Source organism: Ovis aries, chromosome X, assembly GCF_016772045.2.
Source record: "Ovis aries strain OAR_USU_Benz2616 breed Rambouillet chromosome X, ARS-UI_Ramb_v3.0, whole genome shotgun sequence".
Lineage (NCBI taxonomy): Eukaryota > Metazoa > Chordata > Mammalia > Artiodactyla > Bovidae > Ovis > Ovis aries.
In genome coordinates this window covers 33,977,379-34,049,467 of record NC_056080.1, presented here as the reverse complement: position 1 = coordinate 34,049,467, position 72,089 = coordinate 33,977,379, and the positions used below count along the sequence as shown (strand labels likewise).

At 38.1% G+C, this 72,089-nt stretch overlaps 1 protein-coding gene and 1 long non-coding RNA gene across 2 annotated transcripts in view; one reads left to right on the top strand and one right to left on the bottom strand.

Moving 5' to 3' along the window:
• The window catches only part of LOC132658791 (uncharacterized), a 25,174-nt gene extending 9,055 nt beyond the window's left edge, over positions 1–16,119 (bottom strand). The window contains exons 1-2 of the long non-coding RNA XR_009598851.1: positions 8,738–16,119; positions 1–6,399 (exon numbers count right to left, since the gene is read on the bottom strand). The exon at positions 1–6,399 is cut by the window's left edge and continues 9,055 nt beyond it. This is a non-coding gene — a long non-coding RNA (uncharacterized LOC132658791). The remainder of the gene's footprint in view (positions 6,400–8,737) is intronic.
• A 14,920-nt stretch (positions 16,120–31,039) lies between these two features.
• Positions 31,040–60,493, top strand: TMEM47 (transmembrane protein 47). Its single transcript, XM_027962802.2, has 3 exons — positions 31,040–31,525; positions 46,685–46,825; positions 57,135–60,493. The coding sequence occupies exons 1-3, from the start codon at positions 31,300–31,302 to the stop codon at positions 57,311–57,313; spliced, it is 546 nt and encodes a 181-aa protein (XP_027818603.1). The 5' UTR covers positions 31,040–31,299; the 3' UTR covers positions 57,314–60,493.
• Positions 60,494–72,089: the final 11,596 nt, after the last annotated feature.

Genomic DNA, 72,089 nt, shown 5'->3' with positions numbered 1-72,089 from the left:
TGGTGGGCTTCAGTCTATGGGTTGCAAGAGTTGGACGCAACTGAGTGACTAAACCATCACCACCACCACCTCACCATCATACTTCCTCACTGGTGTGTCCTGGTGTCACCTGCCAAATAAACCACTCATTCTCATATCCCACTGTTTGGATCTGATATGGTGGATCCCAAACTATGACCTTGGTAATTAACATTACCTGCAGCTATAGCCAGATATCTCATAACTAAACACATGTTTTTTTTCACTTTTGTGAAGTCTAATGAAGACTAGTCAGTCCTTCTCCATATTGTTGCCACACCATCCGGACCACACAGACTAGGTCAGGAGGAAAAGCAGGATGAAAGAGGCACCCCTACTCTTGACTGCCTTAGCTAAGTAGAGACTTACACTACTTTCACGCATTGTCCATTTACCAGAACTTGTCATATAGCCTAACTTAATTACAAAGCAGTTTATAAATTATAGATGGGATATTTGGTGAGCTCTCACCATTTCTCCCCTACTTAATTTCCCATTGTTCTATAAAGTACATTATGGTTCAACACTTCAATCCTCTGATATTAGATCAGAGATATTTCCCATGTGATATCTTAATGCTTTTTATAAATGTCTATTCATTATACCAATGTAATTTATGTTTATGTTGGTTAGGCTGAGCTACCACCCAGTGAGATCCTTGAATATAGAGATAATACTTTGCTTTTCTTTATTCCAACCTCTTAATAGAAAATAAGCTTCTCTTTGTCAAGGAACTTATCATCAGTATTTTAAAAGTTTCCAATTTTTGATAATCAAATTCCATAAACTTTTAAGTATAAAATGTTCCATAAGCTTTGAAGTATTCCATAATTGTTGAAATGGAAATTAATGGCTAGGGAGAAATCAGAAAGAAGTTCAGGATAGTGTATTTTCCATGTCTCTGTCACATTACTTGTCAATTTCCTGGTATACTCAGAGAAAGTGAGAAGAAATGTAACATTAAAATAGAGAATAAACTGAGCGGTTTTTACCTCTAGTTTTCAGACTACAATTTGAAAAATGGTTATCTACATTTTATACTAATAACTATGTTAATATTTTGATGATTTCTAGTAGACACAGGTGAAAGTATAATTGGATATTTTCCCATGTCATACTAAAATATTGTTTATCTCTAATTTCTATAAAGAATTATCAGGTTAAACTTATTACCACAGTTACCTCTTTCTTTGTAGGATATAATCTTTTGGCAGGGGATCAAAATGAAACTGTATATTTCATATTTACAAATGAAATACATAAAAGAGAAAAACAATATACAGATAGGGAAGGAGAGCATCTGTGAAGTGGCTTTTATTTGAAGCAATATGGCAGACTTGAGACCTTGAACATTCCTTCTAAGGGAAATAAGAAAAAGTTGCATAGAATATAAACATCTTTTTTAAATGTTACCACTGATCTAGCAAGAAATAAAGAACAGACAAAAGACAAAATAAAATTAAAAAAATAAAAATAGAATTCTCAAGATGTAAGAGAAATAAAGGTAAGCTTTATCCTCAGGGCATCTGTAAACCTTGGTGACCTTGAACAGAGCATTCTCTGCTGCTATGAAAGTCACAGGGACAGGAGCAGAGCCTAAGGCTTGCCCAAGGCTGGAGTCTAATACAACTCTCAGGTTAAAGCTAGGATCCAGAAAGGACAGATGTTCCACATAATGGTAATGAGAAATAAACCTGGCACACCAAAGGGGCAACAAGTAAAGTCGCCTGTGTTGACATTCACCTTTTATGGAGGGAGAATACAATCTGCCCTGAGAATATTTAACAAAAGCAGTCCTCACATATGTCTGTAGCCCAAATTCACATAACCAGAAACTTCAAGAGAAGCCTTTAAGATAAGCTCTGATTCCCTAGATTACTGGCAGAATAAAAAAAAATCCTTCTTGGGGGAAACAACTGTAACCCGGTCTTCAAATAATTCCCAAAAATAACAATAAGGGACATGAGATGACAGAAAAAAAAAAACCCACAAAAGCCACAGAAACTAGTTACCATAATTAAGAGGCAGAACCCAATGTGTAAAGAATTCCAATATTGGAATTCTTACAACTAGAATGTAAAATAACTATGGTTACATATTTTGAAATTGGGCTTCCCTGTGTCTCAGATGGTAAAGAATCTGCCTCCAATGCAAGAGACCTGAGTTAGATCCCAGGGTCAGGAAGATACCCTAGAAGGAAATGGCAACCCACTCCAGTATTCTTGCCTGAAGAATTCCATGGACAGAGGAGCTTGGGAGGCTACAGTCCATGGGATAGCAAAGATTTGGACATGACTGAGTGACTAACACTTTCATATATTTCAAAACATGAAATAGATGTTTAAAATTTTAAATAAGAAATAAAGAAAAATTTAAAAATAAGAATGCAGATCTAAAATAGAATCAAGAGATTTGTAGATGAAAACTAAAATAATTAAAATCAAAATTTTGATGGTGAGTTAGACAACAAACTAAAAAGCTTAAGAGAAAAGAAGAAATGCAAGATGGAGCCATAAGAATTCTGAAAGCAGCTCAGAGAGACAAAGAGTTGGAAAATGTGAAAGATACTAAATAAAGTATGCATGTATAAGTAGCTAGAATAAATACCAAACGAAATAGGGTATTATATCTAAAATAGTGAGCGAAATTTGCTCAGTCATGTCCAACCCTCTGTGACCCCATGGATTATACAGTCCACAGAATTCTCCGAGCCAGAATACTGGAGTGGGTAGCCTTTCCCTTCTTCAGGGGACCTTCCCAACCCAGGAATCGAACTGGGATCTCCTGCATTGCAGGTGGATTCTTTACCAACTGAGCTATCAGGGAAGCCCCTGATATTTTAGATATTTAGAGATTTGTTATATCAAAATAACTTAATGGAAAATTATAATAAAAACAAGAGAAATTAACAGTGGCAGTGAAACTGATAAACACTACAAAATGAATACCTGAAGATACCAAAAATTAATTCTAATATATCATTAATCCTATAACAATGTATAACTGTATAACAATGCATAACTGACTCTAAATTGGGAAAGGAATACATCAAGGCTGTTGATTGTCACCCTGCTTATTTAACTTATATGCAGAGTACATCATGAGAAATGCCAGGCTGGATGAAGCACAGGCTGGAATCAAGATTGCCAGGAGAAATATCAGTAACATCAGATATGCAGATGACACCACCCTTATGGCAGAAAGTGAAGAGGAACTGAAGAGCCTCTTGACGAATGTGAAAGAGGAGAGTGAAAAAGCTGGCTGAAAACTCAACATTCAAGAAACAAAAATCACAGCATCCAGTCCATCACTTCACGGCAAATAGATGGGGAAACAATGGAAACAGTGACAGAATTTATTTTCCTGGGCTCCAAAAGCACTGAAGATGGTGACTGCAGCCATGAAATTAAAAGACCCTTGGTCCTCGGAAGAAAAGCTATGTCCAACCTAGACAGCATATTAAAAAGCAGAGACATTACTTTGCCAGCCAAGGTCTGTCTAATCAAAGCTATGGTTTTTCCAGTAGTCATGTATGGATGTGAGAGTTGGACTTATAAAGAAAGCTGAGCACCGAAGAATTGATGCTTTTGAACTACGGTGTTGGAGAAGACTCTTAAGAGTCCCTTGGACTACAAGGAGATCCAACCAGTCCACCCTAAAGGAAATCAGTCCTGAATATTCACTGGCAGGACTGATGCTGAAGCTGAAGCTCCAATCCTTTGGCTACCTGATACGAAATACTGACTCGTTAGTAAAGACCCTGGTGCTGGGAAAGATTGAAGGCAGGAGGAGCAGGGGATAACAGAGGATGAGATGGCTGGATAGCATTGGATGGCATCACAGATTCTAATGACATGAGTTTGAGCAAACTCTGGGAGTTGGTGATGGACAGGGAAGCCTGGCATACTGCAGTCCATGGAATTGCAAAGGTTCAGACATGACTCAGCAACTGAACTGAACTGATAACAATGTATATAGAGTAAACTCTATATATTGAAAGACAGTGAGTTTCCAGACTGTATACAAAATAAAGTAAAATCTAGTCTTACATTGTTTGCATGAAGCCTACCTAAATTATCAAAATTCAGAAAGACTTAATGTCAAATGATAGAAAGACACACCAGGCAAACACTAATTAAAACAAATGTTGCCTCAATATATTTGAAAGCAAACCAAGTAGATTTTAAGACCAACACAGTATTGAAGATAAAGTGAGCCTTACATACTGATCAAAAGTTTCAATTTGCCAGAAGATAATGATTCTTAACTCATGGGCTTAATACTATATAAACTATAAATTTATATGTTTAACTATATATTTAAGCCTTAAACTATATAAAGTAAAAATTGACAGAATTAAGTGGAAAACTACAGAAATTCTGTCACATTGGTATACTAACACGTCTGTAGTAACTAATGGGTTAAGCAGATAAAAATTGAGTGGGAATACAGAAGACTTGAACATCAAGATAAACAAGTTTGATCTAAAGAATGTATATGTAGCATTGTATATACAGTGACTGAAAAATTCATGTTTTCTACAAGAACTTGAGCAACGTTACGAAAATTGACCATATTCTAATCTATAAAGTGAATGGCAATACATCCTTTTGGTCTTCTTGCTTCGCTTTGGTTTCTATTCAGTCTATTCTCAACTCTACCCCAAAGATCCTGGGAAAACCAAACCTGGATGAGTCATACTTTTGTTTAAATTTCTCCAGTGAATTCACATCATGCTATAAGTGAAAGCTGAAATCCATGGTCATTACAGTAGATCACAAGGCCTACATACCTACCCTTCCAAGCTGGCTTTATTTCTCCAGTCTCATTTCCTCCCCTCTTCCTCGCTCACTGTGTTCCAGGTACACCGGCTGTTCCATTGATAGAATACATTCAGTCTCTGTACACTGATTGTTTCTTCTGTCAGGTTCCTTCCTGCAGATATTTTAACGTTTTCTCCATCTCCCTGAAGTCATCTTACAAATATTACTTTTTGCACTGAGGCCTTCAACACCGTATCCATAACTCATTCTTTATCCCTTTTTCCTACTTAATTTTTCTCTAAATCATTTCATGCCATCTAAAACATTATTTATTTTATTATCTCTCTCACTTCACTAGAATGTAAACTCCTAGAGCATGTAACTTTTACTCTGCTTTATTTATTGTCATATAGTTAGTGACTAGAGCAGTTCCTGGTATTTTGTGACAAATAATGGTTGGATGAGTAAAGAATGAAGGAATCTGGAGAGTTAAAAGTATTTTTTAATATAATCTTTAAGTCAGAAAAAATCATAATAAAATTATAAAATATTTCAATCTATATGACAAAATCACACATATCTAATTTGCAGAATATAGCTGAAGTGGTACTTAGGGGAACTTTATAGCCTTCAGTATGTTTATTCAAAAAGATGAATCATTTAAAAATAATTAACCAGGCATCCAACCTAAGAATAAGAAAAGAATGACATAATAAACCTCCCCAAAACAATGAGGAATACATAATAAAGATTATAAATAAATAAAATAGGAAAAGAGAGGCTAACAAATCCCCACAAAACAATTATTTGAAGAGACTAATTACTTGCACAGATTCTGATGATATTAATAAATAAAACAAAATAGAGGAAGCAATATTAGGAGTGAAAGAGATGACACAATTACAGATACAATTACACTGTAGAGCGATTAAAAAGATAAAACCATGTTCTGAACAATTTTGTTAACAAATTTAAAATATTGGGTGAAACGGGGAAAAAAAAATTAGAAAAATGTAACCTATCTAAACCGGTTCAATTAGACAAACAGAAACCCATGAAATACAAAATCAGTAGTTTAAGTTATGCTATCAGAAAACACACTAGAACCAAATGGCTTTGCAGGGAAGTTGCAGAAAATGTGAAATAACAAAGAATTCCAATAATCAAATTTTCCAGTAGAGGAAAAGAAGGAATATTTCCTCCAGCTTATTTGGTGATAGCATAATAACCTTAATATCAACTTTTAAATAGTGTATTAAAAAGTGATAGAACTGGGCTCATTGGAGAAATAGTTGATTCTAGGACTGGGGTTGAAAACATATACAGTAATCCATTTAATGCCAGAAAGAAAGTGTTTGAAAAAACAATGAAACAAAACAAAATAGTTCAATGGTTTGGGTATGCCAAAGGAACACAGAAGCCAGCATTTGAGTAACAAAATAAATAACATAGTAGTGAATTATAACTCAAAATATAAAATAAGTATACATGAGTCCACAGTGATATTAATAAATAAATAATTAGTTAATTCCTTGGTGGTCCAGTAGTTAGGACTTGGCACTTACAATGCTGTGGGCCCAGGTTCAATCCCTTGTTGCAGTAACTAAGATCTTGCAAGCTGCAGGGTGTGGCCAAAAAAAAAAGTTAAGGGAGAAGAAAAAATCTTTTGTGCAGAATAATTCCAAATAATTTATGTAAGTCTTCCTCCTTTAAGGAAGGAGAGCATGTCTCCACTCCTTAATTGCGGACTTGCATAATAACTTCCTTCCAAAGAGAACTCTATGAAAAGTTACAGGAACAATTGATGAATGAACATGGATGCACTACTCATCAACAAACTAACAACAATCTAAATATAGTCTTGTTAAAAAAAAATCATCATTACCAAATTGGCATTATCCCAAGAGTTATTTTATTTTTTTTTTTTTTATTTTTTTTTTTTTTATTTTTTATTTATTTATTTTTTTTTTTTTTATTTTTTTTTGTTTTTTATTTTTTAAATTTTAAAATCTTTAATTCTTACATGCATTCCCAAACATGAACCCCCTCCCACCTCCCCTCCCCATAACATCTTTCTGGGTCATCCCCATGCACCAGCCCCAAGCATGCTGCATCCTGCATCAGACATAGACTGGCGATTCAATTCACATGATAGTATACATGTTAGAATGTCATTCTCCCAAATCATCCCACCTCTCCTCTCCTCTGAGTCCAAAAGTCCGTTATACACAACTGTGTCTCTTTCCCTGTCTTGCATACAGGGTCGTCATTGCCATCTTCCTAAATTCCATATATATGTGTTAGTATACTGTATTGGTGTTTTTCTTTCTGGCTTACTTCACTCTGTATGATCGGCTCCAGTTTCATCCATCTCATCAGAACTGATTCAAATGAATTCTTTTAACGGCTGAGTAATACTCCATTGTGTATATGTACCACAGCTTTCTTATCCATTCATCTGCTGATGGACATCTAGGTTGTTTCCATGTCCTGGCTATTATAAACAGTGCTGCGATGAACATTGGGGTACATGTGTCTCTTTCAATTCTGGTTTCCTCGGTGTGTATGCCCAGAAGTGGGATTGCTGGGTCATAAGGTAGTTCTATTTGCAATTTTTAAGGAATCTCCACACTGTTTTCCATAGTGGCTGTACTAGTTTGCATTCCCACCAACAGTGTAGGAGGGTTCCCTTTCTCCACACCCTCTCCAGCATTTATTGCTTGCAGATTTTTGGATCGCAGCCATTCTGACTGGTGTGAAGTGGTACCTCATTGTGGTTTTGATTTGCATTTCTCTAATAATGAGTGATGTTGAGCATCTTTTCATGTGTTTGTTAGCCATCCGTATGTCTTCTTTGGAGAAATGTCTATTTAGTTCTTTGGCCCATTTTTTGATTGGGTCGTTTATTTTCTGGAGTTGAGCTGCAGAAGTTGCTTGTATATTTTTGAGATTAGTTGTTTGTCAGTTGCTTCATTTGCTATTATTTTCTCCCATTCCGAAGGCTGTCTTTTCACCTTGCTTATATTTTCCTTTGTTGTGCAGAAGCTTTTAATTTTAATTAGATCCCATTTGTTTATTTTTGCTTTTATTTCCAGAATTCTGGGAGGTGGATCATAGAGGATCCTGCTGTGATTTATGTCTGAGAGTGTTTTGCCTATGTTCTCCTCTAGGAGTTTTATAGTTTCTGATCTTACATTTAGATCTTTAATCCATTTTGAGTTTATTTTTGTGTGCGGTGTTAGAAAGTGATCTAGTTTCATTCTTTTACAAGTGGTTGACCAGTTTTCCCAGCACCACTTGTTAAAGAGATTGTCTTTACTCCATTGTATATTCTTGCCTCCTTTGTCAAAGATAAGGTGTCCATATGTGTGTGGATTTATCTCTGGGCTTTCTATTTTGTTCCATTGATCTATATGTCCAAAGCAATTTACAAATTCAATGCAATCCCTATCAAGCTACCAGCCACATTTTCACAGAACTAGAACAAATAATTTCAAGATTTGTATGGAAATACAAAAAACCTCGAATAGCCAAAGCAATCTTGAGAAAGAAGAATGGAACTGGAGGAATCCACTTGCCTGACTTCAGGCTCTACTACAAAGAGTTATTTTAATATTACTAAAAATGTGCATGATACTGGATGCTTGAGGCTGGTGCACTGAGATGACCCAGAGGGATGGTATGGGGAGGGAGGAGGGAGGGGGTTTCAGGAAGGGGAACACGTGTATACCTGTGGCGGATTCATGTTGATGTATGGCAAAACCAATACAATATTGTAAAGTAATTAACCTCCAATTAAAATAAATAAATTTATATTTAAAAAATTTACTACATTAAGAGACTATAGGAGAGAAAAATGATCATATAAATAGATCAACAAAACATATTTCATAAAATTCAGCATCCTTTCCTAATAAGAATTTTTAGAGAACTAGAAATAAAAGGAAATCACTAACCTCTTCCCTGGTAGCTCAGTCAGTAAAGAATCTGCCTGCAGTGCAAGAGACACAGTTTCAATCCCTGGGTCAGGAAGATCCCTTGGAGAAGGAAACAGCAACCCAATTCAGCATTCTTGCCTGGAGAATTTCATGGACAGAGGAGCCTGATGGGCTACAGTCCATCAGATCACAAGAGTCAGACATGACTTAGTGACTAAACCACCAACCATCATTAACTATGGAAGGCATATCAGCAATTGCTAAGGCCTAGGTGACAGGGGTAAGGGTGGGGTTGGGGTGGGGAGGGATTGACTGCAGAAGGAACAGGAAGGAACATATTGTAGTGATGGAAGTGTTTTATATCACAATAATGGTAGAGGTTACACTAATATATGCATTAGTCAAAAGTCAGATCAGTGTTTTCATGTTCTTTGGATAAATACTCACAAGTGGGATAGTTGGAGATAGACGCATGCCTATGTTCATTGCAGCATTGTTTACAAGAGCCAAGATATGGAAACAACTTAAGTGCCCATCGACAGATGAATGCGTAAAGAAGATACAGTGTATATACACAATGGAATACTTCTCGGCAATAAAAAAGATGAAATATTGCCATTTGCAACAATGTGAATGGACCGTAAGGGTATTATGCTATATGAAATGTCAGATAGAGAAAGACAAATAGTGTGATTTCACTCATATGTGAAATATAAAACAACAACAACAACAACAAAATGAACACAGCAAATGTATAGCTATAGAGAACACAGGAGTAATTACCAGAGGCGAAGAGGGAGACTGTAAAATGGGTAAAGTGGGTCAACTCTAGTGAAGAGGGGAAACTAAATTTTTGGTGGTGAGCACACCATCGTTTTTATAGAAGTAGAAATATAATGTGGTACACATGAAATATATAATGTTATAAACCAATGTTACCTCAATAAAAATAAATTTTAAGAATCATTAAATTGCACATTTAAAATTGGTAAATTTTACTTTGTGCATATTTTACTTCAATAAAGCTGACAAAACTAGAAAAGGAACTATCAATTTGATAAAGGACATCTACAAGAACAACAACTTACAAAAATTATAAAACTTGTGTGTTAACTCTTATTTTATCTGCTGCTTCAGCAACCACTTCCATGCTGCTTCTAAAGAGTTTGTTCACAGTTACCTTCAGGAGTTACCTCTCCTGGGGCTGCATCCTCTACCTGTCCCTATCTGGAAGGGGCTGGCCAGGGTTACCTGCATGAGCCCACTTGCACTTATGCATGTAAAACGTAAAAATACAGAGAAACTAACACTAAAGTTTAGAGTTTATCTTGGCCAATAGTGCAAAAAAAAAAAAAAAGATATATCAATCAGTGCTTTCTTCCTTCTTCCCACAGCTGAACAGTTTTGATGTGTTTTTTCCAGGTTAACTCAGAAATTCCAAGTGTTCATGAAGAGATAGAGCAGCAGAAAATATATTTTGTTTTTAGTTTGTAAATGGGACCCTGTTCACAAAGGGCAAAGAGAGACTGAAGGAACTGACCAATCCATACTGGTAGGCAGCTGCAAGATGAGCAGATCTCTGCATTCAACCACCACAATCTTAAAAGTCTATACAGAAGCTTTAACAGGGTTTAGTCACATATACCATCCAAATGATCTCAACAACACATTACTATCTCAAGGCTGTGTCCTTGAAACAGCTCCTAGTGTGGGAACAGTGGGCCTAAGTCCAAGGACACTAGGGGTCAGTGAGGAGTCTTTCATTGAACCGAGTCCAGCTTGCAGGTCAACCAGTGACCACGTCTGGGTTTTAATGCATATATTAATGCACTGCTGGTAGAAGTATAAATCCAATAAAAGTAAACAAGTTCATGCTCAATCCACAATTCCACTCCTTAGCACATTACACTTGCACATAGGCCTTAAGCAGTGCTTACAGAATGTTCTGAGCAGCACTATTCTTAAAGGCAAAATATTAATCAGTCCAAGTGGTATTCCACAGAAGAACAAATATTCATTGATTGTATAAATATGCAGTGGAATGTTATGCCAGAGAAAAAAAATGAAAGAATGGCAGCTATATGTATTGGCATTCACGCAGTTCAAAAAAAAGTCACAGAAAAAGACATGCTGTAGGATTTTATTCACATAGCACTAAATGTGATAAAGCTAAATACTAGATTATTTATGTGGTAAAAATATAAAGTAAAAGAAAGAGGATAATATAATTTTGGGACCATGGTCTTTAGGCTGAAGAAAGGAAGGGGAGATGAATGAGGAGCATGCATGGGGCTCTGAGTTGCTACTATTCAATTCTAAATATCCGTTGTTGTTCAGTCTCTAAGTCATGTCCAGCTCTTCGCTACTTCATGGATGGCAGCACGCCAGGGTTCCCTGTCCTTCACTATCTCCTGGAGTTTGCTCAGATTGATGTCCATTGAGTTGGTGATGCTATCTAACCAAAAAGAAGTCACCTTCTTTTCCTCTTTCCTTCAATCTTTCCCAGCATCAGGGTCTTTTCCAGTGAGTTGGTTCTTCACATCAGGTGGCCAAAGTACTGCAGCTTCAGCATCAGTCCTTCCAACGAGTATCCAGGGCTGATTTGTTTTAGGATCGACTGGTTTATTTATTTATTTACTCTAAATATGGTGTCAGGTAATTTGCTACTGGTTAAATTGATATACCTCCCTTTTGCAAATATGCTATATTTCATAATAAAAAATGTGACTATGAAGAAAAATAGTTTTACAGTTGGTACTTTGCTCAGAGGTAGACTGTAAGATGTAGACCTGCTTCTCTAGAGTAGAGGAAATAGTTTACAATATTTATGGTCATTTGGACAAAACCCCTTCTAGGGACCTAGTTAAACTGAGCTCCAATATCTATCCTGACCTCACCCATGCTCAGTAGCGTCTCCACAAAGTTAGAATAATGTACACAAACTCAATGGAAACTGAAAAATGTTTTCAGCTGAGAAATAATCCATGAACTTTAGGCCATGGGAGAGCCTGTGAAAGCTCCCCCCTAAACAGTGAGTGGCCTTAGTTGGTTATCCATTTTACATATAGCAGTGTGTACATGTCAATCCCACACTCCCTAACTATCCCTTCCCCCTAACCTTCCTCCTCTGCTAAGCTCATGTTCTCAAAGTCTGTGAGTCTGTTAATGTTTTATAACTAAGTTCATGTGTATCATTGCTTTTTAGATTCTGCATATAAGAATATAAGCAGTATCATAATGATATTTGTCACTCTCTGACTTACTTCACTCAGTATGACAATCTCTAGGTCCATCCATGTTGCTGAAAATGACGTTATTTCTTTCTTTTTAAAGGAAACCATTCTACACTGTTTGTGGGAATGTAAATTGGTACAGCCACTAAGGAGAACAGTATGGGGGCTTCTTGAAAAAAATAAAAATAGAGCTACAATATGATTCTGCAATCTCACTCCTGGGCATATATCTGGAGAAAAACATGGTCTGAAAGGATTCATGGACCCCAATATTCATTGCAGCACTGTTTACAATAGTCAGCACATGGAAGCAACCCAAGTGTCCATCAATAGAGGTATGGGTAAAGAAGATGTGGTACATATGTACAATGGAATGTTCCTTAGCTTAGCTTTTTAACTGCATATCCTCATCATTTTTGTGATGCAGAAAACAAGTAACCTGGATGGAACTGAGTGTAAATATTGGTGCAACTGCAATATCAGAACAATAAAGTTAATATTACAACTATAAAGAATTTTTCTAGGATATGTACCTCTTATGTGAAATTAGAGTGAACTGAGGTAACTCTGTTCATGGGGTTCTCAAAGCAAGAATACTGAAGTGGTTTGCCATTCCCTTCTCCAGTGGACCACATTCTGTCAGACATCTCCACCATGACTGTCTTGGGTGGCCCCATAAAGCATGGCTTAGTTTCACTGAGTTAGACAAGGCTGTGGTCCATGTGATCAGATTGGTTAGTTGTCTGTGACTGTAGTTTCAGTCTGTCTGCCCCCAATCCCCTCTCTCAGTGCCGACCATCTTACCTGGGTATCTCTTACCTTGGACACGGGGTCTCTCTTCACGGCTGCTCCTTACCTCCGATGCGGGGTAGCTCCTCTCAGCTGCTGCCCCTGACCTCGGGCACAAGGTAGCTCCTCTCGGCCGTGCTCGTGCCCTGTTGCAGCCGCAGCACTAGTGTAATCATGATGGTGTGATCATTCACCTAGAGTGAGACATCCTGAAATGTGAAGTCAAGTGGGTCTTAGGAAGCATCACTATGAACAAAGCTAGTGGAGGTGATGGAATTCCAGTTGAGCTATTTCAAATCCGGAAAGATGATGCTGTGAAAGTGCTGCACTCAATATGCCAGCAAACTGGGAAAACTCAGCAGTAGCCACAGGACTGGAAAAGGTCACTTTTCATTCCAATCCCAAAGAAAGGCAATGTCAAAGAATGCTCAAACTACCGCACAATTGCACTCATCTCACATGCTAGTAAAGTAATGCTTAAAATTCTCCAAGCCAGGCTTCAGCAATACGTGAACCATGAACTTCCAGATTTTCAGCTGGTTTTAGACAAGGCAGAGGAACCAGAGATCAAATTGCCAACATCCGATGGATCATCAAAAAAGCAACAGAGTTCCAGAAAAACATCTATTTCTGCTTTATTGACTATGCCAAAGCCTTTGACTGTGTGGATCACAATAAACTGTGGAAAATTCTGAAAGGGATGGGAATACCAGACCACCTGATTTGTCTCTTGAGAAACCAACTGGACATGGAACAACAGACTGGTTCCAAATAGGAAAAGGAGTATGTCAAGGCTGTGTACTGTCACCCTGCTTATTTAACTTATATGTGGAGTACATCATGAGAAATGCTGGGCTGGAAGAAGCACAAGCTGGAATCAAGATTGCTGGGAGAAATATCAATAACCTCAGATATGCAGACGACACCACCCTTATGACAGAAAGTGAAGAAGAACTAAAGAGCCTCTTGATGAAGGTGAAAGAGGAGAGTGAAAAAGTTGGCTTAAAGCTCAACATTCAGAAAACTAAGATCATGGCGTCTGGTCCCATCACTTCATGGCAGATAGATGGGGAAACAGTGGAAACAGTGGGTCACTTTATTTTTTGGGGCTCCAAAATCACTGCAGATGCTGATTGCAGCCATGAAATTAAAAGACGTTTACTCCTGGGAAGAAACGTTATGACCAACCTAGACAGCATATTAAAAAGCAGAGACATGACTTGGCCAACAAAGGTCCATCTAGTTAAGGCTATGGTTTTTTCATTAGTCATGTATGGATGTGAGAGTTGGACTATAAAGAAAGCTGAGCGCTGAAGAATTGATGCTTTTGAACTGTGGTGTTGGAGAAGACTCTTGAGAGTCCTTTGGACTGCAAGGAGATCCAACCAGTCCATCCTAAAGGAGATCAGTCCTGGGTGTTCATTGGAAGAACTGATGTTGAAGCTAAAACTCCAATACTTTGGCCACCTGATGTGAAGAGCTGACTCATTGGAAAAGACCCTGATGCTGGGAAAGATTGAGGGCAGGAGGAGAAGGGGACGACAGAGGATGAGATGGTTGGATGGCATCACCGACTCGATGGACATGGGTTTGGGTAGGCTCCGGGAGTTGGTGATGGACAGAGAGGCCTGGCGTGCTGCGATTCATGGGGTTGCAGAGTCAGACACGACTGAGCGACTGAACTGAACTGAAGTTACTCTTCATTGTGGCGTTCAGGTTTCTCATTGTAATGGCTTTCCTTGTGGCAGAGCATGGGCTCTGGGGTGTGCAGACTTCAGTAGTTGCAGCTCATGGGCTTGGTAGCTGCAGCGTGAGGTCTAGAGCATGGGCTCAGTTGCTCCATGGCAAGTGGGATCTTCCCCGACCAAATCTGTGTCTCCCACATTGGCAGGTGGATTCCTAACCACTGGACCACTAAGAAGTCTGGAATCTTAATTTTTTATGTTTGTAAAAAAACAAATATTAAATAAATGAATTTCTTGTCTTGAAAAGATAACTAAATCATTTAATACTCAATCTAACAATATCTCCTAAAATGAGGTTTAAAATTTATGACCTTTTTCAGTGCATCGGGACATAAACAAGTTTATATCTCTTATTTTTCAAAGTAATTGCTTAAAACCTCAAATCTTTTTACTGGCATTTTGTCCAATATTTCCCTTTTTAGGCCTTTGTTGCTGCTGCTGCTAAGTCGCTTCAGTTGTGTCTGACTCTGTGCGACCCCATAGATGGCAGCCTACCAGGCTCCCCTGTCCCTGGGGTTCTCCAGGCAAGAACACTGGAGTGGGTTGCCATTTCCTTCTCCAATGCATGAAAGTGAAAAGTGAAAGTGAAGTCGCTCAGTTGTGTCTGACCCTCAGCAACCCCATGGACTGCAGCCTTCTAGGCTGCTCCGTCCATGGATTTTCCAGGCAAGAGTACTGTAGTGGGGTGCCATTGTCTTCTCCATAGGGCTTTAGCTTGCATTAGTCAAGAAAAGGAGAGTTTACATGGTCAATTCTTCTCCCAGAACCAACCCATACAAAGAGCTAGAGTCTGGTTCTAATACTATGGTGTTGTTGAATGGAGTCACAGTTGGATTTGGGTTTTCTGAGGTCTGATGGTTCTTAGTCGTCTAGTGAGGTGACGCCTTTGGTGATTTGGGACTTCCCTTTGGTGATTTGATTACTTCCCTTTGTGGGACAAAGAAGTATCCTGGTCTAGGGTTCCAACTTTATCATTTTTTGTGTATGTATGTGTGTGCACATGTGTATGTATTTTTAAGGTCACACTCACATTCTCAGCCCTGTTCTTCCAAGTAAAATGGGATCTTCTTATAAAGGAGCACCTATTTACCAATCTTGTGATCCAAGACATTTCCTTTGCATAAGACTCCTTATTAGAAGTCTAATAACACCTTTCAAAAATATGTGTTTATCTGGATTATATTTTTGGTTTTATTTTAAGGACAAAGAGAGCTTAGACATTTAGGAGTTATTCTGGAGCTGAATTGCAGCTAGAATATTGTTTAATTATTTTCAATTTTTTACCATTGCTTCTCCTATAGTTAATTTGACAATTACCAAAATGTGGGCAAGCATCCTTAAACAGGTATCATAACCAACAAATAATTATCGGTAAACACTCATCTCTACAATGAGTGGGGCTATAATAGAGTAACTTAGTAGCTCTGAGCCTTGAGCATGCCCTGGGCATCAGTTGGCCTGCTTTATTGAGACAGTGGAATGTGTGCCTGTGTGCTCAGTCACCAAATAGAGTCAGATTATTTTGTGACCTTATGGACTGTAGCCAGCCAGGCTCCTCTGTCCATGGGATTCTCCAGGCAAGAATACTGGAGTGGGCTGCCATGCCCTCCTCCAGGGGATCTTCCTGACCCAGGGAACAAACCCATGTCTTTTATGTCTCCTGCATTGGCAGGCAGGTTCTTACCACTAGCGCCACCTGGGAAGCTCCAGACAGTAGAGAATGTTAGTTAATTTGATTAGCTAGTTGGTTGAATAGAAATCGGTTTCTTACATGAGATCATGATACATTAAAATGACATATAGGTAATTCCCTGGTGGTTCAGTGGTTAGGACTTGGCATTTTCACTGCCAAAGGCTTGGGTTCCATCCCTGGTCGGGGAACTAAGATCCCACAGCTGCTTGTGGTGTGGCCCCCCAAAAAGGACATATAAAGTACAAAAGATATATGAACTAGGAGTCACTGTGACCCTATATATTATCTTTCACTTAAGATGACATCGTTCATCCCTGGTTAACACAGTAATCTTACACGTTTGACTTGTATTGGTATTCAGATCATGCTTTGCACAAAGTGAGCTTGGTGTGTGTTTTTTACAAATACTACTTAGTCTGAAAAACTAAATCTCAAATTGGAGAAAAAGGCGACTAGAAATGCCAGAGGAAGAAAAAGGGTGAATGATTGGTGGAGTGTAGGGGAGCAGGGGTATCAGTCCTGAGCTGAAATCTACTAGCAGGAATAGAACCAAAAGCAATTAGCAGTGTTTGTCAACTTTTGTTCCTTCAGTATAATGTAGCTTTAGGCCTCCTTCCAAAAAAAAATTAGTTGGGGATAATGAAGTGATCTTAATGTTCTATCAATTTCAGATGATATAAGAGAAAAATTTCAGCTTTACTACTTCACTGCAAGGCCTTAGGTAAGTAACTCAAACTTCATGCAACTCAATTATTTCAGCTAAAAAGCAGTGCTGTCACCTTCCATTTTGTGTGATTGTATTCATTTAATAAGTTTAAAAAGCATGGGTAAAACACCTAGAAAATGCTAGCAGTTGATAGGTGCTCAAAAATTATAATTAACAATAATATTAATAAAATGATGTGTAATGAAATCTGATTTGGAGCTACCTGTATTTCTCACTTACTAGGTATCAATATTCATGTGTCACAACTTTTAAGTCTTTGACAGTCCTTGATCAGTCATCTGAGTGATGTCCACAGTATTTTCTCTCTTTCCCAACCTACTAGCCAAACTTGACAGCACATTGTAACAGGGTCTTATACTGGAATTCTCCTTCCCTCAAACTTAAATGAGATACCAAATAGAAAAGATATTGGCATGCCAGAGTGAGAGTGACAGAGACCCCTTCTTCCAATTACCTATTTACAAAGAATAAAGTAGAACCAGTTCCATCTCTTGAACTCCTCATCCTAATCAGCAACATAAAAACAGATGTAGACTAGAAGCAGCACCTCTTTATAAAACAGTAGCTTTATACATCCAACCTGTGTGTGTGTGTGTGCGCTAAGTTGCTTGAGTCGTGTCTGACTCTTTACAACTCTGTGGACTGTAGCCTGCCAGGCTCCTCTGGCCATGGGAGGTCCGACCTACAAAGAATTAATACTAAATGAAGTTTGGAGTTTGATTAATACAGTGTAGCTGGGCCTTCTAATCTGAATCAAGACTATATTTGCCACCGAAATTGACCATGTGCTGTGCAGCACTGTGCTTAGTCACTCAGTCGTGTCTGACTCTTTGCGACCCCATGGACCACAGCCTGCCAGGCTCCTCTGTCCATGGGGATTTTCCAGGCAAGAATACTGGAGTGGGTTGTCATGCCCTCCTCCAGGAGATCTTTCTAACCCAGGGATCGAACCCAGGTCTCCCACATTGCAGGTGGATTCTCTACCAGCTGAGATACCAGAGAAGCCCCAAATTGACCACAGAACTCTCTATTACATGAAAGTGAACAGACATCCATGAACTCTGTAAGAGTTTTCAATGAAGAGTGGAGGAAGATTCAGCTTAGTTTAGCTCAGTTCAGTTCAGTTGCTCAGTCGTGTCTAACTCTTTGCGGCCCCATGAATTGCAGCACACCAGGCCTCCCTGTCCATCACCAACTCCAGGCGTTCACTCAAACTCATGTGCATGGAGTTGGTGATGCCATCCAGCCATCTCATCCTCTGTTGTCCCCTTCTCCTCCTGCCCCCAATCCCTCCCAGCATCAGGGTCTTTTCCAATGAGTCAACTCTTCACCCCACACAAAAAATGTTTAAAGAGACATTTGAAGAAAAGAAAAGAAGTTGTCTTTTGTTTCTTTCAATTTTTCATAGTGGTAAAATACACATAACATAAAGTTTACCATTTTAACCATTTATAAGTATGTGGTTCAGTGGAATTAAATTCATTCATAATCATGTGCTACCATCAACACTATCAATCTCCAGAACTCTTGTAAAACTGACACTCTAAACCCAGTAAACAGTAACTCCCTGTTCGTCCCTTCCTCCCAGCCCCTGCCAACCACTATCCTACTTTTGTTAGTTGTCTTTTGAATATTCGTTTTCCAAACAGACTTGAATGGTAGAATCTTTGAAATATTCGCTCTTTAATATCACATATCTAGGTTGTTTCCAAACAAGCTTTGCATTTTTCTTTCTATGTAATGCTTTTCCAGACTTTTTTTTTTCTTATGGAATTGTTGTCAAATTATTCAAAGTATAGTCAACTCTGGACTTCCCAGGTGGTGCTAGTGGTAAAGAACCCACCTACCAAGGTAGGAGAGATAAGAGACACAGGTTCAATCCCTGGGTCAGGAAGATCCCCTGGAGGAAGGCATGGCAACCCACTCCAGTATTCTTGCCTGGAGAATCCCATGGACAGAGGAGCCAGGCAGGCTATAGTCCATGGGATCACAAAGAGTCAGACACACTGAAGCGACTTAACACACATGCACATATGCATAGTCATCTCTAACTTAATCTAGACAAATGTCTCTATTTCTGATCTCTTTCCATTTAAAGTACCATTAATGATTGCCACCCCCTTCATGAATCAAAACTTTTTTGTGGTGAGGGGGCTTGTGTAATTCAGTGAAGCTATGAACCATGCCATGCAAGACCACGCAGGATGAACGGGTCATAGTGAAGAGTTCTGATGAAACATGGTCCACTGGAGGAGGGAATGGCAAAACATTCCAGTATTCTTGCTGCAAGAACCTCATAGACAGTATGAAAAGGTATGACACCAGAAGGTGAGCCCCCCCTACCCCCGCCAGGTGCCCAATATGCTACTGGGGTAGAGTGGAGATTAATTACTAATAGCTCCAGAAAGAATGAAGCAGCTAGGCCAAAGCAGAAATGACACTCAGTTGTGGATGTGTTTGGTGGTGAAAGTAGAGTCTGATGCTCTAAAGAACAATATTGCATAGGAACCTGGAATATTAGGTCCATGAATCAAGGTAAATTAGATGTGGTCAAGCAGGATGTGGCAAGAGTGAACACTGACATCTTAGGAATCAGTGAACTAAAATGGACAAGAATGGGTGAATTCAATACAGATGACCATTATATCTACTACTGTGGGCAAGAATCCCTTAAAAGAAATGGAGTAGCCCTCAGAGTCAACAAAAGGGTCCAAAATGCAGCACTTGGGTGCAACTTCAGAAACAACAGAATGATCTCGGTTTGTTTCCAACAACATCAACATCACAGTAATCCAAGTCTATGCTTCAACCACTAATACCAAAGAAGCTGAAGTCAAATGGTTCTATGAAGATGTGCAAGATCTTCTAGAACTAACACCAAAAAAAGATGTCCTTTTCATCATAAGGGATTGGAGTACAAAAGTAAGAAATCAAGAGATACCTGGAGTAATGGGCAAATTTGGTCTTGGAGTACAAAATGAAGTAGGGCAAATGCTAACAGAGTTTTGCCAAGAGAACACACTAGTCATAGCAAATACCCTCTTCCAATAACCCAAGAGACAACTCTACACATGGACATCACCAGATGGTCAATGCCAAAATCAGACTGATTATATTCTTTGAAGATGGAGAAGCTCTAAACAGTCAGCAAAAACAAGACCTGGAGCTGTGGTTCCGATCATGAGCTCCATATTGCAAAATTCAGATTTAAATTGAGGAAAGTAGGGAAAACCACTAGGCCACTCAGGTATGACCTAAATAAAATCCCTTATGATTATATTGTGGAGATGATGAATAAATACAAGGCATTATATCTGTAAGACAGAGTATCTGAAGAACTATGGACAGAGGTTCATAACACTGTACAACAGGTGGTGACCAAAACCATTTCAAAGAAAAAGAAATGCAAGAAGGCAAAATGGTTGTCTGAGGAGGCCTTACAAATAGCTGAGACAAGAAGAGATGTGAAAGGCAAGGGAGAAAGGGAAAGATAAACCCAACTGAATGCAAAGTTCCAGAGAATAGCAAGGAGAGATAAGAAAGCCTTCTTAAGTGAAAAATGCAAAGAAATAGAGGAAAACAATAGGATGAGAAAGAGTAGAGATCTCTTTCAGAAAATTGGAGATATCAAGAGACCATTTCATGCAAGGAAGGACACAATAAAGGTCAGAAACAGTAAGGACCTAACAGAAGCAGAAGAGATTAAGAATAGGTGGCAAGACTACACAGAAGAACTGTACAAAAAAGGTCTCAATGACCCAGATAACCATGAAGGTGTGGTCATGTACCTAGATCCAGGCAAAAATACTGGAGTGAGTTGCTGTGCACTCTTCCAGGGGATCTTCCCGGCCCAGGGATCAAACTTGCATCTCTTATGTCTCCTGCATTGGCAGGTGAGTTCTTTACCACTAGCGCCACCTGGGAAGCCAGTTTGATTCACTGCTTGCTTATTTTTTTAAAAAAAGCAGAATGTGAGAGACTATGACAACAGCAGAAAAATAAATAAAAAGAGGGAAAGATTTTTAAAATGGGAAAAGGTAACTCTTGTATACATGCTTAAGGAATGCCTTTGATTGCTTTAACCTCTCTCTTTCTGGGTCTGTTTTTCTCACTGGACTTCGGGAAAGGGAGTAAACACACACACACACACACAAACTATTGGGAAAACACCATGAATTTTTAAGAATATGAGAGTAGAATTAAATGAGAGTAGAATTAAAATGCATGGAGTACCAGAAGGGATTTTGCTCAAGTCTATCAAAAATTAAAACCACACCCTTTAAAATAATTTCTATTTTCGTCTTGCCAACTCCAAAGAACAACTTTAATGTATTTATTTTTTCTTATATTATTTGACCCTACCTTCAGAAACTTGAGCAAGGAATGAAAAGTAGATCTGGGTTTTCTCCTAAAAGAAAACTTTTTTCTAAGAAAGAAATGGACTCCAGGAAAGGCATGAGAAACAGCAGCACACTCTAATTTAGTCAACGAAAAAATACAATTAAAAAGACTAAAAGACCCAAAGAACACACAACACACAAAAAATATGTGCTTTCCCTCCTGGGCACACACAAAGTATTAAAATGTATGGACACAAAGAAGTGTCCAGAGATTGAAGTGAAAGTGACAGTGAATTGGCAAAATGACTCAAAACATGTTGAGAAAAATTGCAAAAGATATTGACTAGAATATATTATTAAAAATGTACTTCTCTGAATGTGTTTAGGAATCTGCTTTATCTGTCTTGTTTTATCAAAATTGGTGATATCTTGTCAAGAAATAGTGAAGGGTTATCAGAAATCACAGCTTAGTTCACAGTAGGGTGATGATGTCAAAACAGAATGGTGGCATCAATCACATTAATTTTACACCAAAATTGGTTCCTATAAGCATTACTAGCCTGACCTTTAGTTTTGTCAACTCTAATAGTCAATGATTTTTATTTATCTTCTATTTTTTCTCCTGATCTGCTAACTATTCATATATAATTGAGCTTTATATAATTTTTATTTTATTTTTTTTAATTTTCATTTTTACTTGATTTTACTTTACAATACTGTATTGGTTTTGCCATACATTGACATGAATTCACCACGGGTGTACATGCGTTCCTAAACTTGAACCCCCCTTCCATCTCCCTCCCCATAACATCTCTCTGGGTCATCACCGTGCACCAGCCCCAAGCATGCTGTATCCTGCGTTGGACATAGACTGGCGATTCGATTCTTACATGATAGTATACCTGTTACAATGCCATTCTCCCAAATCATCCCACCCTCTCCCTCTCCCTCTGAGTCCAAAAGTCCGTTATATAATTTTTAAAGGAAATTTTGTCTTTCACTTTCGTTTTCTCTTCATCATACTGAAAAATCCTGTGTCCACTCACTCTATACATCTCTACATGTCCCCTGGATAAACTTTCCCAAATGCTGTCTTTAGCTTACTTTCAACTCCACAGCCAGTTTATGTTCTCAACACTGTTAACTGGTGCACCACTTTTTGTTTGTCATTTCTTCAATTAAGAGCAGTGTATGTGAGTTTCCCAGATCTCACAACTGGGTTGGCTAAAGAAGGAATTTAAAAAGAGATTGGAGAGCAAATGTCAAAGTGGCCTGAGTTTGAAACTACAACAATGCAGCTTCATCCTCTTCCTTTACCTACAGATATCATTTCCAGGTCTATGACTCTCTGTATTTGATGGTCTTTATCAGTGGGGATTAGCTACTCTTTTCTACTTCGTTCCATGAAGCTCTTTCAGATGACTTGGATAATTGAACTTTTGCCTTTTACTTCTTGATCCCTAGTAGCTTATTTATGTGGAGAAGGAAATGGCAACCCACTCCAGTATTCTTGCCTGGAGAATCCCAGGGACGGAGGAGCCTGTGGGCTGCCGTCTATGGGGTTGCACAGAGTCGGACACGACTGAAGCGACTTAGCAGCAGCAGCTTATTTATGCAATGTCAAGTTGCAATAAATATCTCAGAGTGAATTCAAAAGAAGCCAGGGGTCATTCTTAGTGTACCTCAGTCTTAAAAGTTGGTTTTTAATGTGCAATTGAAGAAGCATCATCATTTGCATTCATCAGTTAATTAACATGTCCAACTCCTGGAATCGCACTGAGAATGACCACTCTCAGAGGAGGGTGAAAAACAACAACCAAAAAGGTGATGGACAACTACTGAATCAGAAATGCACTGATGACCCTTAAGGTACACAACACTGACTAATCATTGCCAATGGGATCAAAAATCAGTGACAATTAGAGCCTGCCGTGAAGTGCACATGAATGGAACTCCATTCTCCTGGTCACCACATAATGCATTGAAGAGTAAGGAAGAAAAAAAGGTGCTTTTAAAAATAATTCTGTTAGTAGCTGCTTTTACACAGCTACTTGCAGTAGAGGTTGAGCCCTGAGAGACCTGAGTAGATGTAGACCAGGTGTTTCCCAAACTTTAATTTGTGCACTAATCATTATGGATTTCACTAAACTACAAATTCTGACTCAGTTGCTTTGTGGGGGTGGGGGGTGGCGGTGAGGTCAGGACCTCCATTTCTGGCACTCTCAGGTGACTCCAACACTACTGGTGCCCATGGACCACACTTTGAAGAGTAAGGATTTAGGGCTGTTGGGATGGAATCTACTGAATGAGCAGATGGAGAGAGGAGAAAGGGATGGGACAGAGAAGAGAGGATAGATGTAGGTTCTGATGAGGTAAGCAAGGCGTGGAGGCTTTTCTTTTTACAGTGTAGCACCCTTTCCTCATGATGTCTCAGAAAACTTTCATAAATTCAAAACTATACAGTGCTATTGGATATGTTTTTCCTGGAAATTTGGTGAGGGCTCATATTTCCATCTAGATTGGTTAGGGGTAGAACTGAGCATTTGACTGGATGCAGAACCAAATACAGAGAAGAACAGAAGCAGTAAGGATTTAGAAAAGGATTTTGGATTTTGAAGGATCGTGAAATTATAGAGGCAAACAAAGTTTACCTAAATCTCTTAGGGATCAGAAGGCTTTAAGCTGACATCTGGATTATGCTAATATAATAATTATGATTAGTGCTTACCGTATGCTAGACATTACACATTATATAAATTTCCTCATTAATCCTCACAACAACTCAATGATGTAGGTATAACCATATTTTATAAAGGAAGGATCTGAGGTTAATGGCATGCCCAAATCCATATACTCAGTAGGTCCCAGAGTGATTATCTTAACCTTGGTTTGACTGAATCAAACCAACACCTATTCTTGTTTACTGAATACCAGAAAGCTTGAAAGGAAAGACAGGAAAATGTGAAACAGACAGGTTAAGGAAAAGTTTTAAAAAATGATTCAGGGAATGACAAAAAGCTCTGATCTTCATATTGTTCTGATATTTCTACCAATATCTGTTTGGCCCTGAATGAACTGACATTTTGAATTTTGACAGACTACTGATGAATCATGCATGCAGTACTACTCACTAACTTTACAGGCAAAATTTAAAAGGTGAAATCTAGAGGTGAGAGTTACACTGAAATACAATTCCTAAGAGGATCTTTTTTTTTTTTTTTTCCACTAGCCTCAATCCCTTAGCATTGCTGACATTTAAGACCACCTTTTGGAAATTCCAGAGAGAAATAGCTTAGCTGCATTCTTCTGCTTGGAAGTGTGAATATAAATTGCTCCAGGTACTCTTTCTACTTAATCCTTTTTTAATTTCAGCCTTTCCTTCAATTAACTTTGAGCCATCACTATACTTAAGATGTATGAATTGGGGTTCATTTTTTTTTTCCATCGTGAGTGTGAGTGCTTCAGGCCACAAAAAAGAGAAGGGATCAACACTTTCTAATGAAAGAGAACTTTCTTATATAGTACCTATCAGGAGAGCATTTGGAAGCACTTCCAGTTACACTTTTGAGACCATCTATGTTACACAAAATAAACACATGGGAGAGGATACAACAGTGCTACTCATCATGTATTATGAAACTATTTTTGAGATGAGAAACTGACATTGTTGCAGTCTAATTTGGGAGGGGAGGTTCTAAGCAGGCACTTCTTAAATTTTTTTCATCAAGTCATGGGTATCTTCACTTACATGTCCAAGAGTAAAAGATCTTTAGGAAAACTCAGCAAGAAGTGCACAAAAATGACTTTTTTTTTCTTAATCTTTTGGCCACACCTTGTAGCATGTGGGATCTTCGTTCCCTGACCAGGGATCAAACCCACTGAACCACCAGGAAAGACCTGCACAAAGATGGCTTTAGACTAAAATCATAAGTCACAGAGAATGCTTAGCTTATGAGCTCCAAAGAGAGCAATGGAAAATGTGAACAATTTCCCAGGGTGATTTCTAATGATGATGATTCCATCTCTACTCTAATTTCCTTGATTTGTGTTTAAGCCAACACCCAAGTCATGATTCAGCACTAATCCCCTTCAACCTTCACAAAGCATAATATAAACCTGCTCATTCGACCCCAATATTTCTGAGGCTTCCACAGTTCCAATTTCAATTTAGTCCTCAAGTGTGGGGCACACCAGGAGAGATGTAGAAGTGATGTATCCTGATGATGATGGCCAAGGGTAACTGAAATGCCACCAGGATGAGAATATGTGGGTAGGCATCCATTTGCTTCAGGGTAACCAAAAGGTTCCATTTATAGTTGTAGAAACAAAGAAACCAGAAGTTTAAAAATGCAGTAAGATATACACCAATAAAAACATTTTTTTAAATTCAGTCCCCAAGTGGTGCTAGTGGTAAAGAACCTGCGTGCCAGTGCAGGAGATGTAAGAGATGCAGGTTCGATCTCTGGGTCAGGAAGATCCCCTGGAGTAGGAAGTGGCAACCCACTCCATTATTCTCACCTGGGAAATCCTCATGGACAAAGGAGTCTGGTGGGCTACAGTCCACAGGATCACAAAGAGTCAGACACAATTAAAGCAATTTCGCACAGTATGCATGAAGTACTCGAAGAGCTTATACTTGGTCATTTCTCCACAAAGCTCTGAGTGAATAAAACTAAAATATAAATATGCAGTAGGATTTGTACCATAAGTGATTTTAAGAAAACAGAAGTTTGAAAAAGATGGAAGAGACATTTAACATTAATCCCACTGGGAATATCCTAATTTTCCCTGTATTCTTACTTTCTGGGCATCTGACATACTTCCTTCATTACAATAAACATATCAATATTTGCTTTAAAACTAATCATCCTTCATTTCCAAGGGCTTTTTGTGTTTTCCTTTTCATGATTTATTTCCTTTCTTTGTGGGCAAGTAAATTATTATGGTCATAGGTACTATTATGAAATAAGAAGTAGCTTGAAGTTAAAACATTCACACATTGCTGCCAGTTTTTCTGACTTGACTGTTTCAAACCTGAGTCTGATCTCTTCCTTTACTTCAGAGTCTGGGAATGACTCCTTCCTGCCTTTCTGTGGCTACATAACTCAGGCAAAGTTACGTGTCAGAGTTCTGATGCCAATTTTCATGGAACTCCTAGACTGTGGAATAGAATTTGGGCCCTTAGCTTTTGCCCCACTAAGGTCCAGGAATAGGAGTGACCATGGTGATATGATGCCCAAGTTAGATTCAGGTGAAAGAGGGGGTCTCTGGTGTCTTTTTCGCATCATAATGAAGGGCCAACAAAGTTATCACTTCTAACAAGTTCTCTTGAAAATTTGCCTAAGCAAGGGACTTTTCTTCACAGTTCAATGTAGTCCCCTTTCATTTCTCAGTATGGGTCTTTTTCAATTTTTGTTTCTACTCCCCTCACACACACACACACACACACACACACACACACACACACACACACACAGAGAGAGAGAGAGAGAGAGAGAGAGAGTCTTTGGTTGTCATCTCCCATCTCACTTCCAGCCAGATATCCAGATATCTTTTTTTGGTAGGTTTTTATTCAGTGTTTACTGATATAATCCTTGCTTCACTATTTCCATTTTTAGAGTAAATGCAGGTCCACCATCCCAAATACTATAAAACCTTTGGGGCCAGCTGTGTTGAGGAACTCAGCCTTTTTCATATCATTGAATGCTACTGTGGCTCATATGCTGTAAATTAGACAATACCCAACAGGGTTTGCGGCTCCATATTTATTCACACTAAGTGGAATAAACCAAAACCATAAACAGCCTCACATCAGTTTGTATTTTTTTTTAACCAAATGAATTTGCTACAAACTTATGAAAAGGAAAAAAAAAAAAAACCAACCTTCTGTCTTGAGAGCTTTTTGTATTATGAAAATGAAGATTTAGGATTATTAGGCTGTATTATACTCTGTAAATTCAACATAATTAAAAGAGGAATGGGGTATTCTAGGAGAATTTGGTTATTTGTTGTTTAAAATGCCTTCTTTTTTTTTAACTTTTGAGAGAGTACAAAGACAGTTTCATAGCTGGTATAATGAAGGATGGAGTCACTCAAGTAAGCAGTTGAGACCAAGCCAGAAAGAAAATGAAGCAAAAGGAGCATGGGGTTTAGGGGGCTGAGAGGGGTAGAGAAAGAAGAAAGCCCAAATTAGATGGAACAAAGATAAAGAAAAATATTGGCTGACTAGGAATGGAATCTATAAAGGGAAAGTGATAGAACTTAGAGGAAAAAAGGTAACTTTGACAGCATAGTCAAGAAGTATTCTTAAATATTAGTTTCTTTTAAAAAATATTATTTTCAAATATACACTTTAAACAAACAACAGACTGGTTCCAAATAGGAAAAGGAGTACGTCAAGGCTGTATATGTCACCCTGCTTATTTAACTTCTATGCAGAGTACATCATGAGAAACGCTGGGCTGGAGGAAGCACAAGCTGGAATCAAGATTGCTGGGAGAAATATCAATAACCTCAGATACGCAGATGACACCACCCTTATGGCAGAAAGTGAAGAAGAACTAAAGATCCTCTTGATGAAAGTGAAAGAGGAGAGTGAAAAAGTTGGCTTAAAGCTCAACATTCAGAAAACGAAGATCATGGCATCTGGTCCCATCACTTCATGGCAGATAGATGGGGAAACAGTGGAAACAGTGGGTGACTTTATTTTTCTGGGCTCCAAAATCATTGCAGATGGTGATTGCAGCCATGAAATTAAAAGACACTTGCTCCTTGGAAGAAAAGTTATGACCAACCTAGTTAGCATATTAAAAAGCAGGGACATTACTTTGCCAACAAAGTTCTGTCTAGTCAAGGCTATGGTTTTTCCAGTAGTCATGTATGGGTGTGAGAGTTGGACTGTGAAGACAGCTGAGTGCTGAAGAATTGATGCTTTTGAACTGTGGTGTTGGAGAAGACTCTTGAGAGTCTCTTTGACTGCAAGGAGATCCAACTAGTCCATCCTAAAGGAAATCAGTCCTCAGAGTTCATTGGAAGGACTGATGTTGAAGCTGAAACTCCAATACTTTGGCCACCTGATGGGAAGAGCTGACTCATTTGAAAAGATCTTGATGCTGGGAGGGATTGGGGGCAGGAGGAGAAGGGGATGACAGAGGATGAGATGGTTGGATGGCATCACCGACACAATGGACATGGGTTTGGGTGGCCTCCGGCAGTTGGTGATGGACAGGGAGGCCAGGCGTACTGAAGTTCATGAGGTTGCAAAGAGTCAGACACAACTGAGCGACTGAACTGAACTGAATAGAAAAATATCCCAGGTCTGGTCATCGCTATTAATCGTCATTTATTTTTATTTTTTTTTTATTTTTCAGTGTTCCTTTAGGAATTATTTTCATGGATAAGCATGTAAGATTATTTTCCTTGGAATGATAGGAGGCCAAAAAGCCTGTTGGAAGTTAGAAGTTAAGGGGCTCAGAGTGCTCTAGCATTCTTCGTTACTGCTAAGTCACTTCAGTCATGTCCGACTCTGTGCGACCCCATAGACGGCAGCCCACCAGGCTCCCCCATCCGTGGGATTCTCCAGGCAAGAACACTGGAGTGGGTTGCCATTTCCTTCTCCAATTCTTCGTTAAGGGCAGTAAATATCATGACAGAGAGGTAGGGGTAAGTTGCCAGTTCTGTAATTTCCAAATGTAAGGAAACCATGGGTTTTTATTTCACATTGGATTGGTTCTTATTCTTAAGCCATTTGATACTAATTCAACTGTTTCTTGCATTCAAACTGTTGCTTCAGTCAAAATGTAGTCAGCTCTATGGAAAAATGTGATTGGAAGAAAAGAAACTGTCAGGGCTTCCCTGGTGATCCAGCAGTTAAGACTCCCGAGTTTCCAATACAGGGTACATAGGTTCAACTCCTGGTCAGGGAACTAAGATACCATATGCTTCCCAGTGTGGCCAATAAATAAATAAATAAATAAAATAAAAACAGCAAACAACAAAAACCCAGTTACCCACAAAAAAGTAACTCCTGCAGTGGGAAAGGGTGATGTTTCATTAAAAGAGCAAGCATTTTTTCCATTCTTCTTATTAAAAAAAAAAAGTTATTGATTTTAATTGGAGGCTAATTACAGTATTGTGGTTGTTTTTTCCACACATCGACATGAATCAGCCACGGGTGTACATGTGTCCCTCCATCCTGAACTCCCCCTCACCTCCCTCCCCACATCATCCCTCTGGGTTGTCCCAGAGCACTGGCTTTGAGTGCCTTGCTTGAAGCATGGAACTTGCACTGGTCATTTATTTTACATATGGTAATACACGTTTCAATGCCATTCTCTCAAATTATCCCACCCTTGCCTTCTCTCACATGGATTAAAAGTCTGTTCTTTACATCTGTGTCTCTTTTGCTGTCTTCGTCTTTCTAAATTCCATTTACATGCGTTAATATACTGTATTGGTGTTTCTCTGACTTACCTCACTCTGTATATCCAGTCTTCTTTTCTTAACCAGTTTTTTTGGGTTTCTCCCCAACTTTCCCAGATAGCTAAAGATCTGGGACCATCCCTACCCCCAACGAACTGTTCAATAAATTGTTTATTTTATAGGAAAAAGGGGAAAGTAGTTAAAGAGATACAAGAGACAGATAACCTACCATTACAAGCTGAACCAATCAATTACAGAATTGCAAATTCAATTTCAAGGTGAGTCTATTCCTCATGTGGGGAGCGGGGGTGGGGGGGGGGGGTGGTGGGGGCGGCGTCTCCTTAAAAATCCAGTCAAACCGGATTGAATCCTTAGCCCCAAGCACACAGTAAACGCGGATAGGTTGATTACTTAAAGATATCCCACTTTTCCTATGCCAGGCCCTGGGCCAGGTCTTCCAGGCACCGGAAAAGGTTAATGCCATTTACAGACTCAGATCCAACTTGGCATAATGTAAAGCCCAATGAATAAAGGTTTTAGACAACGCGCGAAGAACACAGCAGCCGGTAAGCAAGTAAGGTTTACATCACATTTTGTGGAAGCTCTCCTTCCCATTTTAGCTCCTGCGTTCGTTCCCTGAGCAAGCGCCCTTCCTAGGGGGCGCGAAAATAGGCGAGCTCAGAGAATAGAAGCGCCGGTAAGCTGGCGGAGAAAGTTAGGAAATAGGGAAAACTGGGGGGTTGGGGGAGATGACTTGCTCCAAGACTAGGTCTATCCTGAGTTTGAAAAGAGAGTACTTTCATTACTTTTCTCCATGTTCCAAATCCCCGGGATGAGAAATTGGCAGGGCGGGAGGGGGCGTGTTACATCACTGAGAGACCCTCCCTTGGCTCCAGTGGCCACATCCCAGGAAACCTAGGAATCTACAGCTGACGCCTTCTAGAAAAGGACCCACCCCAGCTCCCTAAGAAAAGGAAACCCACGTGACGGGAGGGGGCGGGGGCGGGAAACCAGGCGACCCCGGAGCAAGCGCGGCCAGGGGCGGGGCCGGGGGCCCCGCGGCTTCGAGGAATCGCCCGGCGCAGCGGTTCGGAGGCGGAGGGATCGCACCGGGCTCTGGCAGGATAGAGGACTCGCTGAGCGCGCACCAGGCACGCGGGGCCGAGAAAGAAGGGATCCGCTCTGCGCGCATCGGGCACGGGCGGGGCGGACGCGAGCCTCTCGCGCGGGGAGCCGGGAGCCGGAGCCGGAGCCTGACGCCGCCTGGGTGCTGACCGCTGCCCCTCCTCGCTCGGCGCCGCCTCCCGCAGCCGGGGAGGGGCCGGGGCGGAGCGAGCGAGCCGGGCAGCGCCGGGGCGGAGCGGGCGCGGGCAGAACGCGGCGCGGGGCCGGCTGCGAGGGTCCGCGGCGGGATCGGCATCGCTGCGGCTGCCTACGACCCGGTGCCCGGCCGCCCGCCCCACAGACCCACCTTCGCGGCGCGGCGAGAAGCGCGCGGAGCTCCGAGGGAGCGAGTCCCCGCGCGCGCGGCGGCTCGGCTGCTTCCCTCTGTGGGAGGTCAGGCTCCCGGCTCTCCGGACCCGCCTGGCGTCCTCGTCTCCCGCGCGGCGGGCCGGCTGCGGCGCCCGGGGCATGGCTTCGGCGGGCAGCGGCATGGAGGAGGTGCGCGTGTCGGTGTTGACCCCGCTGAAGCTGGTCGGGCTGGTGTGCATCTTCCTGGCGCTGTGTCTGGATCTGGGGGCCGTGCTGAGCCCGGCCTGGGTCACGGCCGACCACCAGTACTACCTGTCCCTGTGGGAGTCCTGCCGGAAACCCGCCAGCTTGGACATCTGGCACTGCGAGTCCACGCTCAGCAGCGGTGAGGGCCCGGCGCGCCGCGACCCCTGTCTCCCGCCCCGGACCGCCCTGCGCCCCGCTGCCTGGACGGCTACCTCCTCTACCTCCCAGCCCCCATTCTGTGTCCCCCGACCCTAGTCCGTCCCCTTCATGCTGGCCCTTCGCGGATTCTGGGGCTCCAGCCACCTCCCCGATCCCCACCCCTCCCCTCTCCCCAGTCCGGGTCGCCGAACCTAGTGCGATGCCCCAAGCCCTCTCCTCCGTGGCTATTCCTCCGGCTCTGGAGTAACACGTATGCTGTATTGTTATCATTTAAGGCGAGAACCGTGTGGTTGTGTTGAAAATGCAACGACTTCCACACCCCCGTTAAAAAAAAAAAAAAAGTAAAAGCGCCCCAACTCCACCGGGATACTGTGGGCTCTCTGCCTTCCCCACTTTCTTCTCTCTAGGAGAAATTTGCCTGAGTTTACCTCTTGGTGCCCGCGTTTCTCTCTGTTGTCTTCCTCTTTATCTGGCTTGTCCCCGATGAGTTTCGGTTTGGATTTTAGTTCCTTAAATTTTTGAGGGATGTGGAAAGTTGGGAGAGGGACAGGCTTTAATTTCCTTTCCTTTTTTGGTGACACAGTCCTTGGTTAAGAGTTGCTCTTCCTTCTTTCCCACTCCAAATGCCTTCCCTGTCCTCCAGATCTTTCTCTTCTGCATGAGGTACTCACGAGATGCCTGGAAAGTTGTGGCTTACTCAGGCAGCACTGGAAGCTGCAAAGGGATGGGGTGGAGGATGGAGAAGGTAGTCCCCGGGGGAGGGGGGCGGCTTTTCTGCTTTACTCTCTCCTTGAGCCCCGGTTGCCTTCCCCTGCACTCCAGTTACGCCCTTAGCAGAAATCTGCCAAAATTCGGATTTCTTCCTGTAAACCGCTATTACTTGCTAATCTTGATTCTTCAGCTGCTGGTGTCAGTGCAGAGAAAGGGGAATAAAAGAGGACCTGGCTGTGATTTTGCACACCTACACGTGCACCCCTGAGAAACTCATTAGATTCCTTCGTGACAGTTTCATGTCTTCTCTGGGACTGTTTATAAAGCTTTACTGAAAACGTGCCAAGTTCTAGGCAAGTTGAAATAGGAAAAAAAGCCACAAAAATCAGATTTACTTTTGTCTTTCTTTTCTTGTTATAAGGGAAATTAGTTCAGTTGCTTTAGTTTCTTCCATAAATTTGATTGTGTTTACAAAAGGCTTTTTTCTTTGATATTACCTCAAAATTTCCATTGAAGGATTTTGTCTTTGTTGCTTAATTCACTGTGGAGGGGACTGGTTGGCAGCGGGAGGTCAACATTTAGGTCTTTTAATTCTTTCAGGCTTGGTTGTTTACAACTAAAGATAAAATAAATCGGTAAAATGCCTTTCTTCAGTAACCAGAGGATCCAAATAAACTTTGGAGAGAATATCTTTTCTTTCTCTACTCCAGTAGAAATGGAAATTTATGTAGGAATGCCAGCTTCAGCACGTCTCCTTAGCAACGTGAATCTTTTGCCCCTTTCTCACTGTCTCCTGAAATAATAGCCCCCTTATTGCATAAAGACTTTTCAGATAGGTTAGAGAAACGAGCTTCAACTCTCATTTTCTTTTCAGGCCCATATCCTTTTCTCTCGACCAGGAATGTGGGGAATGGGGAGAAGACAGCTCGAGTTTGTTGAGCGTCAGCAGTGTTTGCTAATTTCCTTAATTGCCTCCATACCCATTTATCTCTGCTTTTTTCCTCTCGAAACAAGGAAAAAGGGAGACACAAGCTTAATGCAAATATAGTGATAATAGGACTCTGCAAGGTAAAAATCAGAGACGGGTACAGTTTCTGATTTTTTCCCCCTCTGAGCCCGTTATTCTATCCTCTTGCAGAAACTCATACTCCAGCATTTATTTCTTTTTTCGTTCCTGAAAATAGTTTTCATCCTAGGAAAAAAGTATACCTCAGAAGCGAATGGGGGTGGTGGAGATGGTTTGGTTGGAGGCTATCTGAAACAAGTTCTTGACTTGCTTTATGTAGTAGCAGTTCGTTTTTCCTCCCCATGGTGGTGGGTGGGGAGGGTGCAGGAGGAAAGGAAACACAATATGGAAAATTGCTCCATCTCGCCACTTTACAAAGTCTGTTTTCTTACAGTGTTTGGTGGACTCGAAGCTTCTGTTCACCAGTATTCTGAAACAAGGGGGGGAAGCTTGAAGTGAAACGAGCAGTTCTTTCCTTGCCCGTTCCAAAGGGCAGGCAGCTTTTCTCAGTCTGTTTGCTGTGTTGAATAGCAGAAAGCAGGGAGGGCAATGTCTTCTCTGAAGATTTTAAGAGATCCACTTCATTGTCTCTCGAAATGAATTGCCTCAGGAGGAACCACCAAGGACAGTTTTACTGAAGGCCCTTTACCAGCATCTTCAGGGCTTAATTAAAAACCTTTGTCTTAATTAGAATTAAAACTGCCGTGAAGAGGCAAGCTTGTAAATACAGAAGGGAAATTTCAGGAATGTTTCTACTGATGACAGTATGTCCTACTTAGGCCCAGTTTTTACAGAAACTTTCCTCTCAGCCATTATTTTTACAGGTGCGTTTTTAATTTTGGTACCAAATATGCGTCGTTTACTGCTTATAACCTGTTTTATGGTTTTAAGCAAAAGCAGAACCGTGCCTTTTTTGTCCTGGTGTATTGAAGGTTGCGTCAGCACTTCTAGTATGAACCAGTTGGTGTCGGTCAACCGTAATGCTTTTTTCTGGTGTCCCAATTCTGTTTATGGGGGACTGCCCAGGCATTCATCTTTAAGCTATAAATTTCCCAAAAAGACCAATGAGAAAATGGCTAATAGACTGGCATTCACAGTGAAAACACGAAAAAAAAAAAAAAGAAAAAGTATGTTTGTTAGGAAGTTTAGAATAGGTAGTCCTCATATGGCTGTCAGCCACAGAATTTCTAAGGATGGTTTTCCCCACTTCTGATTTTGGCGGTCTTTTAATACATCTTAAATATTTCTTTTAAATGATAGTAATGTTTTAGACATTTGCTTAGTCACATTTAATTTAGATAACTTTTTTCTAGAATATAATTTTTATAGAGTTTCACAGCCATAGCAATTACAAGAGAAATCCTTAGTACAAATAGGATTACTCAGTGTATACAGAATGCTGAGACCCTAAACTTAACTTCAAAAATACTGTATAACCTCTTTGGGTGATTTTATGTTTCTTCTATAAAATTTATAAATACATAGCTATTTCATATAAATCAGATTGCTTTTTTGATGTCTGTGTTACTTATTGACTAAGCAAAATGCAAGTATGTGCAGATGGCCAAATGAACACAATTTACTGAGAGTAATTTTGGAATATAACAAGTGGCAATTATCTATCTTTCTATCCACAAAATACTTGATCAGATAGTTAGTGCCTTTTTCATACAATATTGTTAACATCATCCATGCACTGCCCTAAAAATAGCTCTATTTGTAACATGAGTCACTGGCAGTTTTGAAATGGCAGTGCACTGTATGCTAATAACAGGTGAATATTATTATTTTCAGTTGATGGGTTCTTTTAAGAGTGCTTTGTATGTAGCTCATTTTTAAAAAACTGATATAAAAATCCACTTTAAAAGGCATTATAAGAAAACCTGTCTAAACACCTGCAAATCTTAGAAAACTTGAGGTACAGTGGTTCTGAGTTCAGATGTGTATCATGTATGCATATTTTGAATCCACACTTTCATTGGAAAACTGAATTTCCTTGGAAAACTTCACAATATGATTTACTCCAGGGAAGGTTCAGCTTGTTGCTTGAAATGAGTTGATACTGATGTATGTTTACAAATAGCTTGGCAAGCTGGGGAGGTCATGACAGTTATACTCTATTCTGGCTTCCTAAAAGAGAACAGGACTAGAACAAAAGAATTTATTTAACCTATACGGCGTAGACTGATGGAAAATTATTCAAAGAGCAGCACTTAGCATTGAAACTTTCTTGTTTAATAATCCAGAGAAGACGAAGTATAACATTTCAAGATCCTCATGGAGATTTTCTTTTAAGGTCTCCTAAGATTCTGAAGTTTCCCAGATTGACTTTTACAAAGGACATTTTAATTTGTGGGCAGATATAATTCCTCTTTTGCTCACAATCATAGAATGATTGTAATCTCCAGGGGGCCATTTAGATCAATCTTTGTCAGCTAAGGGATTTGATGAATATGTGAGAAGCCTGGCCTTTCATAAAACAGTTCAAAACCAAACCAAAACAAACAAAAGCATATTTCAAGCAATAGATTTTGCCTGCTGTCAGGAATAAATTTGAAGAATCACTTTCAAGTTTAATAGTAAGCCAGGGAACCCTGGCATACTGTAGTCCATGGGGTCACAAAGAGTCGGACACAACTTAGTGACTAAAAACAGCCACAACAACAATCCTTTTCACTAATATATCTAGTACTCCACCATTTCCGTAAGTGGGCTTGGCGGTGGTGGTGTTCAGTTGCTAGGTCATGTCCGACTCTTTGAGACCCTATGGACTGCTGCTGCTGCTGCTGCTGCTAAGTCGCTTCAGTTGTGTCCGACTGTGCGATCCCATAGACGGCAGCCCACCAGGCTCCACCATCCCTGGGATTCTCCAGGCAAGAACACTGGAGTGGGTTGCCATTCCCTTCTCCAATGCATGAAAGTGAAAAGTGAAAGTGAAGTCGCTCAGTCGTGTCTGACCCTCAGTGACCCCATGGACTGCAGCCTTCCAGGCTCCTCCATCCATGGGATTTTCCAGGCAAGAGTACTGGAGTGGGGTGCCATTGCCTTCTCCACCCTATGGACTACTGTTCCCAAATAAGTCCCTGGATTATATAACCTGAATATCACAGCAATGTTTGTATGAACTATCCTATATTATAGCATAATCCTGTAAGAGGGCAGAGTAGTGTTGTGAAGAATACACGAGGGAGGCTTTGGATTCAAGCTGCCCTGAACTTGGCCACTTCCCAATTATATGACCTCATAAAACTTACTTAACATCTTCACATGGTTTGCCATGAAGATTAAACATACATACATACCTGCTCATTAGGGTTGCATTTCTTCCTTATTGTATATTCAGAGAAGCAAACCCAAAATGATATATTCTTTTTCGTTAATTGAGGACTTTTTCTTCCTTAGGTGGTAAACTTTTTTTTTTTTTCCTCGCACCAAATGATTAAGTATGTTGTTCATCTCAAATTTAAGTTTTGAAAGGTACTACCCAGCATTTAACAGTGCTCGTGGTTGATCCTAATCACAAAATTATTACCTACTATCGACCTTTTATTCAGTACTATTCCAGGCCAGACATCTCACTTATTCCCAGTATTGAATAAATTTGAAGTGTAGGTAATGATACCCCCTATATTATTGAGAAAGTGAAAGTGAAGTGGCTCAGTTGTGTCCAACTCTTTGCGACCCCATGGACTGTGGCCTACCAGGCTCCTCCGTCCATTGAATTTTCCAGGCGAGAAGGCTAGGCATTTTTGTGCATTTACCAAGTTCTCAATCAGTGGTAGAGACAGGTTTTTTCCAAGAGTGTTCCAGTTATTACAGCTGGAAAACAAACCACCTCCAAAGTTAGTGGTGTCAAATAACATTTATTTAATAATGTCCATGACTTTGGTGGGTCAGGAATTAAGATAGGGTGTGATGAGGATGCCTTGTCGCTGCTCTTGGATGTCTGGAGCTGGGGCCCAGGGTGATTTGAATGGCTGGAAACTAGAACATGCAGCACTGCAGGATCCTCTTCCAAATAATTTCACAAGGTTTGACACATTGGTGGGAATGGCTGGGAGGCTGGACTCAGCTGGGACTGGTCTGTCTAGCATGGTCTCGGGATAGTTGACTTCTTACAGGATGAGTAGTTTTCCTGAGAGCAAGGGTTGGAAAAGAACCAGTCTCCTGTCAGAACCAGCCTGGGAAATCAGAGGAGCCATATGTACAGCCCGGATTCCAGGGGAAGAGAACTGGGTTCTATTTCTTGATGGAGCAGTGGCAAGGTCACATGGTAGAAAAGCATGTAGGATAGGAAATATTGTTGGGCCATGTTTGCTAGTCTGACACTAGAGTCTAACTACAAATCTGCCTTCTTTATTGCCTCTGAAGAACAAAGACAACTACATAGCTCCTTTCTTTGAGAAATTTGAATCAACTATATAAATAATGTTTGGCTGGGGTGAAAGCTGCCCTCAACCAACACATGGCTTTAATGATTAGTCACCTGTATGGGATTACTCTGGATTTGGAAGGAAATGAACTCAAGAACCTAACCTGCCTACAAACAGACAATGCTTTTCTCTGTCTATATATAAACATCTAAAGTCATTTTTGGTTTATAGTCTCAAAAGGATCAAACTGATTGAGAATGCATGTGTGCATGCTCAGTTGTGTCCGACTCTTTGTGACCCCATGGACTGTAGCCCACCAGGCTCCTCTGTCCACTGAATTCTACAGGCAAGAAAACTGGAGTGGGTTGCCATTCCCTTCTCCAGTGGATCGTCCCCACCCAGGGATCAAACTTGTGTCTCCTGCATTGGCAGGTTGATTCTTTACCACTGAGCTACCTGGGAAGCCCCCATCTGGCTTCCTAATTTGATACTTTATGTTGCATGATAAAATTTTTGCCATTTTAGAAAGTTTTGTATGAGTCTGATGAAATGGTTTGTACATGAGCACTACAGTGTTAAAAAGTTAAAAATTCCAGACAGCAGTTAAATTTTATAGTGCTAGAAAGTTATGAGAGTTGCAGAGGTTTTTTGTTTGCTTGTTTTTTTATTATTTTAATAACATGATTCTTTTGATAATTGCCCATATGTTGAATCACAGAATCATACCACATTTGGACTAGAAAAGATTTTTTAAAATAATCTTGCCCAATTGAATTTATTGCATAGACAAAAAAATGAGTTGAGACAAAATATTAAAGACTCAATAGAGAGATTGTGAGGGATTGTTGACTACCATCATGTATGGAAGGGCTTCCCAGGTGGCACCAGGGGTGAAGAACCCTCCTGCCTACATAGGATACATAAGAGATGCGGGTTTGATCCTTGGGTCAGGAAGATCCGCTGGAGGTGGAAATGACAACCCATTCCAGTATTCTTGCCTGGAGAATCCCATGGACAGAAGAACCTGGGAGGCTGCAGACCATGGGGTCGCAAAGGGTTGAACTTGAACACAACTGAAACGACTTAGCACACACAGCACATCATGTATGGAGTTTTGGATGAAGTTAAGGATTACTGTGAAATAGGTATCTACCTTTTACAAGGTTATTTATTTATCATCCAAGATTTCATTTTCCTATGGAATTTAAAGAGTTTTCAAGTAGACTGATACATGTTTATTATCATCATGTTTATTTATTATCATCAAATTTTACAGTTGCTGTGGCTAGTCCTTAAAAATCAACAAAAAATTATTTTTCTTCAAATTTCTCCACGATCGTCTACTTTAAAACAACTACTTAATTTTAAGTTGAAAACAACTTCCAAAAAAGTCTTTGGAAGCCAGCCATGCAAGTTTCTTAAATTGACTATATGCAAATAAATTTTACTAGATCAACTTATTACTGCATTCTGGTTTTATTTTTTTTAAAGATACACTTACTTATCAAGTGACAGATTTTTCCTTAAGCAGAATTTCATCCTCACATGTCAAAGGTCATGGACAGTTAAGTCTTAACAGTCTTTTCAAAGTATTGGATCATCTCCCTTGAAAATTAGACAAGGACACCTTCTTTACCCTTTTTTGCTGCTATATTTGTTTGGGATGTTTGAGACATTAGTAGACCATCAATTTTCTGTTCTACTGTAGTGTTGCTTTTGGCACCAAAGACTCTCATTAATAAAACAATAACCCCCACAAAAATGAAGCATCCATGGTTCCCAGAAAACCAGGAAAAATATATCTAGATTATTTTGTCTCTAACAGCTTATTAACTGTTGTGAGATTTTAAATGATAGTTTAATGAGCCATTTTTTCAAGGTAATGTCACATATCTTGATTCTATCTTTATAAAATATATGTGTTAGGCAAAACAATGATACAAAATAGAAGTTAGGACCCCAAGTCACATAGTCTCTATGCATGAAAAAGCACACCCACGAAAGAACTCAAATTTCCATTGAAGGATTTTTCTGTCATGTTTTAAGGTCCTTAAACCAAATGTTCATTGTCATGCATAGCACTTTGTGAATGCAACCTGTAGTCTATTCCTAGCACTAAGAGGTGACTTAAACAGAAAAATGTCCAGGGAGGGTCTTTCCTATGTCCTCTTATGTATCCAAGGAGTTAACTTCGTTGAAACATATTCATTGATTTCCTAGCAGGGAGTGGGCTTTGTCCTGGTACAAAGTCAACCAGTCTTTCTGGTGGTGAGAGCAAGGTGATTAATGAAACAAACGGCTTCTTTTAAATAAGTTGATGAAATAATATAAATGGACGAAGTAGTATGAAGGAGAAAATAAATATAAATTCACCTTTTGCAGGGGGACAAAGAGGGGCCCTCATCTAAAGAAGCTTGTTGATAGGGAACTGGTGGGAGCACTAGCTTGCCAAACTTGTTCCTCCATATTTACTAGGGTCGTTTTAATACTGATCGTGGGTGACTGGCTGGCTGTCTTCCATCTGCTCTTTGATTATTATTAGCTACACTAAACCCATCACAAAAGCTTTTTAGTTGCTTAGAGGCAGGTCACCCACTCTTAGTCTTGGCATGGATTTTCTTCTTGTTGTTTTTCCAAATAATGAAGTTATTCAAATTGTAACTTTCTTAGGTTTTTTCCAAAGAATGGAGAAGGAACAATCTTTGATGTAACAAACACATCACAAGTTTATGTACTATGATTAGTAATTACTGTTGAGAAATACCAATACCCATTAGTTAATATTAGTTACCATTAAATGCAGATGTAAGCTTTCTGATATAATACTTCGTAAGCAGTCATTAGCAGTAACGGTGTCTTTCTTTCTTGTCTAAATATTGAAGCATACTCTAATAGTAGGGTTTCTGCTAAGCACAATGGTTTGCTAAGTATACAGTGGTTTTCTTTGGGGGAAAAACACCATATGTTATGGTGTTTAGATGACAAATCATATTTCCGCCAAATTCTGTGAAGCAGCTGAAGTGCCCCTTTATAAAGAAAGAAGAATGTGTGTTCATCAAGCATCAACACAAAACAACTCAAATGTCTTGAACGTAACTGTCACATGTTGAAAATTGATAGCCTGTTTGACACTCTTAGACCACCAAACTAACCACATTACCACCAAAATGTTAGTAAAATTGACCTGTACTTTGGTCATTAGAACTGTTGTATTATATATTTTGATGGTTACTTGGGGTCATTTATGTGCTTAAAATCAGGTGGGTACTGTACTTTTGACCCATTTTTTTACTCCAAAGATGGGCCTAAAGAGTAAGACTTAAATCGTATTGTTGCCAACTTGATTAACATGAGTTTTAAAGTAGGTGCTTCTTTCTGGCGTTCCACTTAACTTTCTGCAGCCCACTGCACAGTGTCTAAACTCTGTCATTTTATGAAAGACACAGAGTTATTGGCCATAAATATTTGTTTGCACGTGAAGAATGTTAGTTTTGATGTTAGTTGTTTGAGAAAAGAGACGGTCCTTTTAATTTTTGAAGTTAGAATCCAGACTCTTCTTTTGGCTGCCTTTGTTTGTATCTCATGGAACAGTGGAAAATTAATGCAATGCTGATGGATTTAGGTCAGAATGCAACTTAGCCAAGAAAACAAAGTTTAAAGTCCCTCAGTAATGGTTCTGGTTTTCCATTTCATCGGCCAAATGCAAAGTAAACTTTAGAGAGAACTTCTGGATAACTTGTGAGGCAGTGTCAAGATCATAGGAAAGAATACTCTTCTAGGTTGAAGACTGATTTTTATTGCACTTATAGATACCATTTTGGTTAATATTCTTTTGCAGAATTCAAAGGTAAATATATAAGTGCCTGTCTGGCAAATTTGAATGTAATTATAAAAGTTATTAAAATCAATATTTTACTTTGGGATGAGAATTATAGGAATAGTGAGAATCGTGCATTAAAACATTAGAATACACTTGGGGAAGTACTACCCAGTCCAGCTGTGGGAGCTGAATTTATAAGGGTAAAAATCTGTTTCTTCATTACTTTTTAATTATATCTAATTTGCTAAAGAAGTGACAGTTGTGTGCTCAGGGATTTACATATGTAGAACTCATCTTAGCGTATAAACAATACCTACAGAATTAAATAAATTAGCCAGTGTTTGATGAGATAAAGGTTTTGAAATGAGACAGGTGGAGGAAAGCTTTAGGCACTGGTGTGGTACACTGACCTTGGCTCAAAGAGTGTGGAAAATGTATCATCATTTAGATTTTGCCTTTCCCGAAAATCGGAAGTAAATTTTGACCATGAATTCCCCAAGGGAATGTGAAGTCTCCAATTTGGCAGCTGTAATGTGGCCCATAGAATTTTCATAATGCAGTAGCAATTTCAGGCCAGTCTCATGTATTAGACTGTTAAGTAAGTCAGCACAATTCTGCAGAATACTAAAGCATTTATAGACATTGGAGGCTCTGGCACCAGCTAATAAAAATACCTTGAAAGAGGATTTGAATTTAATTCCTGAGTTGCATATTAATGTTGGACTTGATGTTACGATATAAGTGCCCAATTTTTATTCTCTTACTACAAGGGAACTTATAACATTGTGTGTGTATTATATATATATATTTATTTATGTATTTATTATTTCTTCCTTTTCCTTTTTATTTTCTGTTAGAGAAAGCTCTCATAGGGAAGTGCATACTTACCTGAAGCCTTGGCTTTTGTAGGTGCAGTGCCAGTGCCTCCAGTGTGCCACTGTGTCAGTTTTGCCAAAATACTTTTAGGTGGAACTACAACCTGAAATGGCAGCCTCATTTCAGGTTGTATTTCCATTTCCAAAACATCCCTTCCAGCCTGTTTGAGACCTAACCAGTTTATGGACCAAGGCTGTACATTATTTCCTCAAAACCGATTATCACTTATTCTCTCAGGTCTTAGAAACCAGACTCAGATTTCAAATCAGCTGGCCTGACATTGAACAATGACCAATTTTAATTGAACAGAGCACTGCAGTTTGTGAAACAGCATTATGGCCATTGATGTTCTGCAGAGCTGGTTTATGTTCACTGCTCAGTTTATCATTTATAGAAATGTATAAAACTAATGCAGAGTAATAAATCTCTAAGAACTCTTAACGCTTCATCTGATTAAATACTGTGGGGGCTATAAAATTGGGGAACTAAGATTGATACAGAAATTAACCAATTATGAGAACTTAAAATAGATGATTTTTTTGAAGAAATGGAGCTAAAAATTGAGAATTTTATGATATTTTGTTTTGTAGATACTGAATGTGGGATAGCAAGTATTTGTGGCACGTAAACCTTCTCATGGAAAAAGCAATTCGCATAGAGATTTTTGGTCATTTATTATGCTATTAATGTAAAATTGCCCAGTCCTATAGTATATAACAAAACATTTTATATGTATATATCCTTATTAAATCTACATTTGCTAGATAAGTAAGTATATATCTTTGTAAACAGGAATCCCAGCCTATTAATTAATGGCCATCAGTAGTTATCTGTAAAAGTATTTTGGATTTGTTTTATTCCCCATTTCCTAGTTTTGTTCAGTAAGAAAGAGGAAAGTGGCATCAGACCAATCTACATAGTCCTGACTTTATCTATGAGGCAGGTCCTAATATTTGGACAATGGATTCTGTTGCTATTTGCTGAAAGCGACACTAGTGCTAAACCTTGAAAACTGCCCTGAGCCTGCTTAACTATGGTAGCCATATCAAACCACTTCTTCAACCTATTGATTGATACTCAGCTGGTCAGTGAGTTAAAGCTTTGGTCCTGGGCAACCTGCCTGAGTGATTCATTCCGAATGGTTATAGTGACAACAATCCCCAAACTTGGCACTGTCCACCAGGGATCCAACCTCAGTACTGCAGTCTCAGCCTCAGCTTCTGGCCAGGACAGTAGCAGATATATGTGGCCCAATTCTAGTCTAGTCTCTCTCGGAAAATAAAAATGACTTTTCTGCCTGAGCCGGTATAACTATGGTTGTGGCCCAAAGGGAAGGGTAGCAATATCACAAGAGTGGAGATGCTGGTGATTGGTGCTCTTTTTTCACTATGTCTGAAGTGACTTTCTCATTAGCTACAGCCTCAATACTCGAAGTGAATATAGGACATATAGAAGAAAATCAGAACTGGTTGTATTCATCTGTTTTTAAAACTATTTCCTGTGCTGTCAGAGGTTCTCTTCCTAATTAGGTTCTAGTCCCTTTTAATACTTCTTATTCCTCTCGTAGTTTTTCTTGCACTTTATTGGCTTTCCATATGAAATAAAGTATTACTGTGTTAAGGAAATTGAACATTATGTGAGATTAGGATTGTTTTGCAGTAATCTGTTGCTATGCTGAATAAGCACCACTTTGTACTCCTGTACTAGTCCGTTTATCAGATTGACTTCATTTTGAAATTATTATGTCTGAGAGGCCTAGAAGAAAGTTTAGCATTTTAAAATGATACACAGGCATAGACCAGAGGTCAGTAAACTATAGTCTGAGGGTCAGAACCAGCCTCCCACTTGTTTTTGTAGATACAGTTTTCTTGGCACAACCATGCTCGTTTATTTACATACTGTCTTGGGCTGCTTTCACACACAGTGTGGTAGAGTTGAGTAGTTATAACAGAGGCCATGACCTGCAAAGCCGAAAATATTTAATATCTGGTCCTTTATAGGGGAAAGTTGGCCAGTTTTTTTCCTTAGTCTTGTTTTTTACAAAATGCAAATAAATAACATATTTTAACTGTATGAGGATATTTAAAGTAGAGAAAAGTGATCAAAATTCCTGTTTTATTTCGGATTGAAAATTAGAAATAGTCAAATGTATGGCAATTTATGCCTTTGGGGCTATTTGAAAGAGCTTATCAGAAAAAGGCAATCTGTTGTGCTTATATTTTTAAGATATTTTTAAAGTGAGTGAATATTTAGTTGTATCTTGATTTAAACAAAATTGATAGTTTCAAAATTCTTATTTATTTAAAATAAATTGGAGAAAGTTACTAAAAGCAATAATATTTTATGAAAATAATATTCCAGCAAGAAAATTAGCTCTTAAAGTCTCCAGGGATTTGATTGATGTCTGGGTAGATTGATGTTATTATTTTCTTTGTACCTCAAACTCTTGGATAATCATGAAAATTTGATTTATTATTCAGAAATTTCAACTTTCAACTTTTCAGAAGGAATTCTCTTATGTTAAAGTACAATAAAATAATGCTATGAGTAAACTTTTTCAAAGAAATTTAGAGACTTCCAAATATAAGAACTATTATTGTTATTATTATTTTATTCAAAGCTACATGATGCTTTTATGGAACAATAGCAACAACAACAAAAAAACCCCATAGTATGGCTATCCTTTTAAACTTTAATTAAAATGCTTTTGTTTGAAGTTATATTGCTTTGTCACAAATAGATGGCATAAAAAATGCTCTGCACTTTCTGGTGATTCATCTTTATATTTTAAGGAGTGTGGATTTGTTCTATTTTCCCCTTGTTTGTTTGTTTCTTGAACGCTGTGCAAGTTCTAGTTCACTGCCAGCTATATATCCAGAATTTATTAGGAGGAGAGGATATGGAAGAGGATGCTTGAGGCAGGGTTAAGTAAGTGTAAATAAAAGAAGTAAATCTTAGGGCATTGTAGGCTTCTCTACTTGCCCCATATCCTGCAGTGGCAAAGGGTGCACTTTGTAAGCTTTCTGGAGGGATAATTTCAAAGTGCAGCATCAAAATATCATGAGTTCTTGACTTTAGATAGACTGTATTGCAATTTAACCATGGATTAAAGTCTGTTTTTCTTTCTTGCACATACATTAAGGTGAGGGTCAGAAGAGGAACTTCCAAACAAATCCCACAGAAGAATGTTCACTGTATCATTTTCTATGATGCTTCCTAAGCTGAGTGGTGCTTTTATATATTCACTCTACTTAGAGAACATTCTACCCTTGTAAAATGGAAAATGGGCCAGTTTTCTGTCATACTTATTCTAAATCTCTATTTTATAAGAAGTGACAAATACATTTCAGCGAGGTCTATGTTTCATTCAGGGCATGGTAGACTCTTAAGTATCTGTGTACAGAGGCCTGTATGTAGTAAGTGGTCAGTATATGCTTATTGTTAATATGTATGAATGAAGAAAGGAGCCAGGGAGCCGTTTAGAGTCCATTCTGGCACCTTGGGAATACTGATTTTCAGAAACCATCCCTACGGTGGTAAATATAACGGTAAGATTAGAATGAAAGGAAATAGAGGAGGAAAAAACAAACAACAAATCTTCCTGATGCTAATTTGCTGGGGGAGTTGTTTTCATGAGGGGGGAGAGAAAGGCAAATAAAAAGTTGGGAGGTGGGGGTTTAGTGCAAAGGAAGGATCTCTAAAAGAACAGCAAAAAAAAAAAAAAAAAAAGTACTACAACCACTGCAACAACATGGATGAGAATCAGAGACATAAAAGCCAGACACAAAATAAATATCATGGAGCTAAAAGCCAGACATAAAAGAGTTGATAGCATTTACATAAAGTTTAAGAACAATCAAATTGAATACACAAATAATGTTGGTTTGTCGCCCAGGTGGGAGGGTGATTATTGACTGTGGAGGGGCACAAAAGAACCTTCTGGGTGGTAGAAATGTTTTATGTCTTAATCTGGATGGTGTTTACATGAGTGTATACATGAAATTCATCAAGTTCCCTACTTTCTGTACTTAATGATTTGTTCACGTTATAGCTCAATAGAAAATTTAATAATAATGAAAATAGGTTGTAGAAGGGGCATCACATTTAGTCTGAATCCTTAATAGAATCCTTGGAAGAAAAGCATGGCAAACCCATGGTCTAAAAACTGCTTAGCTTAACATAGGAGACTTCTGAATAAGGACATTTATAGTAATTTTTGTTGCAAAACATTTCAAATCCCAAAGGATGTTTAGTATGCAGTAAAATCGCATCTATTTAGCTGTAGCAAGGTGACTGCTGCTGAGCATAGTTTACTGCTTTAAAAAAGCAATGCTTTTCTTTTTTTCTTTGCAGACTGGCAGATTGCTACTCTGGCTTTACTCTTGGGTGGTGCTGCCATCATTCTCATTGCATTCCTGGTGGGTTTGATTTCCATCTGCGTGGGATCTCGAAGGCGCTTCTATAGACCTGTTGCTGTCATGCTTTTTGCAGCAGGTAAATATATTCATTACTTTCAAACCAGTATTAAAGTTTCATGAACCTTTCTACCATCTTCCCCTCTCATGAAGAAGCAATATGTGGTTGCTATATTTACCTACAGGTTGAGAGGCATTTGTTATATTTTACGGTAAATTGGCTAAAGCTTATCATAGTGTCAGTTTTCAGCGTATTAAAGCATTTCACATAACACAGTGGCAATTTCTAAAATTCGAACTAAAACGTGAATAAATAGTGTCTCTTGCTAGGGCTCTTGCTTTAGGAATTGCAGCAGGTGTATTTACCAATAGTCTTTCTTCACATCTAATATTTTTTGCTTCCTTTTACTGCCCCCATTGATGATCTTAAGGCAGTGTTATCTTTTTTTCCTGACATAAAGCTGCAAAAGAGAAATCCAATATGTGTCCCCTTAAAGGTACACATCTGTTCTGAAATAAACACAGTTATACTGAAAAATCATGATGTATAACATGAACCATCAGGCAATTCAGTTGTGTGAGGTCAATGGCATATTCATTTAGCAACCATCTTTCTATGAAGCACAGCTTGGATCAACCCAGGTAAAATGAAAGTTTTACTAAAAGTCAGGGGGCTGTTTAGAAAAGGGGCTTATAAGGCTAAAAGCCCAGCACATTATTTGATATGGGTTTAATTTTCATTTATAAGAATCTCCTTAAATATTCTTAAAAATGACTCCAGCTGAAATATTCTTGTGGTACCTTCAATTTACCCTATCAGTCATAGCTTATTTGAAGACTGCAAAATAAGCCTCTGTGACTCTCAATAATGAAGACACTGACAGAACCATCTAGCCTGTTAGATGGATTTTTTAAAGCTGTTTAAAGATGGGAATAGCTGAAATTTCTCAGGATTTGAAGGGTCATTGGATCTAAAAGTATAAAATCAGAAGTGTTCTGCTGCCCCCTGCTGTTTGTGTTCATCTTCTTATACCCATGAGGACTTGTCAAAATGCAAAGGTCTTAAAAAACAAACCTCCACAGGACTGAAAGAATGTAGAAAAAGATCTAGTTAAAATCTCTTAAGTGACTTGCTCAAAATCACATAGTAGTTACTGGTGGACCTGGGGCTAGGAAGCTACTGAATCTTAAACTGGTGATTCACTGTTTATTTGGTGCCTGTTATGGACTGTTCATTGTATTGTGGCACCTATAAAACTGGCTAAATAGCATGGCAGATACTGTCTAATAGAGTAGAAAACACTATTACAAAAAATATTTTTGAATTCTTAGGCAGATACCACGATATCATTATTTTGTTGATCTCATGTGTAATAAAGTTCTCTATTGTGAACATCATGAAGATTCTCCTAAAGATTCTACCACTCTTCTCCACTTTATTTCCAGTTCATGGATTTACCAAGACTCTTTTCCTATTATTAGAATGAAATAAAGTAGATATTTTAATTGTAGTATAAGTTTATCTTTGTAGCTAGGATTTATTAACATAGTGATAAGAGAGTTGATCATAATAGAATTATTTGATAAATTGTTCTGAAATGATATGATTCTTTAAAATGAATTATGTTTTGAACAGTTTTAGAATACTCATATGTTTCTGATTTATGAAGATTTTAGAGGCATGGTAGGCATTCTCTTGTAAATATCCAGTATTATTGTATTACTTAGTTACCATCCCATTTAGCCTTTAACTTACCCCATAATGGCATATGCAGAAACTATAAAGAAGTCTGTTATTTAACATACCTATTATAAACATTCTTACAGAAATAGCTAGAAGTTCCAATTTTTTCCTCAGAAGTTCTATATTTTTTTCCACTTATAGCAAAATTTATGAAAATGTGAAAGTTAAGTACTGGTTGTAGCAGAAAACATTGTAAATGAACATAAGTTAAAGGTAATGGATTTGGTCAAAAGTTTTTGCTTTAGCTTTCGCTGCCACAAATATTAGTAAATTGTAAAATAGTAAGACAAAGTCCTACAGCAGTATTCAGATGTTATTCTACCTGCTGAGACCTAAAATGATCATTATAGTGCTACATTTTGAAAATGTACACGTGCTGAAATTTAATTTTACTCATTCTCTTTTGAGACTGTGCTTATAGAAGCTTTCTTTGAAATACCCATTAGTTTAGTGCTCGCTTTGCATATAAGCAAGGTAAAACTTACTGTTTATTTGAAACATGTAATGGAAAGGTTTATCTCTCCCATCTGCAAAAGCTATGAGAGTTGCCTGTAGCTGATTTCTGGAAAAGATATTTATTACACATAATAATGCATTTATGATTTGGGTGTTAAGATTAACAAAGTTGGAAAATCTGCCTATTTGAAACAATACTGGCTAAAATCACAGTTGTTTATCTTGCTTGCTTCTTATGAAACATACTTAACTCTAGTGGTTGGCTTGTCTCACCAGTTCAGTGATTCTTTGTAAACGTGTATTTGGGGCTATTTTCCCTTTTTACTCATTGTGGTCTGCTTGAAAATGGTTTGTGTTTCTCTGCTTTTCTCACAACGTTTTCTTCTGCAAATAATATTGAGCCTTATCTTGGTATTCACACACATAGGGAATGATATTTACCTCAACAAAGAAGTAATTCTTTTTTTTTTTTGCTTCTGCTAAGACATGCAGTACATAAATCAAAACAGACATAGCACTACCACTTGGAAACATCTCTACACAGAACTGTATCATGAATTCAGTACCATGCAGTGCCTGGTACTCTGGGGCACTCAGTAAATAGTTGAATGAATGATGGAAAAAATCATTGAGATGTGTGGCTTATAATCTGATAGGAAAAGACAGGCATGAAAACAACTAGCTAACTATAAATCAGTTTTTCTTAATCCATTGCTCTCTTGGGAATTTATGAAGCAGCAAGATTCTTGTGACCACAGATTTAAGACCAAGACAGCGCAGAAAAGTAATAGTTTGGAAATTATTTTTCATATATTCATTTTTCATTCATTTAACAAATATATGATGGGTGCCTATAGTATGCAACTACACTATCCTGGCCTTAGATAATATACTTTTAAAGGTTTTTACTAAAGCTGGTGATTAAGTCTTATAAACACAGGGAAACAAATTGTAAAGGTTTTTGATCTTCTTTTTCTCTGAGGTCCTTGGTTTAGGGTGGGCTTGCACCTGCTTGAATAATGGCTAGAAGAGCTAAGAGCTAGTCATTGCTGCAGCCCATCTGAATCATCTGTGTTCTACAACTCTTCCACTTTTTGGTCCTACAAATTTAGAGTTCAGAATAATATATTATTTATAATAATAATGTTGATAATGATAATAATTAACTGGGCACCTACCTGCTAGACCCATGGCACATTCCTGTCTCTGCTACAACAGTCTTACTGCTGCTGCTGCTGCTAAGTCGCTTCAGTCGTGTCCGACCAGGCTCCCCCGTCCCTGGGATTCTCCAGGCAAGAACACAGGAGTGGGTTGCCATTTCCTTCTCCAATGCGTGAAAGTGAAGTCGCTCAGTCGTGTCCGACTTTTCGCGACCCCATGGACTGCAGCCTATCAGGCTCCTCCGCCCATGGGATTTTCCAGGCAAGAGTACTGGAGTGGGGTGCCATTGCCTTCTCCCATAACAGTCTTAAGATTAGGTATTTATTTTCTCCATATTATCAGTGGAAAAGCAGGATCAGAAGGGTTAAGTAATTCTCTGGAGTTGTCCAAATAATAAGTCACAGAGCCAGGGTTTCAATTCAGGGTATCACTCTGACTTGAGAGCCCAAGTGAAGTTTCACAAGTCATCTGTTTTGGGGTATGTGTAACACGTAGAAAAACAAGAGCTGAATCAGCCTTGAATTTTTCAATTCAGCTGTCAACTGTGTACTGTGGTTGGAGTCCATCTTATAACTCAAGTTATTCCATCTTCTTGGGAGCAATACCTGAAGGACAGCAGCAACTGTTATAAAGTGTTCTAAAGATCACAGACTAATCAGTACAGCATGACTGAAGCCTGGTACATCATGAAAACTGTGCGCATGTCCAGTACAGTTGACTTATAGCATGTTTATTTTTTGTGTAATTGACAGTGACAGATAATGCATGGTGAGATTCTGATACCTGACTTCTAGTTCTCACTAAAAACTTAGTGAAATTATAAGGGTTGCCTTTTTCTGGCCCCCTTTTTATTGTCTGGTTTTGTGAATCTTTTAGGCCCTGCCCCATGGGAGTTAGAATGTGTTTCCTTCCCCGTACCCCACGCACCCCCTGCCCATGGCCTTTAAGACAAGTTGCAGAAAATTGGGAGTCGTTCATAATCCAGATTTTAAATAACAGAATCCCCACTAACTGTATTGTTAAGGATGTTTCCTTTTTTTGATGCAGAAAAGCCTCCTGTAAATGATTGCTTATGCAGGATGGGGATTTTTTGGGGGGGTGGATCCTGCACCTGCTTTCCATCTCTGACTAAAGGCTTGTGTTTTGCAGCCCTTCATGCTATCCTATCAGGAGCAGTGAGATGGCTGGAGGTATCTCAAGTCTAGATTTTGACAGACAAATCAGTGTCCAGCTTATATTTCAAACTAAAAAGGAGTTCTTCCATTCACAGATCTTTATCCATATCAAACTACCCTTTTGTTAGAACAATTTACAGTATCACCACCAATAATTCATTTTATATGTACTGCTTACCTTGAAGTAGTAACAGATTAAATTAAAAGGGAAGGAAATTGATAGCGTCTTGTTAACCTTTCCTATGTAAATGCTTTTTATTTTTCAAATGATTGTTTCCCTTATGCAAATTTGATAGAAGACTTGGCTGGATAGTCCAATCCATTCTGCATTTAAATTATGTTCTAAATATGTAGCTTTTTTTTTTAATACACCACAATTACTGCCTTAGTTGAGAGAATATCTCTTCCTCAAGTGGAACATCTTAATTCCCAAATTTGAATCTCCCTCTAATTTGTTTTATTTTTCTGTTTACTTAAAACTGTTTATGTGAGTCCTTCCTTTCCCTTTCCTAGAATCCAGTTACTCAGTTTTTCTTTTATAGTCTTTCTTTCCCTGACGTTTCCCACTGACATTACCTAATCATCACTTTGCATAGGTATCCATGCCCAGACTCACCTCCTAGGGGCCTGTTCTTCTCCAGTTTCCTCCCCATTTAGTCTGTCTTGCACAGAAACACATGAGGTATAATTCTGAAATACAAATCTGGTCTTATCATTTGCTCTTTTGCACTTGACATGAGTCAAGTGCAAGTACTTAATCTGGGAGGTAAAAGAGCAGATATGAAAAATGAGACAGGGAAGAGAAGGCAGCCAATAAACAGTACATTATCAAACCAGGTGTCACTGTAAGCACATGGAGCTTCATCTTCCTGGAAAAATTCTGGAAACCAGTGCAGAACATGCCCTTCAGAGTTACCTCACTGGAAGGACTAGGGAATTGGAGTATTTATAAACCAAATTTTGATAGTCATTGGTAAGGGGTGTTGATGATGATGATGGGGCAACAGTAGTGTTAATTTCCCAGAACACTGTGTCTGCCCCACAGTCAGACAAAGTAGCTTTAGTGGCCTGAGGAAAAGTTGGGCAAAGAAGTGTAGGTGCTGACAGTTAGAAGTCAGGCTGACATGTAGCAGAATGATGAGAATGAGAGTATATGGATAGGGTACCAACAGCATCTATAGTTCAAATAACCTCTGAGATGTCTTCCTATAGAAACCAGTCATTATTTTTTATGACACACTAAGCCTTTTATAGTCTAAACCAAACACCTCCATGTGACTGTACCCTTCATTCTATCCATGTGAATTTTCTATAGGCACACCCTCTTGTATCTAAGCTTTATGGCAAGCTGTCTTTTCTTCCTAGAGGTCTTTTCATCTTTCTCTTCAAGAACAAGTTCAAATAGTGCTTCATCTCTGAAGTCCTCCCTTCTTTCTCCAGGCAGAAGTGGTACTTGGAGTATCATTAGAGCTCAATAAACGTGATGAATGGATTATAAGTGAACATGCCTCTACTACTACTGTTGAACGCATTTGTTTTTATCTGTGTGTCTGTATCCACAATAGGGTATGAAATATCAAAGGACATGGGCCATGTCTTATCTGTCTTATCCCTTTCACCTAGAATACAGTGGGCATCCAATAAATATTTGTTGAAATATTGAAATATCCCCATGTTAGAGAACATTGACTATTTCAATATTGAGTGTTTTGAATAGTGCAGTATAGAAAACATTGAAAAAATCCCCTTAAAGAAAACTAGAAATAACATAAGAACCTCTGAGTTCTTGTCTTGTTTCTGTCTGCACAATTTCATGGCTGGTAGTTTTGTTGCTTTTCCAAAAAGTAGGGTGAGGGGATAAAATGAACCTCAAATTCCCTTCAAATTCTAAAATGCTACACAACTTTACTTTATGCCTCTGAGATAGAGCAGAGAAAATACCACGACCAGCATCTGTTATGTTTCATTGGTTGGTGGTAGAGTATGGTGGCATTTTCTTGAGTTCTGGACTCTAGACTTATTTGTTTTTTCCTTTGTAGCTCACCAAAAGTCAAGGAGACATTTTAACCTGCATCTGTATATTGTATTAAATGAAGAAAATCATTTACAAATGCAGGCTTATATTTTTTCTCAATTTTGCATTACACACATTTTTCTCAGTGATTCCAAAGAGAGTAAAAATAATTAAGAAGCATAAAGCATTTTAGGGTCACTTTCATCTGGCAAACAACACAATAAAATTCTGTCTCTAAGAAAGCTGCTCAGAAGAGTGGAGGAGGCCAGTGAAGCATAATGGAGTTGTATTTTTATTTTTCCCACTAGAGGGAAACTATATCTTTGTATTATACCATGGAGGCCAAATATTTGCTAAATAAAACACATTGAAATGAATATTAAAAGCAGGCTAGGTAAACATCTCACTCCACGGACTGACTGATTGACAAAGAAGCAGTATAATCGTTTTAAAATATAATTCAGACCAGTTATTACTTCTCTGCTCACACTCCTCTTGGAGCTGCTCATCACATTTAGAACAAAATCCAGACCCCTGACCATGGTTCACAAGACCGCTCCTGAATGGCCTTCTGGCTGTCTTTTCCATCTCATCTCATGCTGTTCCCTTCCTTGCCCTCTGTACTGCTGTACTATATCTGCAGCATCCTTACTGATATTCCACTATACATAATGTTCTCCTTCATTTGTTAACTGCCTGTGCCCTCTACCCAGGATCACTCACCTCCTACTGTATTGACCTGCACCCCTCACTTCATTCAGGTCTGTATTCTAATGACTCCTTCCCAGAGAGGCCTTCTTCAGGTCTCATCAAAAGTGCAGCCTGCAGCTCTCTGTGTTGTGTTCTTGGTTTCTTGTATCATCACGTCTGTTAGCAATACCTGCCATATTTTGTATTTCTTTTACTAATAATGGACTGCCTAACCATGAGGGTAGCAACTTGTGTTACCAGTGCCTTAAACTGCATCACTTTAGAAACATTCATGTATTTGTTGAATGAGTAAATGAATTTTACTATCCCTAATTCACGTTCATATTTCAATCATATCCTGGCAGGATCAGTCATGATTTGATTAGTGACCAGAGTATAGAAACCAAAGGAGAAAAATGCTTTTTTTTTTCTTTTTAACTTAGTAATTTTGAAATATTTTTGCCTGTATTTCACAGTTGATACTAATTGACTTCTTGTTAATTTTAAGACATTTAAAACATGCAAGCACCCTTTCCCTCACAAAGGCAGAGACCTAGCTGAATGTTTTAAAATTAATACACATTTAGCACTTACTGGCTGGAAATAGAAGTGTAGATTATATAATATGCTGTTAGTTGTTCTAACAATGACAAAACTTTTTCTGAGATTTTTAAACTATAAACAAAGTGTGATTTCTATTTTGAATGTTGAGATATTCTCCTTTTATATGGACCTATTTATCTATCCACCCTCAGTAGTAAGGACTTCCCAGGTGGTTCAGTGGTAAAGAATCTGCCTGCCAAGCAGGAGACACAGGTTCAATCCCTGGGTCAGGATCAAATTAAATATTAAATATGTAGTAAATTTAGTATATTTACTCATTTAGTAAATGAGTAAAATTCATTTACTCATTCAACAAATACTCATTCAACAAATGAGTAAAATTCATTTACTCAAATTCAACAAATTTACAAATATGTAGTAAATTTAGTATATTTACTCATTTAGTAAATGAGTAAAATTCATTTACTCATTCAAAAAATGTTTCTAAAGTGATACAATTTAAGGCATTGGTAACACAAGTTGCTACCCTCGTGGTTAGGCAGTCCATTATTAGTAAAGAAGTACAAAATATGGCAGGTGTTGCTAAGAGATGTGATAATACGAGAAAGCAAGAACACAAGAAGGAAGGAAATGGCAACCTGCTCCAGTATTCTTGCCTGGAAAATGCTATGGACAGAAGAGCCTGGTGGGTTCCAGTCCATGGAGTTGCAAAGAGTTGGACATAACTTACTGACTAAATGGCAAACAGCTCAGTAGTAATGTGGAAATATGGTAGGCCAGTGCTGGCCCACAGGAGTGTTGAGCTACATAGCAAAAATGTTTGGAATTCTTGTATCTGGTTTCAGAAAGGTCTCGTCACTCCAAGTCTGAACCTTATCAAAAGTAATGATTTTGAGGAATCATGCCCTCATGAGTCTTCTGTATTTCATCAGTTTTATGCCAGAGACAGATGACTGTTATGTAGACTTTCTAGGAACATTAATCACATTGGTAATAATGATATTTTACAGGTACTGCGAATAGATGAGAGTAGATTTTATAGCACAAAATTCCAGTTTAATTAGACATGCTATCCATCCTGCTGCTCTTTTTTTAAAAAATGCAATAAACTGATTCATTTTTTACTTTTTCAAAGTTTATTCTTGCCTCCTACACATTATTCACATTTTTGTTGTTGCATTTTGGAATTTATGGTATTTTTAAGATGAGTTAAATAAGAATCATTTTAACCCAGAATTTATATCATATATTAGGGATGGGCAAACTTTTTTTTATAAAGGGCCAGATAGTAAATACTTCTGGCTTTGTGGGCCACATGGTTTCTGTTGCATCCATTCAACTCTGCCATGGTAGTACGGACAGTACATAAATGAATGCGCCTGTGTTCCAGTACAGTTTTTTCAAAAATAAATAGCAGACCAGATTTGGTAGTTTGCCAACCCATGTCACATACTACTGTATCTCAGAGTTTTCAGGGAGAAGGTTGTCTCTTTCTTGAGAGTGGGAGCCATCATATAGTAGAGATGCATCTATAAGGCAGATGCATCCCGTAAATTCTTGTTAAATTGATTGAAATAAAAGAGAAATTATGTAGCAGTTGTAATGTTACATATAATAGAAGGTTATGATTTTGAATGGAGGATATCATCTCTTGTGTAATCCAGCATCTCTCATATAAATATTTTACTAAGTATGACTCATCACATTTCCCTGTTAGCCCTGACTCAGAACTAAGATTTAACTAAGAAGTAAGAACTAAGTTTTGTGTCCTATTGTGATAGACATCATTAGCTTAGGTTTTCTAGTCTGATTATGTTCCGTGCCTTCAGAGACTTTATTCTTTTTTGAAAATAAGTGAGGTATAAACATATAAATGTCATCTGTTATATCTAATAGGGTATGTTATGAGTCGGTGTGGCTTCTTGACAAAGATGACTTTTGAACCCATTTTAAGAGATGAGAGGTATAAACTAGATGAGAAGAAAAGAATAAAAATAGTAATATAAGTAAGGACATCAAGGTAGGATTTTCTCGCGTGTTGGGCTGAGTTAGATGATATTGAGAAGTGACAACAAAAGTACATCTTGAATCACAAGTATACCGGTTTAATCAGTACAAATGAATTCAGAGTCCCCAATTTCTCAAGAGTATAAATAAATAACAAAGGTTTTTAGCTGGTATTCGGGGTCACTATTCTTGGGAAGCTATTTACAAGTTTTATATTGTAAAACAGTTTACCTAAACTAGTACTACTTGCCATAATAGTGATAATTATATGTGTTTGTAAACTGAGAATCACTACTTTGTATGTTCATATAAATTAGTATATTACACTATTTCATCAAATGCTATTATAGTAATTTGCTAATTATTAATAGAGTAATCCTTACTGTACTGTGAAGTAGTATTAAACAGAAAAAGTTGTCAGTATTTTAAAGAATACCATCTAGAATAAACAATGCTTCAAATTTTTTGACTTTTTTATTTGCTTAAAGTGTAATTCTCATACATATGTATATTTGTATATCATTTTATTTCTTGTAAATAACATTTTCCTAATTTTGATTTGTTTTTCTTCTTTCAGTTGTTTTACAGGTTTGCAGCCTGGTTCTTTACCCAATCAAGTTCATTGAAACTGTGAGCTTGAAAATTTACCATGAGTTCAACTGGGGTTATGGCCTGGCCTGGGGTGCAACTATATTTTCATTTGGGGGTGCCATCCTTTATTGCCTGAACCCTAAGAACTACGAAGACTATTACTAGAACCAATAGTCTCAAATTAAAAAAAAAAAATCAACCATCCAACAAAAGGATTACGTCTGCATTTTTTCTAATTCATCATTTTCTAAAACACTTGCGGAGCATCAAACAGTTTGCTCAGTTGATTTAATATCTTTTGCCTTTTGGCTGTCAACATCATAACCAGCTTTTACATCCATTTTAGGGACCTGCACAAATTAAGAGAGCTGATTAGACATAGGCAAATGCTGCAAACTTCCAATATATTCATGTCACTTTTCTTGACAAGTGAAGGGTCTATATGACAGCAACCATTGTGAGAAACTAGTTGGAATGAGAAATGCCTGAATCTCCTATTGCCTGCAGGGGAACAGCTGGCATAAACAACATTTAGAAGTTCCTTTGCGCTGACAAGGATTCCACTGTTAGAGTCCTTATCGCCTGCTTATCCCATCCAATGACTACATTGGTTATTTGCTTGAGTGAACTCTTGAAAAGTAAACTTCCCTTCAGCATCTAATGGGGGTTCTGAATGTAACTGGGTTAATAATACATATTCCACCTACGTTTTAATGGGAGGTTATGCTTTGGCAATAAGCATCTTGCTGGGAAGGGAGTCAAGATTTGGAGACATGTGCATTTCATTATGTGGTTAGAAATTGTGCCTCAGCCATATCTAGAATGAGGAGAAATTGAGAATCTTTATTTTCCCTGGGGCAACTAGAAAGAAATATGCATGATTGCTTTTATCCTAAGTACCCTTTAAATCACTTACCAAACATTACAGCAAACAATTGTGCATATGTAACAAGCTTAAGTATTTTTATAGAAGGTGAGCCATTAGTATAAATGGTAATAAGTTGTTCCCTAACCCTACACCTGCATTTGCCTATTGCACATAAAATTAATATTTGCTCTAGTGAAGTGATTTGAACACTAACCTTGTACACGTTGTTAAGAGGCTTAGATCGGTATTCACACTTATTTACTGTACAAAAGTGCATATAAAAGCTTTTGCTCTATGTTCTCATTGGAAAGTGTTAAATAGAATTGTATAAGAAGAAAAATCGAAATGGTGTTAATCTGAAAATTAATGATTCTTTTGTAAGCACTGTAGTTCAAAAGAGTGTAGCAATTAGGATGATCATTTTGTTTAAAAGTCATTAAAATAGAAGGCTTCTTTTTTTCCAAGTATTTTAAATGTCTTCATTAAAAAAAGGAATAGTGATAGATTTATATAATTGTCAGTAGAGGAGTAGAATTCATCTGGTTTTCATCTGGTTATCACCTGGTCCTCTGACGTTAACTAATGGGCTAACTGATTTGTGCACACAATTAAGATGGATTTATGGTAAGGGAATCATTTATTGATTGTTCAAATGGAAGGAAATAATAATAGGGAATAAGTTTGCAGCGAATCTTACACTGCAAACTTGTGTTAATCCTATTTAATATACAAATTTGGATAGTTTAATTATAAACATATTTTTATAGCAAATATACAGTTCTAATATAAAAGTTATAAATAATTATTTTTGTTAACAAGGACACTATTTGGCCCTCTTGCAGAAAGAAGCATTGGATAAACCATTTTAAAAATACCTATGTTCTGTTGTATTGCAAAATCCATTAAGAACAGGACTACATCAATAGTGTTTAATAATTTGCTTTACCTCCCAAAGCAGAGTTCTGCTTTCAGCTTGTCTTAAGAACTGTTGCCAAAAACAACAGGAAAAAATCCACTATTTTATTATTCAAATGCTTAAAATAAAACCTCTTATCTTGTGACTTTTCTATGGAATCATGAAGTAAATTTGAAGAACCGGGCGTATTCTTATTTTAGCAATGACAGACAAAACTAATTAAATGCATTCTAGAGAGAAACCTTTATAAAAGTATATAATCCTGTATAGAATCATAAGAAACTATGAGTGGACATTTTCCAGAAAGATATTACTATTATAGAATCTTTTGAAGCAATTTTCTTGAGAAATAGTAAAATCTGGGCCAGACTGTCTTGTAGTTAATTGCATATTATCAGAGCAGCATGGGAAATACGATATTTATTGGATAGGGATTCCAACTACTAAACACTCTCTGTTGTGAGAGAATCTTTTTATTCCTGAATAATGGAAGAACAGTACTTTGGTGCTGACATCAATGAGGCACTTTTCTTAGTCCTAGTAGAGGATGCAGTGTGCTGTTAGACCAGTATCACCTCTCGAGTCTTGATCAAGTTTTCATTCTCTGTCCATTTGAAAAAGCTGGAAGTGACAGAATATGGTATAGCTAAGGCACACATATTTGCAGTTTAATGAAAAGTAGATTTCTTATATTACTTTTTCCCCCTTTCCAGTGAAGAGCCCTTTGCTGTATTTCTACCATTACTAATAGTTGAAAGTGTTTCATTAATAACAAGTTCAGTACAACATGAAAGTTATCATGGCTCATTTGAAATACTGTTTTGTCTATCAGAATAAACACAAGTGAATTTTTCACCCACAGTAACATTATGTCTTTGCAGCTTTAGGTTTGTTTATTGTTTTCTTACTAGCCAAACTATTAACTCTAATCCCATTGTCTGTCAGGGGGAGAGAGACACACACACCTGCATATAGCATAAAATACTCAGCAGGGCTAGTTATTTGGATTTCTTGCACAGCAATTTAGCTTTTTGTAAGTTCAACATGTAAATTTTAAAGACATAAATATAGAGAGACCTATGTGTTTGAAATATAAATGATATATATGGATTAGCATGTAACTGTATATTATTAAACATGCAATGAGCTGACTGGTAAGTGACGTCTAATTGTATGGCTAGCAATGTAATTTATTCAGACTGTATTTTTGTACAGAGCAGCACACACTAACCTATGCCTCTGTGTCCTCTTTAATGCCTAAAACTGTGCCTAGAAATTTCGTCTGTCTTAAAAATAAAATATACTCCATGCTGTTTATGCTATTAGTTTCTCTACTGCTGTTCTATATTTATTATTTTAAAATATATGACATGTTTACTACTTAAATATGAATTCATGGTATTCTGGTTATTTTTTTTAACAGTCCTTTGGGGAGATCCTGTTTTTCAATCCAGTGGTTTTTGAGTTTGCAGTTTCACGATCAGTTCTTCATTTCATGATTTTTGTAGCTGACATGAAATTATCTATGTGGAAAAAATAAAAATAAAAGTGGCTTCCCTGATGTGGTTTGACTTTGTGTCTTTTCTACTGTGTGGACTCTCTTTAACAGGTTTCTAAATTATATGTCTTCACTTCATTTTCTCTTGTAAAATATATGTTATTTAGAAAACATAGCTTGATATGACATATTCATTTTGTATAAAAATTTTTTAAAACTTTTTTTGTTTCAAATTATCTCCCCAAATCCTTTCTGTCCTCTGCAGCTGAGTTATGTGAGCAATAAAATAAAGGATATTAAATGTCTTTTTAAAAACTTTCATTTTAAAAGGCGCAGAGAGGAGATAGAATATAGGTTATCCTTTTTCCTACTCTTATCACACAATTAGAGGAGTAGTGAAGGATTCGATCCTCTGTTTTGGTTTTTGTTCAGTTTTCAATAGTTGCAGTGTACATTAAAGAAGACTTTCCTGCATTATTTCTGTTTTTTAATTAGACACTTAAAATTTTCAATGTGTGTATGTGAAGAAGTTCATAAATTGTAAGTCCAAATTTCCTATCACCCTTTGTGCTAAATAAATTGTGAGCATACTTGGAAAGGAATTTATATTAGAGCAAAAAATTTACTTGTATGATTGTCAGAAAATGTTCTCGAAGATAGAAATAGAACCATATATAATTGAGCAAACTTTCTGTATTGATAAAATCAGTTTAAATAAAAATACATATTTCTGTCATGAAGATATATATCCTTTTATGTCTCATATGAACCCTCAAGACAGGTTCACAGTATATTTTTCTGCTGAAAAATTATAAATCATTAGTAGATCTATGAGATATTTAATATCAGATGTACAAAAGTATGCATGTTTAAGTTATATTGGGTTGGCCAAAAAGTTTGTTCAAATATTTCTGTAAGATGTTATAAAAAACCTGAACGAACTATTTGGCCAATCCAAATAAATTCTAACACTTTCACAAATTTTCTACCATTGTAGAAATTTTCCTTTTCAATGACAATGACCTTATTCTACTTTGATGGAGTAACATCATTCATTTGATGTATTATATTTTCAGTATAAAGTACTTTCATTTTCATACAGAATTCTCATGTACAAAACACCTTTACAAACATGTCTAGCCTGGTAATTATCCATGACCCAGTTTCTATGAATTTGGAAGGCATGGAGACATAACCTCACTAGGATTTGACAAGGGAAAATTCACTGCCTTCAGAGATGTCATTGTGAACATGAAATAGGAGAACAGTTTTAATTTGCTTTGCCATAATGGCCATATAGTCAATTTGTGGTTTCTTTTATTGTCAGGCCCATGCTTTGTCAACAAAATGTTCATTTTGGTAGCTTTTTAAGTCATTTTGGTTAGAAAATGAACTGATTGTGAAATTATTTTGTATTCTGTAGAATAATCCACTGAATACCTGGATTCTTAATTTATTGATCAAATTTTCATGTTATGACCTTCTGTTAATAGCTTTTTAGAAGTGCAGTCTTAAATGAGATAAGATTAAAGGAGCAAATAAAAATGAAAATTAAACTCATAGTATTTTCACAGGAAGCACTAATTTATTTGAATAATTTAACTTGAATGACTTCTGTGTCAAGTATTGGGGACACAATGTCATAGATACTTAATGTCAAAGTTAAAATTAGACCAAGTAACAAAACTCCATGTAATGAACGCCAGCAATTTTTCTGATTAAATGCAGGTTTGCAGACTGTTCAGGAAGTCCTCACATTTTTAACAACTACTAGATGTTGCTATGAGCAGAGGATCCACACATCCATACTTGGAAAATCTGTTTTCAAAGAGTTACCATCTAGGTGACTCACATTGATATTCCAGCCATAAGTCTAATGGTTCCAAAGTGTAACCAAGAGAACAGGAGCTGAACTGTTCAAGTGGGAAGGATAATATGTGGTGTTTCAAAGCCAAGATTAACAGCACACAAAGAATGGTGTTCTTTGTAAAACTAAAACTGTGTTGAGTGGTTCACCAGAGAAACTCAGTTTTGGCAAGCAATTATTTTCAAGTTGAATGACTTCATAGAAATAGTGGTTATAAAAGAAGCTTGGAACAAGTACTGGAAAATGTCATCAAACCAGCAAAAACCTTGAACGGTTCAGTTTCTGCATGTGACATGAATCAATGAAGAAAATAGTATCTACACTATATATGTATAGTATATATATACTATATATATAGTATCAGTTCAGTTCAGTCACTCAGTCGTGTCCGATTCTATGCGACCCCATGAATTGCAGCATGCCAGGCCTCCCTGTTCATCACCAACTCCCGGAGTTTACCCAAACTCATGTCCATTGAGTCGGTGATACCATCCAACCATCTCATCCTCTGTCATCCCCTTCTCCTCCTGCCCTCAATCTTTCCCAGCATCAGGGTCTTTTCAAATGAGTCAGCTGTTTGCATCAGGTGGCCAAAGTATTGGAGTTTCAGCTTCAGCATCAGTCCTTCCAATGAACACTCAGGACTGATCTCCTTTAGGATGGATTAGTTGGATCTTCTTGCAGTCCAAGGGACTCTCAAGAGTCTTTTCCAATATCGCAGTTCAAAAGCATCAATTCTTTGGTGCTCAGCTTTCTTCACAGTCCAACTCGCATCCATACATGACCACAGGAAAAACCGTAGCCTTGACTAGACGGACCTTTTTTGGCTAAGTAATGTCTCTGTTTTTGAATATGCTATCTAGGTTGGTCATAACTTTGCTTCCAAGGAGTAAGCGTCTTTTAATTTCATGGCTGCAATCACCATCTACAGTGATTTTGGAGGCCAGAAAAATGAAGTCACCCACTGTTTCCACTGTTTCCCCATCTATTTCCCATGAAGTGATGGGACCAGATGCCATGATCTTCGTTTTCTGAATGTTGAGCTTTAAGCCCACTTTTTCACTCTCCTCTTTCATCAAGAGGCTTTTTAGTTCCTCTTCACTTTCTGCCATAAGGGTGGTGTCATCTGCATATCTGAGGTTATTGATATTTCTCCCAGAAATCTTGATTCCAGCTTGTGCTTCTTCCAGACCAGCGTTTCTCATGATGTACTCTGCATATAAATTAAACAAGCAGGGTGGATAATATACAGCCTTGATGTACTCCTTTTCCTATTTGGAACCAGTCTGTTGTTCTATGACCAGTTCTAACTGTTGCTTCCTGACCTGCATACAGGTTTCTCAAGAGGCAGGTCAGGTGGTCTGGCATCCCATCTCTTTCAGAATTTTCCACAGTTTATTGTGATCCACACAGTCAAAGGCTTTGGCATAGTCAATAAAGCAGAAATAGATGTTTTTCTGGATTATATTATCAAGGGTTAAATGGAGGAGAAACACTACTTTAGTCGATTTTGATAATGTGTTTTAACAGAAGATAGAAATAATGCTATCAAAAAAAAAAAAAAGAAATAATGCTATCATGCTCCATCTCCCTGAAAAACTTGTGAATCAAATCATTTTTGGAGAGTAACTTCCCCTTTGTAGCCATATCACTACTCAGTGGTTATAATGGCAATTCTTGACATCAAGATCAAGTTTTCCAATTTTTAACTTTAAGGTGATTGTTCTTACACATTATCCAGCCATTATGTCTATGTTAATTATTTGACTCATGGCGTGTGTGAAAGAAGCAGAATGAGATGTGACCCTATGTTGGACTAGGCCACCAAGCTCCTCTGCCCATGAAATTTTCCATGCAAGAATACTGGAGTGGGTTGTCATTTTTTACTCCAGTGTCTCTTCCCCACTCAGGGATCAAACCCACATCTCTTGCGTCTCCTGCATTGACAGATGGGTTCTTTACCACTGCGCCACCTGGGAAGCCTATGTAGTTGGTTTGCAATGTGTTAATTTCTACTGTACAGTGATTCAGATACAGTGATTCAGATATATATATATTTATTTATTTTCATATTCTTTTCCATTATCATTTATCACAGGATTTTGAATATAGTTCCATGTGCTATACAGTAGGAATGAAAAGTATGCTTCTCATTCAACTCCAAGATATGGGTGCTATTCACTATGGGAACAAATTTGCATAAATTTGATATAGAAATCTTCATAGAGGCATAATGTTTCATATAGAATTTCCAGTTATATTTTTCATATAAAATTTTCAGTTACATTTTAAAATGCTTCTTAATGAAGCAGAATTTTGGAAAATCCATTCTCAAAATATTTCTTTGCAAACCTCAATATTTAGCACATCTTTCTAGCCAACTTGAAAGATACGGAAAATTCTAAGTTTCTTTTCCACATTTTTTTCAGGCATGGGTATGATTATTTTTTCCCTATTTGTATCAGAAAGTCAATAAATATTAGTATGTATTTGGGCAAGTATTTAAGCTTTAGGAAGTTCAAGTATGATCCTAAACAGGGCAACCTCCTCCTGCTGCTTCTAATTGCATGACATCTTTGAACCAGAAATGTTCTAAAAGTTGAGTCAACAATTAAGACTTCTTATGTCCATTCAAGTCAAAAGCACTATTTGATTTCAGTTAGGCTTGTTTGGCTACTGTGCTGTTTGGATGGTGAAAACACACGCACACGTGCAACATGCTGTTTTCCTAAAGGTAGGCTCGTTTCGATTTACGAGCATAAATACATATTTGTGCTTTTTTATATTTAGAATGTTTTGCACATATATTTTTTATTTTGAAATCAGAGCATTCTTAGAATTATTTACAATCTACGGAAATATACAAAGAGAGCATAAGAATTGGAAAAAAAATATACTCAGGAATAGGAGATCTAACAGTTGGATCTTCTGGTTTTTACTATTTAGCCAAAACTGTGTGATATAAGACTGTGCAGTTTTATGAGGGTAGAAATCTGAAAGGCTGATATAGTTGATTAACTTTGGAGTCTAGGCTCCACCCATGATGATTTTTCTGAGAACATGAGAGAGCTTGGCAGGCAGCCATATTTGCACCACATGACCCTGTACCCCTGGTCAGAGGTGATTCCATACATCAGAGATGGTTCCTGCCTTAAAGCTAGCCCCCTCTGTTTCTCTTGCCCATTAATTTGGAATTGTTCTCTGCATGTAGCTAGTAATAAAGTGCATAAACCACGGAGTTTGGGGGTATGTGCAGGGATGCAAAGATAAACTGCAGAGAATAAAGGAATGCAATAAATATGAACAGAGAAGCAGTCAAGAGGGACCCTATACGATGCAGAGAGAAGAGTGAGTGGCCCTAGTTCTTAGTAAGGTCAAGCTGCCTTGTGTTCCATGAAATGCTCCCGTGTTCTTTCAATAATTTTCTGCTTTGATTAAACTAGTTTTAGTTAGACCAATAGAACCTTTTGTTAGACAAAGCACCCTTTGTTAGAGGATTCAACATTCAGGTTGTGCTAAATCTCAAAAAAAGAATTGGAAAGTACATGAAGATTTCTTGACACACTTCCCATCCTACCCCAGGGTGCCTTAACACTCTAACTTCCCCATTGAAATTGCTACCAGTTGTCTAGGCACAGTAAAATGTAATGAAGTGAAAATATTTTAGTGTAAACACTCCCTTCTGTGTGTATATTTTCCCCAGGATCAAAGTTATGCTAAGGGGGAAAGATCAATAATTATTAGATGACATGAAAACTGTCCTGGTATCTCTAGAGCCACTCATGGTAATTTCTCCCTCTTATATCTCAAATGCAGTGGCAATCTACCTTAGTCCATAAGAACTGTCTTGCTGCACAACTCTGCAGAACACCATTCACATGTATTTTCCAAAAATGCTAGTCCTGCTGACTTTGCCTGTTTCTTTACACTTAATTGATTCCTTTGAGGATTTCAGAGTAATACCTCACACTCACAACACTATCAACCAAGGTTTCAATTGCCTCCACTCTGGTTCTGCTTTGTGTGCGTGCGTGCTAAGTCATTTCAGTCTTGTCTGACTCTTTGTGATCCCATGGACTATAGCCTGCCAGGCTCCTCTGTCCATGGGATTCATCAGGCAAGAATACTGGAGTGGGTTGTCATGACCTCCTTCAGGGGATCTTCCCACTTTGGCTTAGGTGAATCAAGACCATTTAGATCAAGCATGCTGGAGTGAACTTGTTAATTGTATTTGGTAAAAGAGTCTACTCATCCAACTCTTCTGGAGACTTGATCTATATGGCTGCTTAAGTTAACCTAACAGTTTCAATTATTTTTGGATCATCCTTTGATGGCTTTACATATGAAAAAAGCAGTTATACACAAACAATGACAACTGAGCCTAAGGTCAAGGACTTAATCTCCTCCACATTTGTGTTCCCAACTCAACTTGGGGTTAAATGAGATGGGAAGTAACCCTCCCTCCTGCTTCTTGCTATTGTATCCTCCCAAAGGCAAATGTGTGTGTGTGTTTTAAGAAAAGACCACTACTTTTTCTTGAAAATTCACTGATATATCATGTGTTTCAATATCCGGTGCACTATGACATAGAAAAATACCTTCAAAAAGAGGGTTATTCTTTCTTGCAATGAGTCCAAAAATATTTAGGTGTTTAAATAATATGCTAGCATGATTTCTTTTTTTAGTTCATAGAGCAAAGTATCGAAGGCAGTCAAATCACCTGTCATCTACACAGCTTTCATCTTGGGGCTAAGTCATCTAAGTCATTCACTTTCAGAAGTTTTTTTTTCCTTTTTAATTTCAAAACAAAGTTTTATTGATAGATGTGGATTTTACACATCTTTCACATTTTTCTGTGATTCTGTATGACAGCAGATGGCTTCGAGCCCTTAGGAAAAACTGATTCATCACCAGAAGCATCTACTGGTATAACACAGGATCCTCGCTCTTTGTGAACAATACCTTCATATTGTCCAAAGAAGTCACATGCACAGAGAACAGAAAACAAAATCTAGTTCTGACAACTGGTACTACTGAAAGAAATGTCACTTAAGACTTAATGAGTAGAACACTGCAGAGACAAGGTGTGATTTCTGGGTCCATTGAGTTGTTTCAGTATTTGATATCACTAAATATTCTGCATCATCATTTTCTCACTTGTTAAAATTTTCAGGCCTTTAAAGACCCTTAAACATATTTAACACCAAGTCCAATCCTTTAACACATTCTTTTTTCCTGTGGCCTGAGCAACAAAAGCCATTTGTATTTGAAATACCAGGCAACTGTCACATATCCTGGGTTAAGGTAAAACACATGCCTTATTTTCTATTCTTATTTGGATTTAACAATGCAAGGCAAAACAATTTTGCATTCCTGATTCCTTCATCAGGAAAATGACATAAGAATCCTCAGAACAAACATAGCATGAGGCCTTTAGGAGTGCTGTATTTTACACACTATATTTAAATGCTGCAGAAATAAGAATAGAGTCTTAAAAATACATCCGGTCAGGACTGGCTTCCTCCTTTCTCCATTCTTTAAATGCAAACACATGCATATTGACAGCTCTTAGAAAAATAACCCTAATGAGAATTTCTCCTTTTCCCAAGGGATGCCCTCTGCCAAGATCTATTTATGGAATAGTAGCAGGCTCCCTACTTCATTCTCACATTGTACGCTTAAAAGAGCAATTTCCACTTTTGAAGTATTGCTAAAAGGAACGAAGTCATCTTTTATCACAGTCAGGAAAGGTCAGCAAGTCAGTAATCCTCCATTCACTTACTGACAGAAATATCCTCTTTCCTTCCACAGCAGACCAGAAAAGTGATTTATTTGAGATTGGCATTAATACATAAAGTGACCAATGCACCTAGCTATGCCTGGGCAATCCCTTACATGGTCCAGAGGCTTCTTTTATTACCTGCTAAGGCTGTGAATTGAATCTGTTGGAGCAAGTATTGTAGATAGGATTCCCAATCCCCTCCCAAGCACTCTTCCATAATATCTAATCTTGGCAAAGTTAAAATATTTTCATAATGAAGACCAACAAGCAAACTTTCTTTGATTCTGTGCCCAGATGTTAACTTTTACTTTGCATTCAGGTGTACACAGACACACACAGACACACACAGAGACACATACACACACGGGCACGGACGCACAAACACACAGCCTATTTATGAAAGTTGTGTTTGTTTCCTGCAAACCTCGTGTTGTTTTTCAGCCCTCCAAACTAAGTTTTATTGTCTTTAATATGGGCTCAATAACATGCAAGGCAATGAGACGTTAATAAAGGTATAATCTGAGATTTCCTTGGTTAGGTCTTATAATTCAAGTAGGAAACACAAAATGTGCACATAGAAACAATAATTCTGCCTCACATGGTGATATGATTTACAGTTCTCAAAGTAAGTCACTAATTTTAATTGCAACCTAATGTTTTATTAACAATACTGAGTATGTAGCAAGATTTTGACCAAAATTAAAATGGTTAATGGTTACATTAAAATGGTTACACAGAAGAATCACTCCGGGTTTTTCTGTGCACTCGTAGGCTAAATATTTTCTTTTGGAAAAACGAAAAAAGCAAATCTCTACCTGTATGATCTAAGATACCAGGGATTGCAAGAATTCACGTACCAATAAGAAAGGGAAAAAACACACCAAGATTGAATGGAGACGTGGTGTAACAGGAGTTCTTTGGATAAAACTGGGTCACCAAAAGCTGTATTAGTTTCGGTTTAAAACTAAGCAACTCAATAGAGTGGCCACAGAGAAAAGAACAGCAAGGGAACCTTAATATCTCAAACTTGGCATTGGGTGGAGAATTTGAACAACTAGTTGGTACTCATGCAAGTTTGAGGTCTGAATTCACAATTCTATGTGGTCCAAAAAGCTTCAAGCAGAGAATTTAATTTAAACTGGTCTCAGATGGGTAGTGCCTGAATTTGGCTGGCAAAAGTAAGTGAAAATTCTCTCTGGAAGACCTTAACTTTGATTCAGGCTGACAAAGATTGAGGATGCAGTTGATTATAAGATGGATCCTGATTTCATAGATGTGAGAAAATAAGTTTTAGGATTAATGAAATATTGTTATTACTTACTTGTAAGTGAAGGAAATGGCAACCCATTCCAGTATTCTTGCCTGGAGAATCCTATGGACAGAGAAGCTTGGCAGGCTTGGGGTCCATGGGGTCGCAAGAGTTGGACACGACTTAGTGACTAAACCACCACCACCACCAAAAGATTTTCACTTCATAATTAGCTCTTAGTTATGATTTAAATATTTGAGTTTTATGAAGACTTAATTGTCATATATCAGTCATTATTTTCCCATTTCTTTAATTTGGAGAGACTCATCTGTATATATTCTGAAATATGTTTCCAGCCTAGCAACTCCAGGCTAACACATCATTTATTTACAAAATAATAATGGTGACAAATATTAGAGAAGACCTTAAGTAATTTATTTGAAAGATTTGCTCCATAAAAAAGCACTCATTAAAAAAATATGGTGCTTAATGGAAGCTTAGGCTAAAGAAGTGGAGATGAACCAGATGATCTTATAGAGATGCTTCCAAACATGACATTCTAACTATAATTACTTGTTTGTTTGTTTAATCTTTTTCTATTATGAAATAAAATGCACACAAAAATGTACAAATATATAGACCTCAGTCATTTATCATGGAGCAAACAACCATATAATTATAGCCAAGATAAAAAAAACAGAAATTGCCAGCATTTCAGAGATCTTTCACTCTCCACTCATCACTGTTCTCTGAGTTCCTCCCCCTAGAGATAATCATTTCCTTGTGCCCTTTTTAAAAGTAGCTTGAGCATCTAACTACTCATTGCTATCCATTAGTTTCATTTAGTCTGATTTTTGAACTCAGGAAAGTGAACTCATGGAATATGTTTTGTTTCTGTCTTTGCTCAATATTATGTTCTTGATATTTGTTTAAATTTTTGCATATAAGTCATTCTTTGTTCATCTCATAACTGTATAACATTCCATTATATGAAGATGCCACTATTTATCCATTATACTAAAGCTGGACATATAGTTTGCTTTCAGTTTGGACTATTACAAATATTTTAGTATGATTATTCTTGTATATGCCCCTTGATAAAAACTTTGCACATAATTCTGTTGTATACTTATAACTTAGAACATAATTGATGGATTTTAGGGAATTTACATGTTCAACATAATAAGTATTTCCAAGCAGTTTTCCAGGGCAGTGGTATCAACTTAGGAGAAGGCAATGGCAACCCACTCCAGTACTCTTGCCTGGAAAATCCCATGGACGGAGGAGCCTGGTAGGCTGCAGTCCACGGGGTCGCACAGAGTCGGACACGACTGAAGCGACTTAGCAGGTATCAATTTGCATGCCCAGGTGCCATGTAACAAATACAGTGCCAATTTTTTTTTTCAGATTGTTTTTAGTCATCTGGCCTGTAGAAAACTTCTACAATGATTTTTAAGAATACATAAAAATTTGCAAATAGCATTATAGGATTATGCTGTCAGGGTTAAGAACTATTGACAGGCTAGGACAATGAAGCAATGACAATGAGGTAAAATTCAGCAGGGAACTATACAAAACTACATCTTCTGAGCAAGTACAGTATAAGAAGACTAAGTATCACTGAACTGCACATGGAAAAGACAGTGGGATCTTATGAAGGTGTGGTTTGGTGGTTTAGTCGCTCAGTCGTGTCCAACTGTTTGTGACCCTATGGACTGCAGCCCGCCCGGCTCCTCTGTCCATGGGATTCTCTAGGCAAGAATACTGGAATGGGTTGCCATTTCCTTCTCCATATGAAGGTGTAGTTGTCAGGAAAAAATAAGTGTCATCCAAATGTACATCAAGTGGTGCAATCGGCTTTCTCTCAGCAGGATTTGTGTTTGCCCTAACAAGGAGTTATCATTTTTCTCCCTAGATGTTTGTTGGTGAATGAATAAGTGAATGAATGAATAGTTTGTTTTCACAGCAGAATACTAGAGAAAGTGATAGTTAAGGATAAAACTCTTCTGAGTATTCTCTCTCTTTCCCTCTAAATTTTCTTTTTATTCAAAGAAAGACCAAGAAAATTAGATGACAGTCATCAAAGGAGAAGCAAATGATTAAAATAAGAGCCAGTTAAATCAAACCTAGGATTTGGGGGAGATATTTATGAAACAACAGGTTTTGTATAAATCATTTAAATCTTGGTTATGCTTTCCAAAACAGAACTGTTTTCCTATTCTGTTTTATGCATTTCTTTGGAGCTTTGTTTTCTTTTTTCTTCTCTTTTCTTCTGTTAAGTTCACTTTTTAAATTTCTACTTATTTAAAAGTCATCTCTCAGTTTTATAAAAAGAAGACTCCTGCAGACAAAAACCTTCCAAATCAAGAATTCCCTCTTCTGGTTATGCCTGGCTCCACTTCAGTGCACACTTCCATGCAGAGTCCTGTTTGCCTTCAGTTCTCCCCATTATTCATTCCACCCAGTGCAGCATTCTAGTTCTGTTTTATTTTTGAAGAAAATAATAATTTGGGAAGTTCGATATATGTAAAAATGAAAAATTCAATGGAATTTTAAAAATTCATGCCGGTAGAAAATAGTCCATGTAAATAAAGTCACACTTCATGATCTTAATGCCTATTAGCATCACCAGACTTTTCTTTTTTATGTTTATTCCAATTTCCAGGCATAATCAGCTTCTTGTTTTGCACCATTTGTACTTGCATGCCTCCTCGAAGCTGAGGAATAAATGCCTTGTTTCATTGCTATTTCCCTAGGTTAT

What these genes read in the sequence shown, in the direction of transcription:
- TMEM47 (XM_027962802.2), top strand. Translation starts at nt 31,300, where the DNA reads ATGGCTTCGGCGGGCAGCGGCATGGAGGAGGTGCGCGTGTCGGTGTTG. An exon ending in CGAGTCCACGCTCAGCAGCG is followed by an intron (nt 31,526 to 46,684) that starts GTGAGGGCCCGG and finishes TTTTCTTTGCAG; the next exon opens with ACTGGCAGATTGCTACTCTG. An exon ending in TGTCATGCTTTTTGCAGCAG is followed by an intron (nt 46,826 to 57,134) that starts GTAAATATATTC and finishes TTCTTCTTTCAG; the next exon opens with TTGTTTTACAGGTTTGCAGC.